The 54,661-nt window shown below is 43.5% G+C and overlaps 1 protein-coding gene across 1 annotated transcript; it reads left to right on the top strand.

Moving 5' to 3' along the window:
• The first annotated feature begins 6,164 nt into the window (after nucleotides 1-6,164).
• On the top strand, nucleotides 6,165-50,582 carry LOC130484228 (sodium channel protein type 5 subunit alpha-like). The gene is made up of 22 exons (XM_056857129.1): nucleotides 6,165-6,413; nucleotides 8,745-8,863; nucleotides 10,321-10,407; nucleotides 11,344-11,472; nucleotides 13,095-13,189; nucleotides 14,751-14,942; nucleotides 20,314-20,510; nucleotides 26,095-26,253; nucleotides 27,243-27,635; nucleotides 28,481-28,918; nucleotides 31,737-31,936; nucleotides 33,659-34,016; nucleotides 37,649-37,757; nucleotides 39,134-39,288; nucleotides 40,755-40,951; nucleotides 41,486-41,582; nucleotides 43,115-43,339; nucleotides 43,845-43,898; nucleotides 44,556-44,697; nucleotides 45,244-45,344; nucleotides 46,831-47,101; nucleotides 49,411-50,582. Exons 1-22 carry the CDS (start codon nucleotides 6,165-6,167, stop codon nucleotides 50,580-50,582), a joined length of 5,139 nt encoding a protein of 1,712 aa, XP_056713107.1.
• Nucleotides 50,583-54,661: the final 4,079 nt, after the last annotated feature.

Genomic DNA, 54,661 nt, shown 5'->3' with positions numbered 1-54,661 from the left:
GGAGCTTTCGTGAGCCACAGCTCACTTCTTCAGATATATCTCGAATGTGAATCCATCGGTCTTAAAGTAGAGGAACAGTATGTAAATGTGAATAGCAGGCTTGATGGGATTAGGTGTGATATGCAGAAGAGTCTGTGATGTCCAGGGGAGAGATGGGTGTGGAGAAATCAGCATTGGTAATGGGCCATGAACGCAAGTTCTTTATTCTTTATTAAAGTCAATGCATTTACCTGGGCTGAATAAAGACCTTGCATTCATGGCCCATTACCAATGCTGATTTCTCCACACCCATCTCTCCCCTGGACATCACAGACTCTTCTGCATATCACACCTAATCCCATCAAGCCTGCTATTCACATTTACATACTGTTCCTCTACTTTAAGACCGATGGATTCACATTCTAGCTGTACCTGAAGAAGTGAGCTGTGGCTCACGAAAGCTCATACCCTACCAGAAAATATTTTTGTTAGTCTTTAAGGTGCTACTGGACTCTTGCCCTTTTTGACTAAGGGTTGTTACGCTGTTAAGCCTGTCTTATTGTATCAATACCCAATAACAATAAAACAGTAGGAGGTTGAAGATTCAAAGCAGTTTGTTTTATTGGCCAACACGCAAAACGCCTGGTGAAAATTGCCCAAAGCGCAGGACAATTCACACACATATCAAAGGATTGCAAGCATGAATATAGACTTTGATAATGGGTGGTTGCAGAGGCGTAATACACACGTAAGAACCCAAATGCCCAATACTTGGGACCCCCACATTAGCATAACCTATTACAGAATTGAAGGCGGTTACAGAGAAAGTGATCTCATGCTCACTAATAAGCAAGAAGACCCTTCAGTGTCAGGTGCTGCTCTGTTTGATCCTAAGTTACTGCAGTTCTTATCTTGGACCCTGGCAGCTCCCAAGGCTAACTAAGGGAGTTTTCCTAGCTGGCCCTTATGAGTGGGGAACCAGCTTATGAGAGCATACTAAGATCGTCTATAGCTTCTCTAATTAACTTCTACTAGAGGGTAAAACGTGGCCCCTTTAGGTTTGAGGCCTGCTAACATCTATAGGTGCTTGGTGTGACTTTATAATAGATGCCAACTCTTATACACTGAGTATGGCATATTCATAAGTGCAGATTATACTTTATTGATTACAAAGAATATATTTCAAATCAAAGAATACATTTCCCATAGCATATAATGATTCAGGCATTTCAATGCTAAGTATGCCGTCTCCACTTAACTTGGGGGAATTAGCTGGGGAGACAGAGCGAGAGGGGGTAAGTGGGATCGATAACATATGTATGCCAGGATAGTCCTGGGTGAAAACTCTCAAATGAGCAGGCAGTTGTGGAATTAAAATATGGTTTCACTGGAGATTAAAAAATAACAAGAAATACACTTTCAAGCAATGGACATACACGCATAAATCATACAAGAGCTGACTAAGAGAAAAGGGAGGAATTTGGATAGGGTTCAGGGATGGGTGATAGTTACCAGCCTTGAAGGGACATCCAGGAAAAGCAACACCGAAGATGAAAATGACCATCGTTTCCTGGAGCAAAAGGAAGCTCCCACATGCAAGTGGGGGGAGCATGCACGAATCCAGAACACACCCTCACTATGAATGGCCAAAAGACCAATATTTATACCCCAAAATGGATCCTAAGGGTGTATGAGGTAAGCTAGCAAGAACGACAAAGAATTTATTGTCTTTCGGGGGTCCAAACAAAAAGAGAGGAGAGGCTTGATGAGTTGTCAGGACCCAAGATAATGCCTGGGCTATTTTCTTGAATACTGATTTGATTGCTGGGATGGGTACAGATAGGGTAAGTAATGGTTTGCTCAGAGTGCTGATTCAATCACCTTAGGGTGACCCAATGGAGATTAGCTAGCCCCATTGTCCAGCCAGGCGCACCTTCAGGCCAGGGGAAAAGTACAGCTGCCAGCCACCTTCCTGCCCAGGCTTGACACACAGGATAGATCCCAAAACTCTCTGAGAGGCATCCATTTTGTGTGGAGCAGTATCTTGCTCTTATGCCAGTCTTTGGCCCTTGTGCCCTCGTGGCACCCCTTAGTGGGAGGAGGGGTCTGACTGCTTACATAGGGAGCCAACTAACTCTGGTCACGCTCCATGAACCACCCACGACCACACTGGCATGGCCTGCCCCTCAGTTGCGCGAGAGGCAGCCGCTGCAGAGCTGAGCCAGCTCCCAAGAGTGGTGCAGCAGGCCTGGGGTTCCTGTGCTGGCATAACTGTTCCTTACCCTGGCGTAAGGGTCAGTTGGCTCCCTGAGCCCATTCCCTGCCCCCCCCCTTAGGATTGCGCTGAATGGCTTTAATGTGTTCTGCTCTTAAAAGCTGTTCAAAAGATTATAAAGGACGACTTCTATGTAGTTCTATGATATAATGGAAGGAAACAGGAGCCTACTTTGAAAGGAGGAGAAATAACTACTTCTCCCAATTGAAATGTAGATCAAGCCAGAAATATACTGGTCAAAGACCGCAATACATTTTATGATATCTGGGAAATCTTTATTTACTTTCTTGGTTCCAACTTGGGAGCAAAAAACTGTTCAGGAAAAGAACCCCTCAGAGGGCAAGAGGCATCCTTTATTCCAGATGTATTTCCGGATTAACTCTTTGTCTCACTGTCGATGGCAAACAATTTCCTCCATGTCCAAGTCAGAAGACAGACTGAAACTCATTTTGAAATCATGACTGGAAGAAACAAATGAGACAATTTACTGAAATGATAGTATGCTGTACCAGACACTTGAAAACGTATGATTAATACCATCATCATTAAAATGCGACACTGCTCCCTCTTCTCCATCAATTTATTGGCTAAGGGAAAGCAATCAGAACAACAAATGTAGCTGTAACCTCCCTCTTGTGGGAAAAAGGACAAATTCCCAACATTCTGTAAAAGAAGGTACTTTAATGAAGAGAAGAGGATTTTTCAGGTCAGATAAAAATTTTAGTTTCTCTTTCAATTGCTCTGTTCTTTAAAATCAGAAAAGTCATATAGAATGTTGGTTTTAATAGGAACATACTGACATAAGTAATTTTATTAATATTGTGCTACTTGTTTGCTTGGAGCTATCAAGTGGCTTAATGCAGACATAACACACACGCACACGACTTTTATTACATTGGCTTGATGCTTGCTACTGTGTTTTTTCTTTCCTGTTTGTGTCTAAGATTGGCAGAACAACATAATTCTCACAAACAGGTAGACCGATATCTATTAAATGCCACATAATCTTGCTTTCGCTGAGCAGAAAAGGCTTTTAAATGGTGGCAATTGCTCTGTGCAATAACGGTTATTGTTTGAATCACAGTAACCACTTACATGAAATAAGTAATGGAAATACATAGCAAAACAGAAGCAAAACATTCTGGGTTGAGTTACTGTATATAACAGGCTATCCAATAATCATAAAGGATGATCTGATATGTATTAATTAAAGAACAGCGTATTTATTTACTGAGATGTTCTAATTAGTCACTGTTGTTTATGTTCAATATGCCTAGCTCTTACAATTTATGTGCGGTGCTCAGTGTTTGTCAAGTATGATCTGCCCGAGGCATTTGCATGAATCTTAACCTTCATTTAAGGATAATAAATAGTTTCAAACCTTCCAGTTGAAATCAATATTTATGTGCAGCGCACTGCACACTGTGGATCCAAAGAATGGTTGGTGGATGCTTCTATGTGAGGTGTGGAAAAACCTCTTGCCCAAGGTAATGGCCAAGTGCACTGCGTCCAGCCCACCGTGAGAAGAGCTCTATAGACTCCTGTGGGGATCTCCCGACATGCATGCAAAACTGCCCTCAAGAGAGGGGATGGATCCTGTCCATATTTTAAAACTGCATTACATTATAGCAATTTTCAAAATCGTCTTGTATACACTGAAGAGGTGCTAAAACGAGAGGAAGCAAATGAATATTCAATTCGTATCAAATTAGTTGTACTGGCACTGAAAATAAATACTACATAATAATGTTGGCTCTCTGAGTGCAGACTTAAAAGTCTGCAAGGCAGAATATTGTCTAATTGTTCCTCTCCCTTGGTTTCGTTGAGAAAAACCTTTTTGTGTTATTAGCTTCACAGTGTTTTTACAGGGATGAACTAATTCACCCCTATTTAAAAGTTGATAATGTGGAATTATCACCATCTCCATTTACCCATATTGTTTTGTTTCCTGTAATACCTCCAGAAATCTCCCTGATTACTTTAAAGCTAGAAACCTACTCCTCCCTCTTCTCCACGTCCCATACTGTTACATTTTCTACAGCAGGCGGTAGTGAGGAAGACAAACACATCCTAAGAAAAATGTGGAATTTTGATGAAAGGAGGTGATTTCGCTTGTTTGTTTTTGCCATCTTTGAAAAGATTAACTGCGGAGGGAGGAAACCCCTACGTTCTGCTGAGATGATGTGAATCTGGAGGTTTTCACTGAGAAACGTAAGTTTGCCAAGGGCAGTAGGGAACTACATGGTAGGAAGTATGGGAAAACTGCACGGAACAGTATGGCATAACAATTATATGCCATTATTATGTGAGTTCAAGAGTGCCACTGATCTGTACGAATAAGGCTGTATGAAGTTATATTTTACACATAATTCTAAGTTGATACGAAGTTATTTATTCACTGTATATCTTCCAAGAATAATCCACAGGTTGGTGGGCAGAATGACAACTGAATACATTATGAAGGGTACTACATGTTGCGGTTTCAGTATTTGGATATTGGAATTCAGACAAAATTGTACAAATTTAATTCTTTTGAAATTGTTTTTAGGGGGAAAATTGTTATTATGTTTGAAAAACAACTGTATTAGTACTGCCTTGCTGTCAGTATGTACTTAGGGTTGTCAACCCTGGCTTGCAAAATTCCTATGGAGCGCAGGTTTTAGAATCTATTGCACTGCACATTTCCTTTATTCCTGTAAAATGGATGCTGAGAAAAGGATAATTAGTTGACGCATTAGTTCCATTTATGGTAACTTTGCCTGTTCACTCTGCCGATCGTCATCTGTTAAATCTTCTTTCAGGGTTTGCAAGAGGACCTCAGAAATATTAGCAACATTTATTTCATTTGCATTAAAACTATGTGAACAACCCATCTTGATGGCATGTTGACAGACTAGGTTTTGCAGACTTATTTAAAATTTTTTTGTAGTACACATATATGGTATTTTAATATAATGTAACCTATTTTAAAATAATTCACAGTGGGTAGCCGTGTTAATCTGTCTGCAGTAGTAGAAAAGGGCAAGAGTCCAGTAGCACCTTAAAGACAAACAAAAATATTGTCTGGTAGGGTATGAGCTTTCGTGAGCCACAGCTCACTTCTTCAGATACAGCTAGAATGTGATTCTAGCTGTATCTGAAGAAGTGAGCTGTGGCTCCCGAAAGTTCATACCCTACCAGAAAATATTTTTGTTAGTCTTTAAGGTGCTACTGGACTCTTGCCCTATTTTAAAAGTTAACTTTTATTTATTTATTTAACTATTTTAAAATTTAATTTAGAAATTTAATCGTATTAACTATTTATTGGGTGAAACTTTCAGGATCTTTGAAGTGTGTTTGTTTGTATATTGGGTTAATAGATTCTCAGCCCTCTCTTGAGAAAGCCTAACAAGTAGGGTTGCCAGCTCTGGGTTGGGAAATACATGGAGATTTTGGGGGCGGAGCCTGAGGAGGGCGGGGTTTGGGGAGGGACTTCAATTCCATAGAGTCCAATTGCCAAAGCAGCCATTTTCTCCAGGGGAACTGATCTCTATTGGCTGGAGATCAGTTGAAATAGCAGGAGATCTCCAGCTAGTACCTGGAGGTTGGCAATCCTACTAAGAAGCCTTTGTGCTTTATGGACTATTTTACTGAGAACAAACTGGAAAACTAATATCTGGTTATTCAAGTATTGTTTTACAACATCGGAAGTGGCCTAGTTCAGCCAGCTTAAGTTCTTATGCAAAGTTCTATGCAATGTACATAGCTCTAGTATCCTCAAAGCCAAATGTGTGATTTGCTGATTCCATACTATGGGTAAACTTCCTGGGTGTGTCTGAATTGTGCAGTTTTTCACTATCAGCTTTTCCCCTGCTATAATCAGGAAAAAAAACACTACATTTTGTTCTTATTTGCAGACATAGTGGAAAAGATGCCGTTTTCATTTTCAACGGCTAGTAATTTCCTCCGTTTCACCCCTGAAACCTTAGATGGTATTAGAAAGGGACATGCAGAGAAGAAAGAAAAAGAGAAACGTGGTGAACAGATTGAAGAGGAAATTATTCGACCGCAGCTTGATCTAAAAGCGTGCAAAAAGTTGCCGGCTCTGTATGGAAAACTCCCTCCATGGCTCATTGGGGAACCACTGGAGGATCTGGACCCCTATTACAAAACTCATGAGGTTAATCTTTTTTTCTTTTCTTTTTTTTTGTACTTACAAGATTATTTTGATATAAAATAATTATGTGAGGCTAGGGTTGCCAGCTCCGGGTTGGGAAATACCTGGAGAGTTTGGGGGCGGAGCCTGAGGAGGGCGGGGTTTGGGGAGGGGAGGGACTTCAGTGCCGAGAGGTCAAATGCCAAAGCAGCCATTTTCTCCAGGTGAACTGATCTCTATCGGCTGGAGATAAGTTGTCACAGCAGAAGATCTCCAGCTAGTACCTGGAGGTTGGCAACCCTAAATGCAAGGCATGTAATGAAGTGGTGAAATATGAGCCAATAAATCACATGAATACATATGAAGCTGCCTTATACTGGATCAGACCATTGGCCTAACAAGCTTTATCTACTCAGAGTGGCAGTGGCTCTCCAGGATCTCAGCCTGAGGTCTTTCACTTCACCTACTGCCAGATCCTTTCAATTGGACTTGCCATGGATTGAACCTGGGACCTTCTGCATGCCAAGCAGAGGCTCTTTTGCTAAGCCACAGCCCTCTTCCCTTATGCCCTGGGGATAGGGTTGACATCTCTGGGTTGGGAAATACCTGGAGACTTTTAGGGCGGGGCCTGAGGAGGGCAGGGTTTGGGGAGGTGGAGGGACTTCAATGCCATAGAGTCCAATTGCCAAAGCAGCCATTTTCTCCAGGTGAACTGATCTCTACCGGCTGCAGATCAGTTGTAATAGCAGGAGATCTCCAGCCACTACCTGGAGATTGGCACTCTTTCGGCTGATTGGTTGGAGCCATTAGGGCACACGTGGAAGGTTAATACGACCAGGAATTAAGAAGTGTTTCCATACATTATTCCTTTTGTCATGGGCAGTAGGCTGAATCCCAGTTAAGAATAACTAAGAATATTGGCCAGAACCGTTCATAAATGCGGGGTTTGCAACATTTGTATCAATATTTGCACTCAGTTTTTGAGGCTCATGACATTATTGCAGCAAACATATTGGCTTAAAGCTGGTTGTATTCTAATTATGTATTAAAAAGGATGAGTGATCATGACTCTCAGAGCAAATGTTGCATGAGAATGGGGTGTGCTAAGCCCCTCCCCCATTCCTTTTATCCCAGGGGCTTTAATAGTAGAAGTGAAACTGACTGGAAGAAAAGACCTGGGGGTGGGAGTAGGCATGGGAAAGATTCTGCTCGCCGGAGGCCTCATTTGCCATATAAGACACACCCAATAATAGAGTTCCCCCATCTCCTGCAACATATAAACCCCTCTCTCCAGTCTTTCTCATGGCTTTCATAATGAACACCTTTAGTAATCAGGGTTGCCGGGTCCCTCTTCGCCACCGGCAGGAGATTTTTGGGGCAGAGCTTGAGGAGGGCGGGGTTTGGAGAGGGGAGGGACTTCAATGTCATAGTGTCCAATTGCCAAAGAGGCCATTTTCTCTAGGTGAACAGATCTCTTATCGGCTGGAGTTCAGTTGTAATAGCAGGAGATCTCCAGCTAGTACCTGAAGGTTGGCACTTGGCAACCCTATTAGTGACAGCAAGGATTACCAATTCCAGGTTGGAAAATTCCTGCAGATTTTGGGGTGGAAGGTAGAGGGTAGAGTTTGAGGAGGAGAGGAAGCTCAGTGGGGTATAATGCCATAGAGTCTACCTTCCAAAGCAGCCATTTTCCACAGTGGAACTGATCTCTGTAGTCTAGAGATCATTTGTAATTCTGGGAGATCTCCAGGCTCCACCCAGAGGTTGGCAACCATAGTGAAAATCCCTAGTGCAGTTCTCTGACTGCTGCCATTTAAATGAATGGCTAATCCATCCGTTTTTGTTTTATATATTTGTATTTTTATTATGTTATAATATTAATATTATCTTATGTTAATATAGATCAAACGATGGACAATAGTTCTAAATAAAGTAGGTAGTATAAAAGATGTCCTTCTGGTCCCAGGGGTGTTATCTGCTCATGAGAAGAACCTTTCTGTGAGTAGAAGGTTACCTTTGGAACCAACACAAGGTGCTCTGCTTCTGGGATTGATCACGCCTGCAATTCCAGACTACTTGAGTGTCCTCCCAATTTATGAATTTACTTTATATTAATGTGTTATTTCATTTATTTACTTAATAGATATCAGGGCATGTGCTTTCCAAAATAACAGTAAAATACACTAACATGATACACGCAATAAAATTTGCAAAAGTGCATTCTGTTTATTAACATTTGATTTATTTTGAAGATATATCTGTAGGCAGTAGTGTAATCATGTATGTTCTTATCTTCTAACATTTTCTTTCTATAGGGCATGCGATATTTAAACCCTTTTAATATGTATTTTACAGACGTTTATGGTACTGACATCGAGGAGGAGGATCTTTCGATTTACTGCCAACAAAGCCTTGTTTTTATTTAGCCCTTTCAATCCAGCAAGACGGCTGGCCATTAAAATTTCGTCAAACACATATCCTTTTAGTGCATCTCCCTCAGTCTGACTTATATTAAATTCATGAAAACTGGTATTTGTAATATGTAGTTATTCCCTTCTAAAAATGACTGAGGCATCAAGGAATTCCAGATAAGACAGAGCTGAAGAGATGTATACTAATAAACACATCCTTGGGAACTAGATCTAGTGACTATGTTTTTGGTCCTGTTCAGTCCTAACTGAGTACCCTGTTTAGAAATGGAAATGCATTTTCCTCCAGATTAGACTGGGTAGCAATCTGGGAGATTTCCCCTTCTCTTTGCAGTATTTGGTATGGTATATTTGATTCATTTGAAATAGCAACCTTTGGCACAGTATACCTTGTTCTCTTTTGCCCTGTGCTTCTGGAATTTTTTAATTTGAATTATACTGATTGATCTTCATGGAGTGGATTTATGGACAAGGCGCCCCCAGGTCTTAAGGTGAAGTGTGAAGCATGTGATTCTGTGGTGTAAATTTAACCAATCTTAATATAGAACTTCAGCAGTTAATAAGGAGAAAGAGTACAGTTTATTGTTTGGGATTGACAGGAAATGGGGCAGGATGCGGACAGGATCAGGCTGAGTCAAAATGATGTGGTGCAGATATTTTTGCAAAACTGACCATCTGCATTCTGTAGTAGGTAGAGTTGCCAGCTCCGGGTTGGGAAATACCTGGAGATATTGGGGGTGAAGCCTGAGGAGGACGGGGTTTGGGGAGGGGAGAGACCTCAATGCCACAGAGTCCAATTGCCAAAGCAGCCATTTTCTCCATGTGAACTGATCTCTGTCGGCTGGAGATCAGTTGTAATAGCAGGAGATGATCGGCACTGAGATAACTAGCCAATATTTGGGCATGATTTACAGAGGCAGTCATTGCTTTTCTAAAACTAATAGCACTCTAGTTGCACCTTTAAAGACTAAGATTTGATTCCAGCATACATTTTCATGGACTGGAGGTGCTAGGCCTGGATGTGTTCAGGGCCGCTCAGATAAAAGTGCACCTGGAAGCGAGCATGTGCTTTAGGGTTGCCAGATCCCTCTTCACCACCGGCGGGAGGTTTTTGGGGTGGAGCCTGATTAGGGCGGGGTTTGGGGTGGGGAGGGACTTCAATGCCGTAGAGTCCAATTGCCAAAGCGGCCATTTCCTCCAGGTGAACTGATCTCTATCGGTTGGAGTTCAGTTGTAACAGCAGGTGATCTCCAGCTACTACCTGGAGGTCAGTAATGCTATTGTGCTGGGTCTTGGTGCTGACTAGAACTAAAGCCAAACCTACATTATAAAAAATGTGTGATTGTTAGAAATTTCCTTTAAATTTAGAACAGAGTACTAAGGAGCATTAATCATGATAATTATTGATTATACACAATTGAATGCATATATCGATAACTTTTAAATGTGTTAGTACTTTTTCCTTTCTCAGTAGGGCGCCATTTCCTTAACTAATTATTTACATGGTTCATTGGGTTCATAACATGTGTTGTTGTTGTTAACTCCATCCTTATGGCTGCATCAGATTTACCAAATGGTGACTATTTTGAGTAAGTTACCAACACTTTTTATATACTCTCCTCCAGCTGCAATATACTGATCTAACAGTGCAATCCTAAGCAGAGTTACACTTTTGTAAGTTCACTAAAGTCATTGGGGTTGGAAGGGCATAACAGTGTTTATTTGGCTCTGTAATGGGCTGAACTGGTACAGTGAGGGAAGGCGGCATGGGGTAGCCCGATCTCATCAGACCTCAGAAGCTAAGCAGGGTAGGCACTTGGATGGGAGACCACCAAGGCATACTCTGCAGAGGAAGGCAATGGCCAACCTGCTACTCACTTGCCTTGAAAGCCCCTTGCTGGGGTCTCCATAAGTCTTGGATGGGAGACCACCAAGGAAGGCTCTGCAGAAGGCAATGTCAAACCACCTCTCAATCCATAAAATACACAACAGTAAAATCTTTACCCACTTGTACATGTACATATATCATAAAAAACAAACAAACATATACAACATAATATCAACATGAAATCCCTCCAGCCTGGGAAGGTCCCCTCCACCAACAGTGTTTCTGCGCCATGTTTTTCCTGGGACAGCCTCACTTTTTCAATGGGGGAAAATGCCCCATTTCCCCAAAAAATGTTTTAAAAGGCTGGCCAAAAAACCTCTTTGGATGCGGTGTGGTGGTGCTGTCCCCGGCCGCCACAAAGCTCAGGAATGAGCTGTCCTTCAGCCTTGAGCCAGCTACCTGAAACCAACTTCCACTGGGATCAAACTCAGGTTGTGAGCAGAGCTTGGACTGCAGTACTGGAGCTTCCCACTCTGTGCCACGGGGCTACTGTGTTAGATAAATAATAATATAAAGGATACCTCTTCCCCACCTCACCCTGTAAGACTCCTTGGTTTTCCTCGGCTTTTGTTTGAGAAACAAGCAGGTTGTTATTTACTCCTAATGGCTTTTGCTTTTCTTGTCTCTTTGTTTTTAGGATTTTTTTTGCCATCACTTATACTGTTGAATTTGCAATAAAAGTGGTGGCGAGAGGATTTTTCTGGAAAGAATTCACCTATCTTCGAGACCCGTGGAACTGCCTGGATCTTTTTGTTTTAATTATGACGTATGTTTCAGGGTTCCTTCTTTGCAAGTTAGAGTCACCCTTGAGGTAGAAAGGTAGTCTAGAATGCAGGGATTGTCTCCCCTGTTGAGCACTTAAGGCTGCCATCCTGAAGGGAGGAGCTGAAGCTCCTTAGAAGCCAGCGTGACCCTGTGCTGATATAAGTGCCCCTTTAACCCAGGATAAGGGGCACATACGCTGTCCTGGGGGCAAACACGCCGGCATTGGGGAGCTGTGGAGCTGTGCCGGCCCCCGCCTCCAGCGCAGCCACAATGGCAGGGAATTCCTGGAAGGGAAAGCCTGCGCCGGTGTGGGGGGGGGCATTAGGGTTGCCAACCTCCAGGTAATAGCAAAAGATCTCCTGCTATTACAACTGATCTCCTGGCGATAGAGATCAGTTCACCTGGAGAAAATGGCTGCTTTGGCAATTGGACTCTATGGCATTGAAGTCCCTCCCCTCCCCAAACCCCACCCTCCTCAGGCTCCACCCAAAAAACCTCCCGCCAATAGCGAAGAGGGACCTGGCAACCCTAGGGGGCATCCCGTGGGCGTTCCTGGGGGGTAGAGCTGCCTTTAGACAGCTTCACAACCCCTTTCACCTTGGGAACGCCTGGTTGCGCTGTGGCGTTGCTGCACCACCTTTTTTTGGTGGCACAGCCCTGTTGATTGCAATGGGAGGAATTTTTGTGTTATTTGTTTGTTAACCTCTGGATACCAGTGTGGTTTTAGTGGTTAAGAGCGGTGGTTTGGAGCAATGGACTCTGATCTGGAGAACCGGGTTTGATTCCCCATTCCTCCACATGAGTGGTGGAGGCTATTCTGGTGAACTGGATTTGTGTCCCCACTCCTCCCCATGAAGCCAGCTGGGTGATCTTGGGCTAGTCACAGCTCTCTCAGTCTCACCTACCTCACAGGGTGTCTGTTGTGGGGGGGGAAGGGAAGGTGATTGTAATCCGGTTTGATTCTTCCTTGAGTGGTAAAGAAAGTCAGCATATAAAAACCAACTCTTCTTCTTCTTTTTCCTCTTCCTCTTCCTGTTCTTCTTCTTGAAGCCTCTGAGGAGGCTGCCTATAAATATAGTCTCTTACCTTCCATAAGAGGCCTTGTCTCATCGTAGAGTACTAGCTGCTATTATGACAGAAACTTCAGCTGAAATGCCAAGGCCACTTTCCTGGGAGTAAGCCCCACTGAATGATATGGGACATACTTCTGAGTAGACCTGTTTAGGATTTCTCCCTTCATGTCATGACTTTTGGATGAACGGTGTAAAAATGGTTGTCTTAGACTTGTCTAGAATTCAGGGAGCCTAATGTTGCATGTGAACGACATCTTCGGTTTATGTCAGCAGTTCTTAACTGTTTGGAAGTACCCTAACCATTTTGATCTCCTAGTGAATCAAACCAAAAAAATTTATACATGGTGTGAGATAACCAGTCTGTCTGAAATAAATCCACATGGCAGAATAATTTGAGTTAAGCTTCAGACTCTCTTTGAAAATTTTCCAGAGCAGGCAAGAGCTTATGTACACAAATGGAATACTAGCTGTAATTAGTCTTTAAAAATATTTTAGCATTCTAGTTCTGTGCGGAATCTTTGCTTTGTTTTGCTTTTTTCCTCATTTGCAGATATGTAGCCTTGTGCAGTGTTAAACTGGGCAGCATTTCAGCTCTTCGCATTTTCAAGGTTCTGAGAACTTTTAAAGCCATTTCTGTTTTGCCGGGTAAGAAACTGGTTGTTGTTGTCTATCTATTTTGCTTATTTATTGCCGCTAGCAAGTATCTGGAGCACCTTCTCAGATCAAACCTCTTGATTTCCTCTGTTTAAATCTGAATTCCTTGATTTACAAACACCATAATTTGTAAGCTTGTTTTGATTAAACCACTCAACCCATGAAAAATGAAGGCTGTATGTCTTACCCTACAATGAATGTATCAGTTGTCAGTTCTGGTGAAAGTTGGGAGAGAGGGATTTTTTACAAGGGGAGGAGCTGTGGCTCAGTGGTAGAGCATCTGCTTGGCATGCAGAAGGGCCCAGGTTCAATCCCTGGCATCTCCAGTTAAAGGGACGAGGCAAGTAGGTGATGTGAAAGACCTCTGCCTGAGACCCTGGAGAGCTGCTGCTGGTCCGAGTAGACAATACTGACTTTGATGGACCAAGGGTCTGATTCAGTATAAGTCAGTTTCATGTGTTCATGTGACCAAGTTTCTTAAATTTCTATGGTTCACCTGGTCTTCAAGCATGCTGTGTAAGCTTTTATAACAATTAGATATAACTTCCTTGTCCATGTGACCTGCTTACACTGAGGCTCTGGTCAAGAATAAGCAGTATCAAATTAACTATCTACTTTCTTAAAGCTAAGAGTTTGTTTGTTTCAAATTTAAGAAGAATTTTCAAATAAAATGTTAGCAGCGGTGTATGCTGTTTAAAACATACTAAAATACAAAACAACTTGTGCAAAAGCATACAATTAGCATACAAAGGGGTGTAGGGAGGAACAAATGGAGAATCCCCTCACAAGTCCACAATGTAATTATGATCATGTGAAAGCAGCCTATGCGTATTTTTATAAGGGGGAAAGTGTGGGATTCCGGAAACCTAGATTAATCAAACCGCTATGACCAGAGAGCTACTATCGCAAGCTGAGGGGCAAGAATCAGTCATCATACACTCAGTGATCTAGATCTAAGGATATAGCCTCCAAATTATCTAATGCTTATGGGTTAAAGTCAATACTTTAAATAGCAGCAGAGGGCTAGAGGAAGCTAATTCCAAGCATGGAAGACCTACAAGAAAGTGGTCTTGGCTGTGAGAAAGCAAGCCGTCGCGTTAAGGCCTAGCTGCACCCTGGAAAAGCAACCCTCTCCTCAGAACTCATTACAGTTGTCAGGTTTTTGGATTGCCTTAGCCAGCATGGTGTAGTGGTTAAGAGTGGTGGATTCCGATCTGGAGAACCGATTCCCCACTCCTCCACTTGAGTGGCGGAGGCTAATCTGGTGAACTGGATTTGTTTCCCCACTCCTACACATGAAGCCAGTTGGGTGACCTTGGGCTAGTCACAGCTCTGTTAGAGCTCTCTCAGCCCCACCTACTTCACAGGGTGTCTGTTGTGGGGAGGGGAAGGGAAGGAAATTGGAAGCCAGTTTGAGTCTCCCTTAAGTGATAGAGAAAGTCGGCATATGAAAACCAACTCTTCTTCGACAGTAAAAGTGAGAAATGTAATCAGAGCAGGCTGTTGCTTTTGTCCCCCAGTAGCAGTCTACATCATTTTTTCCTCTTTGTAGGCCTGAAAGTCATTGTAGATTCGCTCTTTCAATCTATCAAGAAACTAGCAAACGTGATGCTCCTGACAGTTTTCTGCTTGAGTGTCTTCGCCTTGGTCGGCCTCCAACTCTTCATGGGCAACTTAAAAAATAAATGTGTCCCCATAAATAAGTCTGAAGAGATAATCACAAAAACTAACAACTGTGTTGCAGGTAAATTGTGTGGACACCCTCCCCCATCTTAAATAAAATATATACTGTTATCGACAATTTTACCACATTGTAGCTATTAGTGCCAATATTTTACTTTACAGACCCCAATTACTGTTATTATTTATTTAGAAGATTTCTAACCTGCCTTTCCAGTAAAGGCAGCTGGCAGTCATAACATTTTCACAAAACTTGCAGAGAATCCACATTCCACAGAAGAACCCCCAAGTTTGGTAAAGATTGGGGCGGGGTGGGGTGGGGGCAATTTTATGTCCCCCAAAGAAGGTGCCCAGGTCCATCCCCCAGAGCTTCCAGTGGGAGGAAAACAGCCTTTTTTCATGATATAGTGAGATTTATAAAATGATGCATGGATTGAAGGAAGTGGATAGAGAGCTTTTTCTCCCTTTCCCATAATACTAGAATTTGGGGGCACTGACTGACAATAGACAGACAAAAATAAGAACTTCTTCATTTCATGAGTAATTACATTGTAGAATTCACTGCCAGAGGATGCAGTGGTTGCCATAATCATGGTTGACTTTGAAAGGAGAAGTCCTTCTGCAGGGTGGTAAGCTGTGAAAACTAAAGGGAACCTCCTCATTCAGAGGCAGCAAACCTCTGGATACCAGCCCTAAGAGGCAACAACATGGGCAAATACATGGCCTGCCAGGTATGCCTTTTTTGTTGGCCCTGCTGGGTAAATGTTTGGCCACTGTCTGAGATGGAATGTAGGACTAGATGGAGCGCTGGTCTGATCTGGCAAGAAAGCTATTATCTCATCTGGCTCAAGTCAAAATATGCAAAGCAAAACTTTGTGACATGTCATACCAGTTTATAAGCCCTTTTGGAGAATTTCAGTAATCACATTTTCATGAGACAATCTACTCCAAAAAAGCATTTTTGGTGAGCCAAATCTTCATTTGTAGTCTAAGGGTCAAACCTGATGTGTCACTGGCGGACACATTTTTGGGTGTATGCCTGTTCCATTTGCATAGAAGGCAGGAGATCTTACTTGCAAATAAAACCAACACACTGGAAACAGAGTTGCCGAACCTTCCCATCTCCCATACTTTGTCCCCTCTCAGTCCCTTGTTCCAAGTACCATGCTGCCTTCCCCACACACTTCTAGTATTGCAGCTTGGAATAGAGAAAAGTAGCTGGAGCAACCTTCTGCAGGGCAGTAAGGCACGGACAAGGAGAAATGTTCCTCACCTACGTTTTCCCTTTACTGAAAGTTGACCTCTCAGCCTTCCACTTTATATTTGAATGAGATGGACCTGCAAATGCCTTAAATAAGACCTTTCATTTGAGAAACCACAGCATAATAAATTGTTCTTTATGGTAAAACTGTGTCCAGTTGAGAATTGTGACTGACTACCTTAAAGCATTTGAAATAACTTTTCTTATTTTTCTTCCAGGGAATGTAACATACTACTTAATGAATTACTCTTGTGATCCACTGTTGTGTTATAATCTCTCAGATTCCAAGTAAGCGTGATCAATGATACTGTAAGGCTCTTGGCCAATGGCCATTTCTTGTTCTGCACACTTATGCAGTTTGCTCTTTCTTGCCAGTGGAGTAGAGATTTGAGGTCAAATTACTCCTCCCACTTACTGCAGGAAGGACTAACCAAATTAGCCGAGTCTGTATCCAGCTAATGTGGAGAGTAACAAACCAGGTCCAGTCTACTCTACAGTTAGGTTGTTTTCATGTCTCTGTACTGAGCACCCCAGCACTTCAGAGCTAGATAGTTCAGTTTCCTATGTATCCTTCCTCTTGTCTGCTCTGCTGTTTGTTCCTTTGTTTACACGGATTGCTTCTATTAAGGACTGCCTTCCTTCTACCTTATTCTATCTGTTACTGTTTCCCTGTATAAACCTTATGAGGGCAAGATGTACTTGCTGCAATCTCTCTCCATCCTAGCCTAGACAGATAGCTAGAATGGCTATTCTTCCTTTCTTATCTATTACATTCCTATAACAACAAGCCTCATGGGGATTTTATTCCTAAAGCTCCATCCTCCTTCCACCATGTAAACAACCTCTAAGCTACCATCTAGAACCTTCCACCCTTTAACTCATATCATTCTTCAATGTCTTCTTCAGGGTTTATGGCAGTTTGGAGCGGTGGACTCTGATCTGGAGAACTGGGTTCAATTCCCCGCTCCTCCACGTGTGCGGCGGAGGCTAATCTGGTGAACTGGATTTGTTTCCCCACTTCTCCACACAAAGCCTGCTGGGTGACCTTGGGCCAGACACACTCTCTCAGTCTCACCTACCTCATAGGGTGTCTGTTGTAGGGAGGGGAAGGGGAAGCTGGTTTGATTCTGCCTTAAGTGGTAGAGAAAGTTGGCATATCAAAACCAACTCTTCTTCTTCTCCTTCTTCTCCTTCTCCAACCTTCTTCTTCTCCTTCTCCTCAGCTGAACTTCAGTCTGTTGTTTACTAAAAAGGTACTGGTGTTGATCTTTAAAGCCCTATATGGTTTGGGACCAACATTCCCAGTAAAAAAACTGGCAACCCTAAACAGCAGCGTGAATGAATTAATACTTCTCTACTCTGTTTTTCTGTTCAAATAGAAACAAAATTTAGCTGTTCAAAATATGCTTCAGAGGGTTATGAATGTTCAAATTGTCTGTAATTTGGATGTGAGGTAAGCAGTCAGATAAATCTCTTTTCCTTGAAAGCTATCAGTAACATATTGTCTGATCTGTTGTTAGTGAAAGCACATGTCCAAGAGACTACTTCTGCAGTAAAACTGGAGATAATCCAAACTATGGATACACAAGTTTTGATCATTTTGGATGGGCATTTCTGTCTTTGTTCCGACTGATGACACAAGATAGCTGGGAAGTTCTATATCGTCAGGTAAAACATGAGATATTTGTTTTGTTTCGGCAGTCTTTTACTCATTGATTACAACTTTTTAAAGCTGTGATGGTGAAAATGTGTTTCATATTTCCTTCATATCCTGTGATACATTTCTTACCATCAATAATTGAATATGTCTGGCAGTCTGTAAAATCTGAGTATTTACTACATTATTCCTGTTAGATAAGTTCACATAATTCCGTTTACTATCACTAGGGAGCCCCTATCTAAAAGTCAATCAAACTCTCAAAGGTCCTAATAATCCGTGCTGACTTCCCCAGATCACCAAGTAGTCCTTCAGGTGCTCACAGATTGATCCCTTTAACATCTGCTCCAGTATCTTCCCTGGGACAAAGGTCAGACCGACTGGCCTGTAGTTTCCTGGGTCTCCCCTCCTTCCTTTTTTGTAAAGTGGGATAACATTTGACCTCCTCCAGTCTTGTGGCACTTCTCCCATCTTCCAGGAATCTGGAAGGTGATGGACAAAGGCTCTGCAAGCTCTCTGGAAAGTTCTTTGAGCTCTCTCGGGTGCACACCATCTGGCCTGGGGGATTCGTAGTCATCCAGTGCAACCAGGCAGGTTCCTCTCAACAACCTCTCTGTCCATGTCAACCAGCAGCCTGGACGCCATTCCTTGCCTGCTGCCATCTCTACATGACCTCATTCTCTTCTTCAGGGAAAAAACGGAGGCAAAATAGGCATTGAGCCTTTCTACTTTCTCTCTGTCCTCTGTAAACTGCTCTGAGACCATAGAGGAGAGGCTACAATATGAAACTGTGCAAAATAAAAATAAATAAATAAAGTAAACCTATGAGGGTCTGCCCAGGTCAATTATTTGTTGTTGTTTTTTACAGGTTATCAGATCATCAGGGAAAAGCTTCAGCATCTTTTTTGTGTTGGTCATCTTTATGTGCTCCTTTTACCTCTTCAATTTAATCTTGGCTGTCGTGATAATGGCATATGAAGAACAACACAAAGCAACAGCTGCCTATACAAAGGCGAGGGAATTGTTACTTCAGGAAGCAAAAGAAATACTAAAGAAAGAACAGGTCTGTAGAAGTTCATTCACCATTTATAAAATTCCAGCTTCAATATCTCATGACTGCCATTCATTAATTCAAGATAGTCAGCTAGTTCCACATAGGGAACTAGTCACTTGACTGAACATTATGAATAAATATTGATTGCAAGAGGGACTGAGGAAGAACTTGTGTGAAGAATTCGAAATGGCCGTATCCCCTCCTGTCTCCGGCTTTAAGCAGTGTGGACTTCTTTGTTGAACCACTTCACATGATGTTTGAATTATTCATGTCCATATAGAGACTTTTTCCATTGAGGAATGTGACACTCACTAGGATAGTTTGGTTGTATAGATTATATGTTAGTCTGTTTACAGTGTTGGTTACTATAGATTTATGTAGCAACTAATACAAGTCTTTGCACTGTAAGTATATATTTCTTCGCTCCTGTGCCAACCTCCAGGTAATAGCAGAAGATCTCCTGCTATTACAACTGATCTCCGGCCAATAGAGATCAGTTCACCTGGCGAAAATGGCCACTTTGGCCATTGGATTCTATGGCATTTAAGTCCCTCCCCTCCCAAACCCTTCCCTCCTCAGGCTCCGCCCCACAAATCTCCCGCCAATAGCAAAGAGGGACATGGCAACCCTAACCCAACTAGAGGGGAGGCAGTCCTGGACTTAATACTCTGCGGTGCTGCCAGCGCCTTAGTGAGGGATGTGGATGTGGTTGAGCAAATTGGCAACAGTGACCCCAATGGCATCAGATTTTATTTATGTGTATGTGGAAAAGTGCCTGGGAAATTTCACACAATTACATTTGACTTTAAAAGAGGGAACTTCTCTAAAATGAGAAACCTGGTAAAAAGGAAGTGGAAAAGAAGAGTTAGGAGGGTTACGTCTCTGGAAAAGGCTTGGGGGTTACTCAAGTCCACAATACTGGAGGCTTGGCTGGATTGTATACAGCAGGTCAGGAAAGGGGGTATTAAGTCCAAGAGGTCACCACCATGGCTAACGGATAAGGTGAAGGAAGCTATTAGAGAGAAAAAAGGCTTCTTTCAGAAACTGGAAGGATTGTCCAAACGAGGCCAACAAAAGCAAATTCAGGGCCATAATGCCCTTTAAATAAGATTTTGTTTGAGGAACAAAAGACTTTAAGAAGTAGTCAAGGCTGCTTTATCAACCAATGCCACCTCAGTCTTATCAGGATTCATGTACTTTAAAAGGAAACCAAAGGCACTTTGGGGATTCTTTGGTGTACACTGTAGCTCAGACAGTGACAAATTGCTTAATAAGGTTCACATTTTAATATAAATTTACCATAGCCCATTGTTTATAATGACTGGAAAATATCTGCTCTGTAATTTGGGCAAAACTGATAAGCTGAGCCTTGAAAACTGCCTCTCTCCAATCTTTCTGCCCTCCTATACTGGAGAACAGGCATTCCTTTCCAATAAGGTACTTACCCATGCTCTTACACGTAGACTGTTTGTTTCAGGAATCAGCTGCCCAAAGGCCCAAGTTATCCCCTGGTGAAAACATGGAAATGCCAGATGTAGAATCCAATGAAAAGGAAAGAAAAAGCAAGAGGAAGAAGAAATTCAAAAAGAAGAAGCCCAAAACATACGGGGAAGATGAAACTATGTTTTATTCAACGCCTGATAAAAATCAAAAGGAGCTGGTAAGTTTTAGGAAGCCCTAGGCTTTAAATACAACACTTAGAAGGAAGAGGAAAATGGATCAGTATTTTTCACTAAATATCAGGCTTCATTTGTACTAAATTTTTATTTTTAGAGATGCAAAAACTAAAAATTCAGCATTTATCAGAATTCCACAAAAAAGGTTTGCCATATTTACATTTTATCAGAATTCCATTGTTCTGGTTTTATCACTTGTTTAAAGGTACATTGCATTGTTGATTAAATGGTGGCATAAAATTTCTGTAAAGGTCAGCATTTGTAAATTCAGTTACTTTTATAGTCCTTGAAATCTATATCATGTCAATTGCATAACAATGTTCTGTGTCTGAAAGCTTCTTAATGCCTTCTGTCAAATACTAAATGCTATGGCAGACCAAATTCTGAACAATATTGTCCAATAAATTAATTTTCACATCTCATCAGAAACCACTGGATGTCAAATGTTGGCATCAAGTATAACATATTTGTATAAATATTTGATATGTATTTAGTGTATATCCAATCTCAAAACTGCCAGAAGAAAATTTTAGGAGAACTTTCAAGGGAGGAGAACACAGTTCCCTCTGGGAATAAATATTCATCTTCAGTCTTCTGTGCAGTCCCGCATTGGGACTGCTCATGCGCAGGCCAGCCAATCAGAAATTTAATGCAGCACAGAGGGAAGAGGGGCTTCAGCTTTCCCTCCCATGCTGTTTTCCCAGGTGGAACCAGTCACAGGAGAGGTCTTTTTGTCCTGCTGTCAGGCTCCACATGTATTCAGTCGCACGATCCCAGAACACATGGAGCCCCACAGAATGGGATTTCCCTTCTGGGATTTCCCTGCTGGCGTGGCAGTAGGGTTGCCAACCTCCAGGTACTAGCTGGAGATCTCCTCCTATTACAAATGATCTCCAGGTGATAGAGATCAGTTCACCTGGAGAAAATGTCTGCTTTGGCAATTGGACTCTGGCATTGAAGTCCCTCCCCTCCCCAAACCTCTCCCTCCTCAGGCTCCGTCCCACAAACCTCCTGCTGGTGGCGAAGAGGGACCTGGCAACCCTACGTGGCAGGGACAGTGGTGGAGGCCATCACAGCTCCATGGCTTCCCAGCGCCAGCATGTTGCCCCTGCACTGGCATCTGTGCCACTTGGATGAGTAGCAGAAGGTTTGCTAATGCATGGTTGGGAAAGGAAGGGTAATAAATTTTGATACTACCACCCCCATGTTGTTCTAGTAGGTCCCAAAACTTGCAGATGTAGCTTTTTGGTTAGTTACAGGTAAGGGGCGGGGGGAGAATTCAGACACAAATGGCAGCGCTTTGGCTCATGCAAGTGGACCTTGGGATCCATGTCCTGCCTCCTAGCAGTTCTGCTACATTGGAAATATACTGAAATGCACTGAATTCTGCTGCTAGTTATTTTGAAAAGAAGTTTGTGGCATTAACCAGTTTTCTTGTTAGATCTCTATAAGGGGCTCATTTTTCTCTCTGCTCCTATATTTGCTCATGGGGGATTGTGTAAATAAATAGTGTCACTTCAAACATTCACTTTTAAATTGTTTTTTTTTTTACTTCCAAAGAAGGAACTATTAATGTCTTATCACCTATCAGCTGACATAGGTAATGATCCATTTCAAAGACAAAAGTTAACAAGCGCAGCAAACGTCCTTAGCAAAAGTATGGGTAAGTCCCTCAGTTTGTTTAGTTAGATTGTAAAAAAAGGAAATTATCCAGATTGGCATTCTTTTTAAGAATTGTTATTGTATACAAGGTGAGCATAACTGGCACATCTGGCTCATGTCCTCAAAAATCTTTGGATTGGATCCAGACGGTGAATAACTAATATGGCTAATTAACACCCATCTCTCTGAACCAAAGCAATGGTATAATCTCAGAGAAAAAGTTGTCCACATATTATATAGGTACTTCAGTGATAGCCAAAAGGGTCTGCCAAACTTGTTTCTCCCTTCTTCTGTAAACAACCTGATTTTGCTTATTCAGTGGTGAATTCATTCTGAAATCCACAGTGTACAGTACTCTTAGGAAGAAGAAGAAGAAGAGTTGGTTTTTATATGCCGACTTTCTCTACCACTTAAGGGAGACTCAAACCGGCTTACAATCACCTTCCCCTCCCTACAACAGACTCCATGTGAGGTGGATGAGGCTGAGAGAGCTCTAACAGAGCTGTGACTAGCCCAAGGTCACCCAGCTGGCTTCATGTGAAGGAGTGGGGAAACCAAACCCAGTTCACCAGATTAGCCTCCGCCGCTCATGTGGAGGAGTGGGGAATCAAACCCGGTTCTCCAGATCAGAGTCCACCGCTCCAAACCACCCCTCTTAACCACTATACCATGCTGGCTGGAGAGTTCCATTGTTTTTAAAGTCAAGACAATATATCAAATGCTGTGTTTCCTGTCATACTACATAAGATGCTTCACTGTAGTACAGGTTTTGAATTTTTTTTAAAAAAAAAACCTGTGCAGTATAGCTAGATCAAGCCCAGTAGGACTTTCGAGACCAACGAGATTTTCGAGGTATAAGCTTTCAAGACTCAAAGCTCCCTTCATCAGATAGTTATCAGTTGTTATATCTCTTTCTGAGATATTGTTTATTCTTACCTGGACAGAGACGATAAGGAATGGCTTGTATATGTTGTTGAATTTTCCTGAGGGTTGTGGCAGATACTTTCAAGCTGCATGCATGTATATGATTAAAAAATTGCCAGTGTTGAAATTATTATCTAACCACACAAATTAACAAATGTACCTATAATTGTGTTCCTGTTGTTTAGAATGGGAAGAGTCAAAGATTGAAATCCCTCCAGGATTGAAACGTGCTGCACAAAAGTATCTAATTTGGCAATGTAGTCCACTCTGGTTGCGCATAAAGGAAATGGTGAAGAAAATAATCATGAATCCTTTTACTGAAATCTTTATCACACTGTGTATTATAGTGAATACCATAATAATGGCTTTAGAGCGTACAGTCTTATGTCCAGACCAAGTTAGATATGCAAACTACGTAAGTCAACACCATATTTAACTGCATACCAAAATTTGTCATGTTTACTGTTTGACTCTGGGATGATTTTAATGCTTTTAAAGTGTATTTTGTACCTAGAGATTTCACAATCCTACTTGAAATCAAGCATCCACGTAGCAAAGTGACTATCAGGTTAAAGAAAAGAACATAAAAACAATACTTTTTTTTCATAAAAACAATACTTGACGGACTTTGGTCTGATCCAGCATGGCCTTTCTTATGTTCTTATATCACATGAGCATGCCTATTATATTAGGTGCTGTAGAGCACAGGCAGGACAATGCTGCTGCAGTTGTCTTGTTTGTGGGCTTCCTAGAGGCACCTGGTTGGCCACTGTGTGAACAGACTGCTGGACTTGATGGGCCTTGGTCTAATCCAGCAGCGTTTTTCTTGTGAATAGTGGTCATGATGCATACCTATCCTTTATGTATCAGAGGAGCATGCCTATTACATTAGCTGCTGTAGAGCACAGGCAGGACAATGCTGCTGCAGTTGTCTTGTTTGTGGGCTTCCTAGAGGCACCTGGTTGGCCACTGTGTGGACAGACTGCTGGACTTGATGGGCCTGGGTCTGATCCAGCAGGGCCTTTCTTACGTTCTCAAAAGTTTCAAATGAAAATTGCCAAGCCTGATTATGGACATTTCTCATGGGTTCTGATTCACATGACACTACTGGCAGCTTTCTTATTTACTTGGTCAAATGGTGGATGAAGACCCTTATTCAATAAAATTAAAGGAATGTGTGATGAAAAGATGCCGCACGCCCATCCCCGATACCCTGGCTGAGCACCTGGGGCCCGTGGTGAGGTGGTTAAAACAGACTCGGCTGAAACTGATTCCAGTAAAGGCAAAGGTCCTTTGCCTGGGCTGGATCAGGGGAGTCAGCTCCCATCTCATGATGCTGTGCAATTAGTTCTTTCTACCCCTGACAGGAGTTTGGGAGTTATTTTAGATGCCTCCCTTACGTTAGAGACCCTGGTTTCAAATGTTGTCTGGGCAGCATTTTTCCACCTTCATCGTGCCCGGCAATTAACCCCCTGTCCCACTCTGATCTAGCCTCAGTAATCCCTGCAACTGTCACCTCCAGACTAGACTACTATAATGTGCTCTATGCAGGGCTGCCCTTGAGACTGCTCTGGAAATTACAATTGGTCCAAACTGCAGCTGCACACATTCTTAATGGGCACACAGCCTCCCCAAGCCACACTGCGGCAGGGAGGGGACAAGACAGAAATCAGATGAGATTAAAAAAAAAAAAACATTTTATAGCCAGAGCTGTTAGGTACAAGTCACTTCAAAATGTGGTGGGGAATTGCTTGGTTCCTACGTTCCTTCCAGATGAGGAATGTTTCTTAGGTACAAGGTAGTGCAGCAGAACCGTGGATAGAGAAGCACAGTTCATATACAAATTTGATCCTGGAGTAGCAGTAGGGTCACCAACGTTCAGGGACTAGCTGGAGATCTCCTGCTATTACAACTGATTTCCAACCGATAGAGATCGGCTCCCCTGGAAAAAATGGCCGCTTTGGCAATTGGGCTCTAGGACATTGAAGTCCCTCCCCTCCCCAAACCCCACCCTCCTCAGGCTCCGCCCCAAAAACCTTCCGCTGGTGGCGAAGAGGGACCAGGCAACCCTAAGTAGCAGCAATGAATATCAATAATAAGTGCAACGCATAAGGGCCTCTGTTAACTCAGAGCTGGTTTGCACAATGGGAGGGGAGGCTGCTATGGCTTGTCGCTTTAGAAAAGGAATGAATGTGCTTCATTGTTAAGGAGCACCATACTATCATAGGATGGAATAGTAGGCATTCTAGCTATCTATCTAGAGCAGGATGGAGAATGATAGATTACATCTTGCCCTAGTCCAGGTTAGACAAAGGAGCAGAAAGAAAGTCAGCCAGAAGGCAGGAAGTTTCATAGGCCATTTATGCAGGGTCAATTTTGATACTCATTCAAAGCTCTTTTTTAAAATGCGACCTTTAAAAAGCCTATTCACGGTCCCACCGCAAAAGGAGAAATTCCACCCCACCCCGCTTATCTGCTCCTTCGTTTCTTTGTTTGCATAGCCATTAGCATTGCAGGTTGCATAGCTAATGCACAGCTATGATTTTGCATGCTTCTTTGAGGGGATTCTTCGCGCCCGAGGCGGAGCAAACTGAAAAGATCATGTTAAAGGGGCTCCTAAGAAATGCGAAGCAGGTATGTGCCGGCTTCGCAGTCACTTCCTGAATGACAGTTCAGCGTGCAAAACTCAAAAAAATATGTGGGGCACTTAAGCCTGGAACGCGCTGCTAATTACCAAGCATAAATGGCCTAAGTTGCAGTCTGGATAAGCAAAGAGACAAAAGCAGTGGAAGAGACAAAAAAGGATGTAGAGGAAACTGACCTGTCCACCTTACTAGCTGTACTGACCCCTCTGGAATACTCGGTACAAAAAGACGTTTTATAGTCCTTCAGTAACATTCACAGCTGCTATAACTGCGCAGTTTTCTGTTATTTACTGTCTCCTACATTCTTGTTTCTGTGCTGTCTTAATTTATCTCGCAGGTTTTCACCAGCATTTTTATAATAGAAATGATCTTCAAAATCATTGCCCTTAACCCATACTACTATTTTCAGAGGGCTTGGAACATTTTTGACTTCTTAATCGTTATCGTAGGCATAGTAAGCTGGGCAACCGGAATACCACTTGCATTTTTCAGACTGGTAATGAATATATTTTTTCATTATTATAGTAAATATAAATATTCCATATGAAATTTCTGAGGCTGCTTTCCCCGAAGTTATTTTGTTTGGGTGATCTTTGTGTATGTGGCAAAAATGAATTGGTGAGGAAGAGTTGGTTTTTATACCCTGCTTTTTTCTACCTTAAGGAGTCTCAAAGTGGCTTACAATCATATTCCCTTCCTCTCCCCACAACAGGCACCTTGTGAGTAGGTGGGGCTGAGAGAGTCCTGAGAGAACTGTGACTAGCCCAAGGTCACCCAGCAGGCTTCATGTGGAGGAGTGGGGAATCAAACCTGGTTCTCCAGATTAGAGTCTGCCGCTCTTAACCACTGCATCACGCTGGTTCTCTTAACCACTAAACCCACTGGCAGAAGGTGGGACTGGACTATAAGGCGTAGCCATGTCCCCAGAATTCTACCAAGCATATTTATTCTTGTGAGGGGGAAGGGAACCAACAGCAGAGAGGACCTTCTTCCTGAAGGACTGGATGCTTCTGAACAGGTTTAGGAGTAATTTCTGTAGTAATTTTCGGTATCTCTTCAGATGTGAATTGCTCTAGCAGGGAAAGCTAGCTGACTGTAGTCTTGAAGGATATGTTATGAGCCAGGCCTAATTTTGGGGTTTGGATTGACTCCTAATGAAACTTACATTGTTGTAGAAGTCCTAATTTAAACCCCCTAGTTCTGAACCCCATGGTCATGGGGCCATTAAGAGATAGTTGCAAATTGGTGGCGTGCAATTATTATCATTATTATTAATATTAGTGCCAAACTTTGCCACTATATTTAATCTTATTGTAAATTCACATTCTGCTGTAATTTTGCATGATCAGGGCTGAATCAGAGTACAGCTGTTTTATCTGCTGACCAGTTTCTTGCAGTTTTTAAATTTATACATGTAATATTGAAAAAGCTGCATCTAACTCCTCCTTTTCTGTTGCTGTTTTCTTCTCTCTCTTTTTTTAACAGCTGAGAATCTTCAAGTTATCCAAATTTTGGCCAGCCTTGGATAAACTCATGAAGATCATGCTGAAATCAGTGGGGCCGCTGGGCAACCTCACGCTCGTTCTGATCTTCACCATATTTATTTTTGCTTTGGTTGGCATGCAGGGTTTTGGGAACTATTACAATGTAACTGGGAATAATGATTGTGAAATTGTACCAAGCTGTAACCGTACAAGTGAGAGAAAAATTTGTGTATTACGTTGGCACATGAAAGACTTCTTCCATTCATTTCTTATTATATTCCGAATTCTGTGTGGAGAATGGATTAATACCATGTGGGACTGTATGCGAATAACCAAGAAAGAAGGATGGTGTATCATTCTATTCATGACGGTCCTGGTGGTGGGAAACCTAGTGGTGAGTTTTCAAAGATTTTCATAGTTCTGGGGGACATATGGGTGCTTCTTCACAGGCATTTTACGCAGCGGAATACACATATGAACACACACACATGAAGCTGCCTTATACTGAATCAGACATTGGTCCATCAAGGTCAGCATTGTCTACTTAGACCAGCAGCGGCTCTCCAGGGTCTCAGGGAGAGAAAGGTCTTTCACGTCACCTACTGCCAGATCCTTTTTAACTGGAGAGTCCAGGAACTGAACTGGGACCTACTGCATATATAATGAATGTTCTACTGCAGATGCCATGGCCAACTGCTTCGGGGCTTCGTTTTGATTATGCAGGCCTTTTCTGCCCTTCAGAAGTCACCTCTCTCTCTCCCCATGCGTTTTGCCTGCATTTTCCAGATTCTGGCTAAAACAGCATCTGGAAAACACGAGTAAAACGCACGGGGAGAGTGAGGAGAGCTCTGATGGGTGGAATAGGCATGCAAAATCAAAAGGAAGCCCCGAAGCAGTCAGCGGGGGTGACCACAGAGAAACGTCCCTGCATAGAAGGCTTTTGACACTTGTATTCACAATTCAAAGGCAGCTAGCTCAGAATCAAACAAGCATTCTTATTGTGCATACCATCAATATTTTTCTTAGCTTTTGATCTGATTCTTACTTGGCAAAGAATTATGATGTAATCGTTTTATAAAATTTCTTCATCATTACCTTTGAATTTCATTTATTAAAAATAAACACTACACACTGTGGTGTATGAAAAAAATGTTTCCGTAGCACTGAACCTGTGTTTAAACGTCCTACTTTACAAATGCTACGATTTCCTCATTTTCGAAACGATTGCTTTTTGCTCAGGTCCTCAACCTCTTTATTGCTTTGCTGCTGAGTTCCTTTAGTAGCAGCGCGGCGGCAGCTGAGGGAGATGGAGAGAATCCTCACCTTCGGCTGGCCATTGCTCATATTCGTAGCGGGCTGCAGGTTGTCCAGCACTGGCTGTGGGAGGCGTGTTGCAATGGACCCATGCAAAAGCTGAAGACAGGAAGGAAACAGAATAAGGTGACTATTACTATCCACCATGCAAGCCAGAAGAAGCCCACCACTGAGATGAAGGAGATTCAAGAGAACTGTGTCAACAACGAGATCTTCAGATATTGGGATAAGTCAACATTAGATGGGAAACAGGAGGATTTTATGCCAGGCTCTAACGAATGTGTCTGTGTCCCCCTTGCTGAAGAAGAGTTTTTAAGCGACAAGGAAGAATGTACGATCACAAAAATGGTCTACAGGAACCAGGTATGAAACTGAGACTTTTAAAAATCTGTTAGAACGCTAGTATAGGGAACTCTTGCTTAGGAGCCTTTATTTGATAGCCGAGAAGGAAAGTCCACTGCATGAAAGGATTTTCCTGCAATGTTCTGCAGTGATCAGTGCTGGTGCTGATCCCGCTTAATATTTAAGCTTAGGGTTGCCAACCTCCAGGTACTAAATATACTCACAATGCGTTGGTGTCCCTTTACTTATGCAAAATTAATGCGTATACAAAGATATAAACATGTAACTCTGTTTATATCTTTGTATACGCATTTAGTTTTGCATAAGTAAAGGGACACCAACGCATTGTGAGTATATTTAGTATTTTTATTAATAGAGCCTACGTGCTGCCTTTTTGGTATAACTGTGTAGCAACATCATTGGTCTCCCCATTTTCTCCTATCTCCTATATGAAACTGGTTAAATCTACTAGTGCCTCCTCATGGGCTTCTTCAACTTTAGCCCTGGTAATTTGGAACAGCGTACCCAAGAATGTCAGGAGTATTTTAATAGATAGGGTTGCCAGGTCCCTCTTCGCCACCAGCGGGAGGTTTTTGGGGCGGAGCCTGAGGAGGGCAGGGTTTGGGGAGGGGAGGGACTTCAATGTCATAGAGTCCAATGGCCAAAGCGGCCATTTTCTCCAGGTGAACTGATCTCTATCAGCTGGAGATCAGTTGTAATAGCAGGAGATCTCCTGCCACCACCTGGAGGTTGGCAACGCTATTAATAGATAAATAGTAGGGAATATCATATAATATATATTAGAAATGGCTGGTACTAGCTTAGATGGTTTTTCTACAGAATTATGAATTCATGGAGGATAGGTCTAGCAGCAGTTATTAGCTATGCCGAGGCAGTATACTTCTGAATATCAGATGCCATGGACCAGGGGTCCCTGACATGGTGCCTGAGAGCACCATGGCACCCCCGATGCCATTCCTGGTGCCCACCAAGTGTTTTTAGAAAATAAGTGGCGCCAGATGGGGCTTTTGCCTAGAAAGGCTTCTGATTGATTGGCTGTGGAGGTTTTTTAAAAACGTTGCTATAGCAACAGCTGCCACCATAGCACAAGGATCTTCACTGTGTGACTGAAGGTAAGCTGTGGCAGCCATTTTGTGTCTGGCTTTGCCTCCTGAGGCAGCCATTTTTGGCAGCCATTTTGTGCTTGGCTCCACCTCCTGCGGCAGCCATTTTGTAGTGTCCACTGCACTGTGTCAGAATCCCAAAGATGCCCACAGGCTCGAAAAGGTTGAGGACCCCTGCCATGGATAAATAATAGGGGAAGGCCATCACCCTCATGGGCAGTTTATGAGCGCCTGGTAACATCTGGTTGCCACTGTTGATCTGATCCAGCAGGACACTTCTTTAGATTATTATAGTACAGTGTAGAAAACTTTAGTAATCAAAAGGGTTTACTTGCCACCAGCAATAAGGAAACACCATGAATTCCCATTGCATTATGTCTCTATATTGACTACTGGTTGACTGTGTATGTGTGTAAAGTGCCTTCAAGTCGCAGCCAACTTATGGCAACCCCTTTTGGGGTTTTCAAGGCAAGAGACTAACAGAGGTGGTTTGCCAGTGCCTTCCTCTGCATAGCAACCCTGGTATTCCTTGGTGGTCTCCCATCCAAATACTAACCAGGGCTGACCCTGCTTAGCTTCTGAGATCTGACGAGGCTAGCCTGGGCCATCCAGGTCAGGGCACTGGTTGACTATTGCTGAATATTTGGGGATGTATTGGTTTTGTTTACATCTTTTATTGAAGGGTTCAATTTCCTTTCCTATTCAATCTCCTTTTCTAAAAGGCAGGCTTGAGAATCATTAGCTTATTAAATGGTCTGTATGCAAAGTTTAAGAACAAAATATTGCATCGTAGAAAATTACTTATTTGTTGGAAACTTTTTTCTGGGGGATCCAGCTGCGACATAGGAGAGAACAATACAGAAAGTCAAGAAGCCAGTCTTCTGAAGCTTCCAGTACTTTGTCTTTGGACATCCACAAGGTAAAGTAAACAAAAATGGTTTAACAGGTCTATCGCTTGCTCAGTAATGGTTTTGCACTCCTACAGTCTGTTATTCCAGCCTAGTGGTTAAGAGCGGTTGTTTGGAGCGGTGGATTCTGATCCGGAGAACTGGGTTTGATTCCCCACTCCTCCACACGAGCGGCGGAGGCTAATCTGGTGAACTGGATTTGTTTCCCCACTCCTACACATGAAGCCACCTTGGTAACCTTGGGCTAGTCACAGCTCTTAGAGCTCTCTCCGCCCCACCTACCTCACAGGGTGTCTGCTGTGGAGAGGGGAAGGAAAGGTGATTGTAAGCTGGTTTGATTCTGCCTTAAGTGGTAGAGAAAGTCGACATATAAAAACCAACTCTTCTCGGTTCTGGGTGGAAGGGCATCTTGATCCGTGGGTATTCTCGTCACGTGCCCAGGGAGGCAGGACCAAATATTTTTTCTGCAGCTTCCTGTCTCCCTGGGCGGGAAACCCAGTTTCCGTCCTGCCTTGTATAGGGTGGCAGCGTTTAGTTGGAGCTCCGTCTTTAGAAGACTCCTTACCCTGTGTCTCTTCCTTTCTCTTCTATTTCTTCCCTCTTTCATTCTATTGTTCTTTCTTCTCTCCTCCTGCCGTTTTAGACGCATTCGCGTCCTCCCTGTTCTGGTCTCTCTACCCATCCTCCCCCCCCCTTTTCTCCTGATTCCACTTCGTCCCTGGGACAAGATGGTGAACGGCAAGAGGGACTCCGATTCGGACCTTCTGTCCGAAGGAGATGCGGACCCGGCCCTCGTTGTTTCAACAGGGTGGAGGCGCAGGGACCTTTCTGCAGGCTGAGCCGGCGGCCGCGCGGCACCCGGACCCGACGGGGCGGCCGCAGCGAAGAAAGCGCGCTCTGAGGAGCCGCTTCAAAATGGCGCCCAAAACGGCCTCAAACCGCGGGCCTGGCCCCGGGAAATTCGGCCTTGGAGGGCACCTCTTCAGATTTCGTTGCCATGACTGGGGGTAATGTATGTGGCGATGAGCAGGAAGCTCCGGTGACTAGGAGGGAGATGTTAAATTTTTTTAACGGGGTCTTAGACAGGCAGGCACAGATGATGAATGCCTTTAGGGACTCCGTGGCCCCCTTATTGCAGGGCGTTGACCCTTCTCAGTCTCGCTCCTCTAATCCCCAGGGGAGGGAGGAACAAGAAGGCCAGGCAAGCTCCAAATGGCGCACCAAGGCAGCCTTGAAATCTCAGCCGGTGCCTCAATCCTACCAACCTTCTGAAGACTATCTATCAGGGGCCTCTGACTCAGAAACTAGAGAGGAAGGAGAATTTGACTCCGACGAGGACACTCCTATACTATTGGAAGAACAGCATCCTCGCCTGTTTCTAGCAGAGGATTTCCAATCTCTCCTAAATAAGGCCCTAATTGCTCTGGACCTCAATGAGGATCCAGACCCAGAATCAAATACAAAACCAAAGGCCAAAAAGAAGGGAACCAAGGAGTTTTCCCCCAGTACTAAACCCCGGATATGGGAAATTCCTTTTCCTGAGTTCTTTGAAACTCAGGTCCAAACCGAATTTGACAAGCCTCTTGCCAATAGGCAGTTTTCAGCGAATATAAAAAAGCTCTACACCATGGTTCCACAGGCCATGGCGCTATTCAAGCTCCCACTCATAGATGCCCCTGTGGCAGCTCTCCACTCCTCAGATCTCCCCGCAGTGGATGGAATGGGTAGCATTAGAGATCCCATAGATAGAAAAGCAGAAGTCTTATCAAAAAAGGTGCATGAGGCCTCCACCCTGGCTATTCAGGCCTCGGCGGCAACATCAATTATGGCACGGGCCTCCATAGTTTGGCTTAGAAAAATCATCCAGTTGTACACTGGAGATAACCGTAAGTTAACTGAAGGCCTTAATAGACTCCTCAAGGCATCGGCCTTTATGGCTGACGCCTCCTTGGATGCAATGTCCTTCGCTGCCAGGGCCACTTCTTCCAATGTTGCCATCAGACGGGCACTTTGGATTCGCCCTTGGCAGAATGAAATAAAGACTAAGTCTCTAACAATGTCCTATCCCTTCATTGGGGGGAAACTTTTTGGAGAGAGACTAGAGAAAATTCTAGTCGAAAATAAAGATAAAAAGAAGGTGTTACCTAGATCTTACAAGAGAGATGGGAGATCTTCATTTTCAACCTCATATCCCAACTTTAGATCTTCTCACACTCTCACGCCCTTCAGACCCGACCACAGGAGAGGGGCTTGGGGTAACAGCAACAATTATAGAGGATCCTCTCGTAGAGGGGGTGGCAAGTTTTTTCGTCCCCCCCCAGGGACAACAGCAGTTCAACAATTCCAAGGGAGATAGATTCCCCAAGACCCCAAAACAGTGACGCCAACCACGGAGAGATAGGGGGCAGGCTACTTCGTTTCCAGAATGCGTGGGACAGTTCTTACACGGATGCCTGGGTGTCTCAAATCATCCAATCGGGCTACCGCATAGAATTTACCAAAATACCCCGGGACAAATTTGTAAATTCCCCAAGGTCGATCAGACCAGAGAAACACCAGAGAACTTTGGAGGCAATATTACATCTCCTCAAGATCCAGGCCATCGAGCCTGTTCCTCAGAACGAACAGGGAAGTGGGGTATATTCAATTTTCTTTACAGTCCCCAAGAAAAATGGGGACTGGAGAGCTATTTTAGATTTAAAACATCTGAACAGGAGCGTACATTACAGAAAGTTCCGCATGGAGACGCTCCGTTCCATTCTAGACGCTCTTCAGTTGGACCAGTACTTCACTTCCCTGGATCTGAAGGAAGCGTACCTCCACGTTCCCATCCACCTGTCCCACCGCAGATTTCTCCGCTTCTGCTACAATCGGAAGCACTATCAGTTCAAAGCCCTCCCCTTCGGGTTGAACTCCGCCCCCCGCGTCTTCACCAAAATCCTGGTGACGCTGGTAGCCTTGCTTCGTCAGGAGGGGATTACGGTGTTCCCGTACCTCGACGATCTACTGATTTGTTCGGGGACCAGGGAACAGGCACTAGATCACACTTCCAGGGTGATACAGGTCCTATCTTCTCACGGCTTTCTGGTAAATTTGGAAAAGAGTCACCTAACCCCCACTCAAAGGTTGGAACATTTGGGGGTTATCATAGACACACACAAGAACTTAGTAATCCTTCCCCAGGACAAGACAGTCAAGATCCAGTCCATGGTCAAGGCCACCATTGGATCCACTCGGGGCAGGATCATGAACCTAGCCAAATTACTAGGGAAAATGGTAGCCTGCATAATCTCGGTTCCATGGGCCAGATTACACTCAAGGGATCTCCAGACCTTACTCCGTCCATATCAGGACCTTATCACAAGGAGCATGGACAGAATAATCCCTCTCCCACTAGCCTTCAGACAATCTCTGACTTGGTGGCTCAGGAGCAGCAACCTCAACAGGGGCCAGCACTTCTTAGTAGAGGACCAGATCCAGGTGTTCACAGATGCCAGCCTGGAGGGATGGGGAGCCACCTGTCAGTCTCTGATAGCCCAGGGCACCTGGACAGACAGAGAAAGAAGGCTCCACATAAACAGACTAGAACTGAGGGCGATCCAGTTGGCATTGCTTTACTTCCAGAACACACTTCACAACAGACATGTCTTGGTCCGAACGGACAACATCTCGGCCAAGGCGTATGTCAACAAACAGGGGGGGTCGAGGTCTCCCAGTTTGTACAAGGAGGCAAAGGCGATTCTGTCTTGAGTCAAACCTGTTATCTCTCTCAGCAGAGCACATCAGCGGGTCTCTAAATTCACAGGCCGACTGGCTAAGTCGTCAAGTCCTGGACGAAGGGGAATGGTCACTCAACGAGTCCATTTTCAGACAGATTCAGGAGAGATTCGGCCGGCCCAAAGTGGACCTCTTTGCCTCGGCGACCAACCGTCTTCTACCCAGGTTTTTTACCCGGTACTTTCATCGGGAAGCGGAACAAATGGATGCTCTGGTGGCCCCGTGGCCACAGGAACTCCTGTTCGCTTTCCCCCCCATTCCCATACTCCAGAGGGTGGTGCGAAAAATCAGAAAGGAAAGAGCAGCAGTCATTCTCATAGCCCCTCTCTGGCCAAGGTGACCTTGGTTTCCAAGCCTTCAAAAAATGTCAGTCCAGCCCCCTTGGGAGCTCCCAGCCATCCCAGACCTCCTTCATCAGGGACCTCTGTTCCATCCAGAACCTCAATGGCTGCGCTTAACCGCGTGGGAATTGAGCGGGGATCGCTCCAAGGGATGGGTTACTCACCTGCAGTAGTAGACACAATGCTAGAAGCTAGAAGACCGTCTACTAGGAGAATATATAATACCTCATGGAGAGCATTCATGCTCTGGTGCAGGCGAAAATCCATCGATCCCCTTTCCCCAGGGAGCCCGGAGATTCTAGAGTTCCTTCACAAGGGTCTGGATATGGGTCTGTCAGCCTCTACGTTACGCAGGCAGGTAGCGGCCTTGTCTACAGTCCTAACCGATATCGAGGGTTATTCCCCTTCTCGACATCCACACATTCTAACCTTTTTAAAAGGTGTGACTCAAACCAGACCACCGGTAGTACATCGTTTCCCTACCTGGCGCCTCAACGTAGTTCTTTCGGCTCTGACTAGGCCACCATTTGAGCCGATAAAGGAAGTGTCCCTTAGAATGCTGAGGCTTAAAACCATTTTCCTCGTTGCTGTAACCTCCGCTCGGCGTGTGTCTGAGCTTAGAGCGCTTTCCTCTAGAGAGGGTTTCTGCGTTTTTCATAGGGACAAGGTGGTCTTAAGAACGGATCCCACCTTTATACCCAAGGTAAATTCCCTTTTCCACAGGTCCCAGGAAATACACTTACCATCCTTTTGTCCTCATCCAGTACACCCCAAAGAAAAGGAATGGCATAAGTTAGACCTACGTAGATTACTGAAATTTTACCTTAATCGAACAGCTGACATTAGAAAATCTGATGCCCTCTTTATTTCCATCACAAATCCCAATAAAGGGGGAAAGATGTCCAGCTCCGCCATTAGTGCGGCAGTCAAGCAGTGTATTATCGAAGCTTATAGGGCCAGCAAAATTCCTCCTCCATCAGGGATTACCGCGCACTCAGTGCGCAGTGCAGCCACTTCGGCAGCCTTCAATAAGCAAGCTTCCCTGGAAGAAATATGTAGGGCGGCCACCTGGTCGACTGTCTCTACCTTTGTTAAACATTACAAAATAGACTCCAGGGCTTCTGCTGACGCCGCCTTTGGTATAAGGGTGTTACAGCAGGTCTTGGACTAATTCTGAGTCCCACCCTGGGGCATAGCTCTTGGATATCCCACTGATCAAGATGCCCTTCCACCCAGAACCGAGAACGGAGCCTTGTGTACTCACCGTGACGGCTCCTTCTGTTCTGGGTTGAAGGGCATCTTGCCCACCCTTCTCAGGTCCAAGACCCACCTTTTTTCTCCATCAGAGAGAGCACTGAAATTAGGGATTCGCAACAACTCGTGATTCCCTCCTGAAACTACCTATGTCCGCCATTTGTCCAGGGACCTTTTCTTACTGTTACCTTCTTGTTACCGTTATTATTGTAGTTAAGGAGCTCATTGTTTTTGCCTAAGTGCAATGCTGTTGTTTTGCTTGTTGTACTCTTACCTGTCTCATTAGCTCGGCGAGTCCGTAAACTGGGTTTCCCGCCCAGGGAGACAGGAAGCTGCAGAAAAAATATTTGCTCCTGCCTCCCTGGGCACGTGACGAGAATACCCACGGATCAAGATGCCCTTCAACCCAGAACAGAAGGAGCCGTCACGGTGAGTACACAAGGCTCCGTTCTTCTATGTGTATGTGTGTATACAAATATGCTAATATATCAGGTCAATAGATCATTACAACATTAGCAATTACTGTTTTGAGGGGAGTTGAAAGCTGAAAAACAGCCCTCCACTGGCATGGTGCGGAATATAAGCTGTTGTGAGGGTCTGCGGGAAGGAAAATAGTGTCATGTAACGGGGGTTGTTGATAATGCAAACCTCTCCATCCAAAGCACCTGCTAACACACTTCAACTGTGCTTTCCCCAAAACGATCAGAGGAAAGCAGTTTTGTGAAAGAGTGTATCAAGGATGGGAAAAGGATGATTGGAGAACAATTATAGCACGGTATGATGTGGATGCTTGAAAAAAAGAGAGATGCAATTTGGTAGCTGAAGTGAAGATACACCGCTGTATGGCAGGAGACCATAACTGTGTTAACAGTGCAGTCCACTGGAGTAGCAATATTAGATGATATACTTAAAGGATATATGATATAGTTTTGAAGGAAAGGAAAATAGAGATCACTAGCTGATTGAAGTGAATAGGTAAGAAGGATTAATACCACTGGCATAATTCAAGATTAAGCAGTGTATTGTAAGATAGTTGAAAAGCCACTGTTTTTCTCCATTACCCCTTTTTTCAATCATTACTATTTTTGTAAGCCGGTAATGATAAATTTAAAAGGATGCCCCTGGAAGGTGGATTATATTGTATGTACGGGAATGACTGAGTTTGTTATGTGTGTTTTTGTTTTTGAAATTTCAATAAAAATTATTAAAAACAACAACAGTACAGTCCTGAGGTGAGTTACACCCTTCTAAGCCCGTTGACGTTGATGGACTTACAAGGGTGTAACTCTTGTCAGCTGGCTACTTTAAGAGGCTACTTCTATTCCTTTTTTTTGTTTTCATGTCCAGAGGTCCGATCTTGACACTAGCAGTTCTGAAGTCAGCACAGCAGAGCAAATCCCTGACCTCTGCCTTGTACCCGAAAAGCGGAAAGAGCCAGAAGACTGCTTTCCAAAAGGTAAAAGACTGGCTTTTCTTGGCACGATATTTGTGTATTTATCAGGTGTGTCCAGTTTTTGAGCAAGTATGAGAGAGAGAGAGAGAGAGAGAGAGAGAGAGAGAGAGAGAGAGAGAGAGAGAGAGAGAGAGAGAGAGAGTTGCTCTTGTGCACACCACAATACTAGGGTTGCCAAACTCCAGGTACTAGCTGGAGATCTCCTGCTAGTACAACTGATCTCCAGCCGATAGAGATCAGTTCCCCTGGAGAAAATGGCCACTTTGGCAATTGGACTCTATGGCATTGAAGTCCCTTTCCTCCCCATGTTTGAAGGTGGTTGTAATCCAGTTTGATTCTTCCTTAAGTGGTAAGAGGAAGTTGGCATATAAAAACCAACTCTTCGTCTCCTTCTCCTCCTCCTCCTCTGAAAAGGAACAAGCAGCAGTGCTGGGGACAATACGGGGCAATGTGGGACCCAGGAAAAGAATAAAATGAAATTTCCCAAAGAGCGGTAGCACAGATAACTTGGGGACTAGCTAGACATTGGCTTGTATCCACCACGGAATTGCTGCAGATGGCAGGAGGGCAATTTTGTCAATTCCCGCCTCTTATTCCCCCCTCATGGTGTTTCTGGAGGTCTTCTGTCACCCGGGGAGGTGAGAAAGTCACACTCTGTGAATGGAAATCCCTTCTATCCATGGAAATTGCCATTATGTGCAAATATGCGAGAAGTAACACTGATCTTTTTGGAAGCTCACCTAGGCAGGTTAGTGTTCATTGTGTTGTCCTGTCTGGATTGGAACAGAGTATGATTGATCAAAGAAGAGGCAGGTGGGTTAGAAATGATCAAATAATACTAAGAAGGGACTCCCAATAACGGGTAGCAGCAGATCCGCTTGATTTAAGAAAGTTCAGTGTTCCATTTCAGGTCTTAACAGAGAGAAGATCATCTCATGAGTAAGCACCCCGGCCTGCCTATTCTCACAAGCAACTCTTCTTCTGCCCTATATAAGTTCATACTGTACAACTGCAAAGAACAGCATCAGAATCTTCTAGGACAGTGGTTCTCAACCTTTTTTGCTCCATTCCCCCCTTTCACCATTGTTCAGAATATAATTCCCCCCTTCCCAAGATAATCTAACTCAAAAAACAAACTACAATTTTACAGATTGTGCATCATCTACAGGACATCACACTTTGCTGATTAGTTGTCCAAATCCCGGCCCCTGGAACCCTAAAATTCCCTCCTGGGGGGGAATTCCCCCCTTGTTGAGAACCCCTGTTCTAGGAGATGGAAGAAAGAGTATGTTCCCTCTCCTAAAAAGATGCTGGCTGGTACAACTATACCTTTGTTTCTATTTCAGATTAGTGATACCTTGTACATTTATTTTCTCCAGGTTGTGTCAAGATCTTCCCATGCTGTGTAGTAAATTCAGATACATTTCTAGGTAGTGCTTGGTGGAAGTTTAGGAAAACCTGCTTCAAAATTATAAACCACAGTTGGTTTGAATATTTTATCATATTCATGATATTACTGAGCAGTTATATGCTGGTAAGTTCACTATTATATCTTCTCAAAATAAAATAGTATCATTTTCTTTTGGCTTGTAGTCGACTCTGATTTTCTTTTGCTTCTTTGACTGCAGGAATTTGTTTGATAGTGTGATAGATTATCATCAATATGTCTAATTCTCAACATGGCCACATCTGTGGATACTTAAATCCAGAGAATGGACCATGATCAGACAAGCCAGATCTTTCTACAAACCTAAGAAAAGCCCCAGGTTTGCAGAAAAATCTGAAATCCGAAGAAAAATACTTAACCACTCCCAAATGATAGATGTTGAGGTTTTAAGAAATGGATGCCCTCTGAGATCTCAGTGGCCATTGTGGGGGTTGCTTGGCAACCACAACAATATTGTCAGCCTTCAAACCAGGATCTGCCAGTAAAAGATGGGGGAGGGTACAGGGCTCTTTCCAAGGCCTTTTTTGGCCTCTCAGTCCACCCCTGCTCCTGTCCCTCGACTCTAGAGGGAGGACTCATCAGGGGCAGGTCCAACAGCAACCAGAGGGGAACTTACTACTATTCAATTTGTACAGCTCACCCAGGTGTGGCAGCAGCTATAATTCAATGCCACGCAATTCAACAGCACCCTCCACACAACCTGGGCAACTTGGCTGTGCCTGGCAGGGGCCACCACACCACTGAGCAGAATGAGTTGCTACTGGCCAGACCTCTTTCAGGGAGAGGCCACTGGGGAAGGCAAAGCTGAGAGGCAGCATGGTATAGTGGTTAGAATGCCAGTCTAGGACCTGGGAGATCCAGGTTCAAATCTCCCCTCTGCCATGGAAGCTTGCTGTGTGACCTTGGACCAGTCTCTCTTTTGAAGCCTGTTCTACCTCATACAGTTGTTGTGAAAACAAAATGAAGGAGGAAGAATCATGCAAGCTGCCTTTGGTCCCAACAGAAGAGAAAGAGGGTACATAAATAAAGTAAATAAATAATGCCTAAAGAAGGGAGAGGTAGATAAAAGAGAGGTTGACTGGTAATTGGGAAGGAAAGAAGGAAGCAGGGAAAGGGAATGTGGGGGCTGCTAGGAAGAGAGAAAGAGGAAATAGCGAGGGGAAGATGGTACAAGGCAAATGAAGTGACCCCTACTGTCCCTTCAGGTTGCCCATTTGTGCACATCTCTTTCTTGATATTATGTAATCATACTTTGAGTATATCCAGTTTTAATGGTGAATAAGTAATGGTTCTAATGCTTTCATTAATCCTGTAAAAATATGTAGGTTTTTATGGATGGATTTTGCTATGCATCCAGCCCTTAAGAATTGGAATCAGATTAATATATTGAACTTTAGATAAAGTGTATAGCACTTCCACTGGATACTTAGTGAACTGGAATAAGTCCTCAGTGGATGCCATGTGAGTAGGTTGCTGCCTACCTCATCACATGGCAAAAATTGAAAATATGCCACTACAGAGTTCTAAATGACATCTACTTTCCAAAATCCTAGACTTTTGAAGACATTTACCTTCAGGAAAAAGAAACTGTTAAAATGATACTGGGCTGTGCAGATAAGATTTTTCTCTTCACCTTTTTCCTGGAGATGCTTCTGAAATGGGTGGCCTATGGTTTCAAGAAGTATTTCACTGATGCCTGGTGCGGGCTTGATTTTTTTATTGTATGTGTAAGTATCACACATGTTCTTTTGTATTTCTTATACTTCAGCAATGTACTTTTACACAAAAAAGTTAGCCATTCTGCTGCTGCACTACAACAATCATTTACAACTAATTGGGCTTGTTTGCACTGGAAAATCAAGTTGCCAATGATTGCTATAATGTACGAATAGTGGAAATGTCCAGTGATGCTTGGATGCAGCCCATGTTCAAGATGCATGAAATAAAAAGTACAACCAAAAAGACATCCCTCTTCTTTAAGCAATTTACAGTCTCACATATGAATTAGGAAAGGCAACTGAAGGAGGGGAAAGAGATAGAGGGAAGGGTGAACAGGACAAGATTCTCGGTCAGTTCTCAGTGGAGCAGTCAGGCAGTGGTTTCTTGGCAAATCTAGGCAGCTCACAACTTGTTCAAGGCAGCTCACAACTAAACCAATGAAAACCATTGATGTTAGCCCAGAAATGATTATCTGAAGGTAGAATGTTTTGAAAACAAGCTGAATTTTTCTTCAATTGTCACAGATTTCCTTGACCTCTATGGTGGCAGCAGCTAAATCAACCAGGGATATTCTGTGTGACAACAGGATCTCCATAAAATCTCTGAGAACTCTGAGGGCGTTGAGACCACTTCGAGCATTATCCAGATTTAAAGGGATTAAGGTAATCCTGCTTTCACTGTCCTGCATTTCTCATATGAATAAGCAAAACAAAAAGCTGAGTTAGATTTTTTTAAATGTAGTTGACCTTTGGCCAGGTAGCACTAAAGTCAGGAAGTTGTGTCCTTCAGAAATAGGGTCTTTTCCAGTCAGCCTCCACCCCCTTTGTCTTACCATGGCCTAGGGTTGCCAACCTCTGGGTGGTGTCTGGAGATCTCCTGCTATTACAACTGACCTCCAGGTAATAGACATCAGTTCACCTGGAGGAAATGGCCGCTTTGGCAATTAGACTCTATGACATTGTCCCTCCCCTCTCTAAACCCCACCCTCCTCAGGTTCTACCCCCAAAATCTCCAGGTATTTCCCAACCCAGAGCTGGCAACCCTGCTATGACCAGTGGCAGGAGACAACATCAGGGGGAAGGCCTAGGCCCTGTTATTGGACCTTTATAGTAATTTGTTGGCCACTGTGTGACACAGGATGCTGGACTTGATGAACCACTGGTCTGATCCAGCAGGGCTCTTCTGCTGTTCTTATCTGATGAGGCTTCCATTAATCCACCTTCTTATTTCAGCTTCTGTACTTCTATTCTTTTTCTTTTCCCATCTATAGTATTTGGCATGACTATCATCATCATCAGCCTGCAAAGCCCTGAACAGACACATTTAGGATCATCCCAGCTTAGAATGTAAGGGCTAGAATACATGCCACAACCACTGTTAGCAGGAGGCTACTGAAAAGGCATTCCTATGGCATGTGTGATTCCAGGTCATAACGCTCGCAAGTGCTCTCCTTGTGAGTTGCTCCATCACCTTGAGATTGGCCTGCCCCACCACCATCACAGCAGTTTCATGGAGCGAGTCACATCGCGAGTACTTGTGTTTGCTACAACTGGGATGATAATGTTTTTGGAGCATCCCCGTGGCACCTGCAACATGCCCTGCAGCCCTAAGACATATAAGGTGATGGAGGAGAACTGATAACAATAAAGGAACACTGAGAATAGGACATCAGATAGAAGTGATAGAAGACACTTCGCAAGAAAAGGTACAGTGTACAGTACTCCAGAAACCTTGTGTAGAAGAGGCAGACTTTGGGTGAAAACGCATGGTCGCTTTAGCCTCCTTTAATCACTGTTTCAGCCAGGATTCAGCCAGGATCGAACACAGTTCGACGAAAACGCATGCGTTCGATCCTGGCTGAATCCTGGCTGAAACAGGGATTAAAGGAGGCTAAAACGACCATGCGTTTTCGCCCATAGAGAAAGTATGCCAGAGGGGAAACAAAACTGCAAACATGGATTTTTTTAAAAAAACCACAAAGCTCCCAAACATCAAAAGGAGCCCTGCTGCGAACAGCCTCAGGTCTTTGCAAAGCTTACAAACAGGGTATGAAGGCAACCCCCCATTTACCCCCCCCCCACATTTGCATTCAGAAAGAGACTTTTAAAAACATGGTTAGCTATCATGGTTACTAGCTGTAACAGAGCTGTCCTGAACATTGAATCACTGATTGTATCTTTCATTTATTTTTCAGGTTGTGGTGAATGCCCTCATAGGGGCCATCCCTTCCATTGGAAATGTACTGCTTGTCTGTGTTGTTCTCTGGCTCCCATTTAACATCCTAGGAGTCAATCTGTTCGGAGGAAAATCTGGGTATGACAAAACTGGCCCAGACTGTGGAAGTAAAAACTACAGCTGGGTCAATAACACCATCAACTTTAATAATGTCGGGAACGGATATCTGGCTCTCCTTCAGGTGGTATGTTGAGTCATACAAATGTCCTTTGGCAGGGAAAAATCCTGGGAAGACATGTACGTTCAGCCAAGAATGGCTATTCTCATCAATAGCAGGAATATTTTGCTAAACCATCAGGAAGTTATATTTGGGATTTAGTTTTGAGGATGCTTTTTTAAAAGCTTAACTATTAAGTCTTTTCTCTGAACTTTTAAGGCAACAATGTTAAACGACCCGCTGTCAGATTCCGTTTGATTTCTTTAACGCACCTAAATTCAACAGCTTCTATTATTACGACTTCTGAACAAATGTAATTAGAATGCAGATTTAACTTTATACAAATAAGCTTGATTTGGAAGACACTTGGGTCGTAGTAGATGGCTCAGTAAAAGTTTCAACCCAGTGTGCTGCAGTTGAGAAATGGGGAGGACTGTTTCGCCTCTTGATTGTCAGTTATATTTCTCACAAACTAGGGGGAAATCATTTGTGGAACATTTTAATAACTTGGTTTGTTAATTTTTTTTTCTAGGCAACGTTTAAAGGTTGGACAGACATTATGTATGCTGCAGTAGATGCACCTGGGGTAAGGCATCAAATTACTGCATTTTTCTGCCAATGGAGGAGGGAGGGAAGCTATTTCCCTCCTCCATTGGCAAGGCTTGGAGAGTTAAAAAAATCCCCACCCACCTCTTCTCCATGTAAGGGTGCCAGCCTCCAGGTGGCAGCTGGAGGTCTCTTGGTATTACAACTGATCTCCAGGAGACACCGATCAGTTCATCTGGAGAAAATGGCTGCTTTGGAAGGTGGGCTTGATGGCACCCCACTGAAGTCCCTCCCCTCCCCAAACCCCGCCCTCGTCAGGCTCCACCCCAAAAAAGTATTTCCCAACTCGAAGCTGGCAACCCTCTTTCCCTGGCACCTTCCTTACCTTTACCTTACCTTTAGGTGCCAGGCCAAAATGGCCAAGGCTTTTAACTGAGGTGGTTCTATCTGCTAAAGCTGTTTTTATGGCTAGCTTCTAGCCCAAGAACTGTTTTATGGATATGATTTAGGCTGGTGAATGTTATTATGTTGTTGTTAGGCCACTGGCTTGCTTTTATGACTTGCTTTTAATATTCCTAATTTTTATATTGCTGTTTTTATGATTTCACTGGATGTGTATTAAGAACTGACATAAGTTTATGTACTTACCTCTGTTTCTATTTAACCACAGGATTCTTTCCTTTCTGCTTTATTTCAGAAAGACGAACAGCCATGCTTTGAAAGTAATAAATATGCATACCTCTATTTTGTGGCCTTTATCATATTTGGATCTTTCTTCATGCTGAACCTCTTCATTGGAGTTGTTATTGACAATTTTAACCAACAAAGGAAAAAGATAAGTAGCATATGAGTTACAATAATCCTTCATTTATACAAAGGTACTGGGGACATGCGTAGGGTTGCCAGGTCTCTCTTCACCACTGGCAGGAGGTTTGGGGGCAGATTCAATGGGCTTTGGGGAGGGACTTCAATGCCATAGAGTCCAATTGCCAAAGCGGCCATTTTTCTCCAGGTGAACTCTATCGGCTGGAGATCAGCTGTAATAGCAGGAGATCTCCAGCTAGTACCTGGAGGTTGGCAACCCTAGACATGTGTAATCTGCCTTGAGTCTCCTCAAGTGTGTGTTTGTGTGTGTGTGTGTGTGTGTGTGTGTAAAGTGCCATCAGCCCGTGAAAAGCTCTGGGGAAGCCTGGCCAATGAGAGAGACTATCTGAAACTGGCTCCCTTATTCTGAGCCAATCCCTCCCCCAAAAAGTCTTAATACAGAATTTAATCAAATCATTGTTTATAAATGGATTTATTGCAGTGTCTGAACGCATACCTTGGAATCTTTAGGCAGAAAAGTACATTAAAATGTTATAGAAGTGATATTGCCTTATACCTAGGTGGAGAACTCATTTTTTTGTCAGAGGATCAGATGAAATATTATAATGCGCTGAAAAAACTTGGTAACAAGAAACTACAGAAGCCTGTTCCACGGCCACAGGTAAGGCCTTAACAAACAAAATATGATTTCCTTTATTAGTGTTAGAAAAAACCTTTCAAAAGCCAAATTATTTAACGTAAAACAGATTTGCCCTTCACTTGGAAATTCAAAATTGTTTACTCTAATAGGATTACTGTTTGTAAGATTATGTAGAATTTGTGTATATGTCCAGATTAGTAGTGAAGACAAGGAATCTTTAAATATTTGCTAATTTAATTTGGCATGTCATCACAAGAACCGTTGCAAATCAAATTAATGACATTTGTGTAGTCCTGTTTGCCATCAATAAATGTTCATTGTGCCTGCCCTAGAACGATTGGTCATGGAATTGATCCACAGAGTTTCTTAAAAGAAGGTTTCAGGAAATATACAGAGAACTGTCAACATCTGAAAAACACCTGTTTACACGGAGAATGTTGTGGATAACCAGAAATACAGATTATCTTCGATGAACTTGCAAAATGTTATTTCCTAAACAATGGTGTTGGGTATATTGGGCAGTATCCTACTACCCATTTGCAGCAGACTCATGGAGTTTTCCCACCTTCATCTGCATTCCTGCAGCTTTCTCTAGCCCCTGGAAGATCATTCCTGGGGTCCAAAGCTCTGTACAGATGAACATCTGTGAGGGACGGTGGGCTGGATTGAGGAGGGACAAAGGGATATTGCCCAATATGCTCTTTCTTCAAGTCATGAATTTATTTCCATAGAACTGAATATTCATGGGAAAATAAAAAATTAATCCCTTCCAGATGGGTCTTTGAGAGGTGTTGTGGAGCTTCAAACAGGAGATTTGCTGAAATGCACATTTTTAAAAATTCAATAAAATTTGGGAGTCCAGCATGGTATATTGGTTAGATTAGGATCTGGGAGACCCAGGTTCGAATTCCTATTCTTCCATGAAAGATTGCTGGTTGACCTTTGGAATCTCCCAGACTAACCTACCTTTGCTGTTCTGCCTACCTATCCCTCCTCCACTCACCCCCTCTGCCTTTGCTGCTCTCCCTAACCCCCTACCCTTGCCACTCCACTTGCCCCCTACCCTTGCTTTTCTGCTCATTGTACACCCCCCCATCCTTGGCACTCCATTTACCCTACACACTCACTGTTCTGCCAACCTATCCCCCATTCTTAACACTAGGGTTGCCAGGTCCCTCTTTGCCACCGGCAGGAGGTTTTTGGGGCAGAACCTGAGGAGGGGAAGGACTTATATGCCATAGAGTCCAATTGCCAAACCATGTTAACCAAATACCTGCAAGAAAATTGCCTCTCAACTTTGAATATAGGGATCAAGCCCAAACCATCTATATATCTCCTTAAAAGAGAATGGTCTCTGTTCTCTAGCAGAAGGTCTCAGTCATTTATGGTAATCCCAGATGCCTCAGAGAAAAATAGTTAGAGAGCAGAGAATGTGAATGCTACTTTTGCATGGCTTTGGAATCCCCCAATAATGGTAATGCTTGTTTTGTTCATTCATTCATTACAGAACAAGTACCAAGGATTTCTTTTTGACGTCATTAGCAAGAAAGCATTTGATATTTTCATTTTAAGTCTCATTTTCTTAAACGTGGTGGTCATGGCAGTGGAACATGAAGACCAAGGAAAGGAAATCGAGGAGCTTCTTTCAAAAATAAATTTGGTCTTTGTTATCCTCTTTACTGGAGAGTGTCTAATGAAAATATTTGCGTTGCGGCTTTACTACTTCAGAGACAGCTGGAACATATTCGATTTTGTTGTTGTGATTCTTTCAATAACTAGTAAGTAAAAAAAACAACCCTTGCTTAGCCATTGTTTCATATAAAACTAATACTGTATTTGATCAGATGCAAGACTAGGTTTTTTTTCTGGATAACTCACCAAAACATTGTGTCATCTTAAATTCACAGGTATGTTTAATAATACAAATATTTTTGGAATAATTATTTTAGAAGGAACGTTTTACATTTCTTACATTTAGAGTCATTTAGCCTTTGGCCGGGGAGGGCGGGGTATAAATTAAATTAAATAAATATTCCTTTTGAGTATACCTTTGACCAAAGAATGGTACACTCCTTCTATCTGGGATGGTTGTCCTCTTCCATCGAGCATGCAGCTTCCGGAGGGACACACATGGAGCAGTGAGGGAGGTAGGGGACACCCGCCTAGCCAGCCAGATCAACCGAATCACCCTGTGATCAGTGGGGTGACAGATGTCGCAGCCAGATCGCCTTCACATCCTTTTGAGTAAATACAGTAACAATGAAGGAATGGTGCTGCCAATAGAATACTAGGCAAAGCTGGCAGTTTCAAAGTTGTAATGAATGTTTTTCAGGTGGTTGTCCCTAGGAATTGTTTGAGAGAGTGCATTTATATTTCATTTATTTTTAAATAAGGGGGCAGGGACAATAAAACCACAAGTTTATATAATGATCCAAATTTTAAAAATCAAGTTATGAATTCACCAGGTTTGCTGTTGAGGTCAAATCAACCCCAGAGCTAAAATTAGTATCTACATACCTCCTTGTCTGGTAGAAGGGATGTTTGCAGGTACCAGTCTGATAAAGAACTGATGTGTAAAACAAGAGATGAGGTGCCACAGTAACCTAATTGGATGAGAGTTAAATTCTGTTGAAATAGATGAGTAGAAAGCTATGTCCGTGGCATGTGTTGCCCAGTTATTTAGATGTTCTAAAATTAACTTGTCTGTCTGCAGAGCCTTCAAGTATTTTCTTAAATTTAAACAATGTGAATAAGTGCACGCTATATTGAAATTTTAAAGTTTTCCATTTTTTCAACATTTGTTACAATAATAATTATTTGCACAGAATTTAAACCACAACCACACTTGCTTTTAAAAAAAATATAACCAACAGTTCCATTTATGGGCTATTAAGTGATAACATTTATAAATTTAACATTTAAGTGATAACATTCTTAAATTTCTTTACTGAATGTTAGGCTAAATAAACATGCTAAATCAGATTGTTCTTTATTTAGGGCACTAGATACGTTTCCAGGGGGAAATTGATTGCAGTTCCCCCTGCCCCCAGAAATCCCTCATCACAGCTTGAGAGGAAAATGCCCATAGCTGGCTTGAAATGAGCCCAAGTATAAAACCTGGGTCTCTCAGATCTTAGTGGCACATTCCAACTACTACACAGTGCTGTCTCTCACCCCCACACATCTGTTAACAGCTGGGACAAGAACAAAATGTATATTTCTTGTCAGTATCCTTGCCATTATGAGTCAGATGTCACACACACTATACTGTTCTTGGAATAAAAACACAAAGGAAAGGGATGAAAGCAGACTGGATCTGGTCCTTTTCCCTTCCCAACCTGCTAATGCGTGTGCATTCATCTCACAACTTTTTTAAAAAGCTTACATATAACAAGGGTGTGTGGCTTTCCATTCACTACCCCCACCCCGCATGCCTAGGCACCATAATTTGAATGCTAATTCCAAAGGTTGTCAATATTTGCATTTCGGCAGAGGCTATAGATGGGCATTTAAATATAAATGATTCTAGTAGGTCCCAAAGATAGTGATGTGGTAAACGGGTTCGTGGGGGGAGAGAGAGACCCGAGATCGTTATTTCAAGAAAACAGTTTATTTGCAGCTGCTGACTCAGAGGCCCTAATGGGCAGAAATCTCTGAGCCCGATTGTACTGAGGGAGAGATATTTATCCAAATTCAAGATGTGACAACCCATCAACATTCAGGGTAAAGCTGATAGCACTACAGACATAGAGGCGGCAGTAGAGTAACAGTTTCACCCAGTTCTTGTTATGGTTTACTGTAACCCTCCATGACTCTTGCCCCAATTCCTAGCACACAGACACACACACAGAGAGATATCCGGCCCAGCAACAAGCTATTCCCTTGCTGTCCTAATACATTTCAATACATTTACAGAAAGGAAAAGAGATTATTACCAATTGCTAAATCAGTGGATCTTCCATAGTCAGGGGAAGTCTACCTTGCTGTCTCAATAGAGTTAAACATTTAATTTCATTTCTGTCCTAAACTGGAAATTAAATTTCAATGTTAATGGATTTTTCAAAAGACATGTTTTCCTTTTGGGCAGGTTTGGCAGCCTCTTCACTGGCGGCATTATTCCCTCCTACACTCCTGAGAGTCATTCGGATGGTCCGGATCAGCAGATTATTGAGACTCGTGAGAGGGGCCAGAGGTCTCCAAACGCTCCTTTTTGCATTACTGATGTCTCTTCCTGCTCTCGCCAACATCGGGCTCCTCCTTTTCCTGGTCATGTTTATTTACGCCATCTTTGGTATGGCTAACTTTGCCTGCGCAAACTGGAAAAATGGGATCGACGACACTTTCAACTTCCAGACCTTCGGCAGCAGCATGCTTTGCCTCTTCCAAATCACCACATCTGCTGGCTGGGATGGCCTCCTCGGCCCAATGCTCGAGAACAATGAGAAGGGCACTTGCGCTCCCAATTTACCCATGAACCTCTTGCAGCTCAATACCCCCTGCGTAAACTCGGCCGTGGCAATCACTTATTTTATAAGCTACATCATTATCTCATTCCTCATTGTCGTTAACATGTACGTCGCTGTCATCATAGAGAATTTTAATGTGGCCACTGAAGAGAGCACAGAGCCTCTGAGCGATTACGATTTTGAAGTTTTTTACGAGACGTGGGCAATTTTCGATCCTCAGGCAACTCAATTCATTACTTACTCAGCCCTTTCGAATTTCGCCAATTCTCTGGAGGAACCTTTGCGCATCCCCAAACCAAACAAGCAACAGCTGCTCGCCATGGACCTCCCGATGGTGAATGGAAACAAAATCCACTGCCTGGATGTTTTGCTTGCTTTTACCAAAAGGGTGTTGGGGCAGTCTGGGGAAACGGGCTCCCTCGAGTCCCAAATAGAGGCCAAATACATGAAAGCCAACCCGCAGAAGATAGGCCTCGAACCGATTATAACGACTCCCAAGCGAAAGGAGGAGGAATGCGCCAGCGTTATCCAGAGGGCTTTCCGGGTCTATCTACAGCAGCGTGTGCTATGGAAAGCCAATGATGAGTCTTCTGTGAGCATCCCCTTGGAAGACACTATCGAGGAGGAGGAGGAGGCCTATGTGTTCAGGCTGAACGGAAGCGAAGGCAGCCTGTTAGATGAATGCCACAGCCCGTCTTCTATATCTCTTCCTCCTTCTTACAGTCATGTCACAGGCGCTGTTGAGGGCATTCCTCAAATGAAAGTCACAGACAGCTGTGGTGGTGACGAGTGATTTACAGATCACTGTCTCTTTGGACGCAATATAATTTTCCAGGGAATGTAATAATGCGATAACACTTCTGTCACTTAGACATCTTTATTAAAGTGCTTACCTGAATTAGCTTTCCCACTGATATCTCCGCAGCGTAGTGTTGGTTTGGAGTGGTGGTTTGGAGTGTTGGACTCTGATCTGGAGAACCAGGTTTGATTCCCCACTCCTCCACATGAGCAGCAGACGCTCATCTGGAGAACCGGGTTTGATTCCCCACTCCTCCCCATGAAGCCAGCTGGGAGACCTGGGGCTAGTCACCGTTCTCTCTGAGCTCTCTCAGCCCCACCCTCCTCACAGGGGGCCTCTTGTGGGGAAGGGAAGGTGATTGTAAGCCGGTTTGATTCTTCCTTAAGTGCTAGAGAAAGACGGCATATAAAAACCAACTCCTCCTCCTCCTCAAAACACAAATTGCAACTAACAGGTTGCCAAAAACATTTGAAGGGAAAAGGCTTGTAGTTTTCCTTTTATAGACTGGTAGAGTTGTTAGCATAGTACTTACGACAGCCTGGGAAGGGAGCAGCAAGGTGGAAAACTGGCTTTGTGTCATGCTGCTGCCCAAAACAAGAATATTATCACCCCTCCCTCTGGATGTGCACAACCAAGCCACTCACAAAGCCTGTCCTTGAGCCATGAGGCCACCACTAGGGACAAGAATTTGGGGCCTTCTGTACTATTTACAGCAGGGCAAAGGTGTTCTGTAGCCAATAAAAAGCAGTTGTCCTAGTAGCTCAGACCAATTGGCAAACCCAACTTGAAGAAGAAGAAGAGTTGGTTTTTATGCTGACTTTCTCTACCACTTAAGGAAGAATCAAATCAGCTTACAATCATCTTACTTTCCCCACAACAGACACCCTTTGAGGTAGGTGGGGCTGAGAGAGCTCTAAGAGAGCTGTAACCAGACCAAAGTCACCCAGCTGGCTTCATGTGGAGGATTGGGAGAAATAGAAACTGTCCTAGCAGGTCACAGAGAATTTATAAATTTAGAGGGCATCCTAAGCAGATCTGCTCAAAATCCTATTCAGACTATTCAGTGGAGCTTACTCCCAGGGAAGCGTTCTTTGGATGGCACTGTTAGATACTGATCTAAACCTTAGAATAACATTGTATTATACACTTGTGAGTGCATTAGTAACATGAACAAAATTCACTTCATAAAACATGTTATTGTTAGGGTTGCCAGCTCCGCGTTGGGAATTACCTGGAGATTTTGGGGGTGGAACCTGAGGAGGGCAGATTTGGAGAGGGGTGGGACTTCAATGCCATAGAGTCCAATGGCCAAAGCGGCCATTTTCTCCCAGGGAACTGATCTCTATCAGCTGGAGATCAGTTGTAATAGTGGGAGATCTCCAGCCTGCTATAGTGTCTTTAGTTGGTATTTAGCTAGGAATATATGTGAATGTATAATTGGATTGTAACTATTGTAACTGTGACATTATATTATACAATGTATTTGTCATCCTTATGCTTTGTATTTTGTTAGACCGCCTAGAGGTAGGCAACCCTAGTTATCATGTTATTTAAACTATAAATATTATTTAAAACAACTACTGTCAAGTTTCTCTAATCAGAATCAATTTCCGAAAGATCAGTAGCTGCCTTTCATAGCTTTTATTTTTCTATTTTTCCATGGGCTTCAGAGGACAGGTTTGCATGGACTGAAACGAGCTTCTCCACTCTTTGATAGGTTACTTATTTCTTGATTTTGGTGTATCAATCTCTAAATAGAAACCAGTTTTTTAAAAACATGCTTCAGAAGAGAGAGTTATTAGAAACAGGTGAGGAGGTACAGAGTTACTTACTTTCAAGGGAGTGAAGAGCAGCTAAAGCAATGTTTTAAAACTCAGGAATCAATCAGTTTATTAATACAGTCAATCAGACCAATAAAAAATTATACAGCAGAGGAATCATTTCAGTCACCATTCTGGGTTCTTCCCATCCAATTGTTGCCTTCTCTCCCAAGCTAGAAAAAGCGGGGAGACTTAGGACTGAGAAAAACGTTACCATTCTTGCTGGGGGCCCCGATTAGCCCCTGTTCAAATTGTTCACAGCCTAGTGAGGCAACTTTGGATCCTCTCCCTTAGTTTGTGAGGCTCCGTTGTCTACGTCAAGCAGAGAACAGGCAGTGTAAATAATTCAACTCTTCAAAGATGCCCTGGGAGAAGGAAGAGTCTTACAAAAGAGGGTGCATCTTGCATTCAAAAGCCATTTAACCTTGATAATGTCTAGCCAGGAAATGGAATTAGCTCCTTTTTACTATGAAGACATGTTAGGTATTTAAGCTTGACTGGTCAAAAGTATCTGGACTTCTAATAGGGCTGCTAGTAGGGTTGCCAACCTCCAGGTACTAGCTGGAGATCTCCTGCTTTTACAGCTGATCTCCAGCCAATAGAGATCAGTTCACCTGGAGAAAATGGCCACTTTGGCCATTGGACTCTATCCATCCCCTCCCTAAACCCCACCATCCTCAGGCTCCACCCTAAAAACCTCCCACCAGTGGCAAAGAGGGACCTGGCAACCCTAGCTGCCAGCCTCCAGGTACTAGCTGGTGAAATCCTGCTCTTATGACTGATCTCCAGCCGATAGAGATTGGTTCACCTGGAGGAAATGGCCACTTTGGCCATTGGACTCTATGGCATTGAAGTCCCTCCCCTCCCCAAAACCCCCCGCCTCAGGCTCCACCCCAAAAACCTCCCATCGGTGGCGAAGAGGGACCTCGCAACCCTACCTCAGAATTTCTGCACTAAAGGGTACAATTTCAGCAGCAACTGAAAACTTGGTTGCTTTGTTTGGCATACTCCCAATATTTGAAGGACCGTCTCTTCCCATACGTCCCTCTGCACCGACGACGGTCATCAGGCAGCCATCTGTTGGCTGTCCCAACAGTCAGGATGGCCCATCTGGCATGGACCAGAGTGGGGCCTTGTCTATCGTGGCCCCCGTCTGTGGAAAGGGCTCCCTGAAGAGGGGAGGCCCTCCCCCTCGCTTTGGAAATCTTCGGGAACTTCTGCAAGGGGGCATCTGTTGCCAGGGCTTCTGAGGGGGTTTGAATGGCAGGCATCTTGAAAGGGGAGGAGGGGTATTCATGGAGGAGGGGTATTCATGGCTGTTAGTTAGAATGGATACTAGTCATGCTGCATACCTATTCTCTCTAGTATCAGAGGAGCATGCCTATTATATTGGGTGCGGTGGAACACAGGCAGGATGGTGCTGCTGCAGTCATCTTGAGCTGTTAGTGGCTTCCTAGAGGCTCCTGGTTGGCCACTGTGTGAACAGACTGCTGGACTCGATGGGCCTTGGTCTGATCCAGCAGGGCCTTTCTTATGTTCTTATGAGGGAGGGAGACAGATTTGGGGCTTGCTATTTTTGGTTTTAACGGAAAATGTTTTTAACTATTATTGCTAGACGCTTTGAACCACAAGGAAAGGCTGGATATAAATGTTTTATAAATAAGTTAATAGCCGTGAGCGGTGGGCTCTAATCTGGGGAACTGGGTTCGATTCCCCACTCCTCCACATGAAGCTTGCTGTGTGACCTTGGGCCAGTCACAGTTCTCTGGGAACTCTCTCAGCCCACGCGGAGGCAGGCAATGGCAAACCACCTCCGAACTTCTCTTGCCTTGAAAACTCCACTGGGTCACCATAGGTCAGCTGTGACTTGACTACATTTCTCACCACCACTTTCCACCACCACCATTGGTCCTCCCTGGTTTGGGTCTTAGGAGTGTTTATATGGTTTTTTATTGAATTATTTTATTTATACCTTATTTTAAATGTTGCTTTAATGTTGAAATCTTTTTATGTTCACCACCTTGGGGAGCCTATTTGGGTGGAACGGCAGCAGAGCAACATTGTAAATAAATAATAGTAAATTGCTGTAGCAGCACATTTGGTGCCTGGTGATGGAGTTGGTCCCGTGAGGTGCAGGGAGGGGGGAGAATATTTGCTTTCAAGCCAGAATGAAAGGACTCAGGGCCAAATGAAACGATGGTGAACTAGTAGCCCCCACGAGGACGCCGTTTCCATTTCAAGGTGATTTTAAAA

The sequence above is a fragment of the Euleptes europaea genome, chromosome 11 (genome assembly GCF_029931775.1).
Source record: "Euleptes europaea isolate rEulEur1 chromosome 11, rEulEur1.hap1, whole genome shotgun sequence".
NCBI lineage: Eukaryota > Metazoa > Chordata > Lepidosauria > Squamata > Sphaerodactylidae > Euleptes > Euleptes europaea.
Note: the sequence above shows the minus strand (reverse complement) of the source record. Positions and strands in the feature narration are given on the sequence as shown.

Excerpts from the sequence above, each read along its gene's own strand:
- LOC130484228 (XM_056857129.1), top strand. The coding sequence starts at position 6,165 with ATGCCGTTTTCATTTTCAACGGCTAGTAATTTCCTCCGTTTCACCCCT. Across the intron at positions 14,943-20,313 it reads AACTAACAACTGTGTTGCAG|ACTGTTTGTTTCAGGAATCA; the intron begins GTAAATTGTGTG and ends TCTTACACGTAG. Across the intron at positions 20,511-26,094 it reads ATAAAAATCAAAAGGAGCTG|GTTTTCACCAGCATTTTTAT; the intron begins GTAAGTTTTAGG and ends TTTATCTCGCAG.